General features: G+C 37.5%; 4 protein-coding genes, 2 long non-coding RNA genes and 1 pseudogene across 9 annotated transcripts; 1 reads left to right on the top strand and 6 right to left on the bottom strand.

The window, feature by feature from the left end:
* Window positions 1–5295: 5295 nt before the first annotated feature.
* LOC140016771 (uncharacterized) lies at window positions 5296–9295 on the bottom strand. Of its 4 annotated transcripts, none has more exons than XM_072070566.1 (7): window positions 9021–9295; window positions 8745–8881; window positions 8468–8520; window positions 7608–8368; window positions 7031–7111; window positions 6349–6411; window positions 5296–5604 (listed from the first exon to the last, which is right to left on the bottom strand). In XM_072070566.1, exons 1-7 carry the CDS (start codon window positions 9072–9074, stop codon window positions 5548–5550), a joined length of 1206 nt encoding a protein of 401 aa, XP_071926667.1. In that variant the 5' UTR covers window positions 9075–9295; the 3' UTR covers window positions 5296–5547. The 4 variants fall into 4 exon arrangements, with proteins under 4 accessions (XP_071926667.1, XP_071926668.1, XP_071926670.1 ...); XM_072070567.1 differs by having other exon boundaries at window positions 7608–8365; XM_072070569.1 differs by having other exon boundaries at window positions 7608–8365; window positions 8745–8931; window positions 9021–9254.
* Window positions 9296–21760: 12465 nt separating this feature from the next.
* Window positions 21761–22721, bottom strand: LOC140016662 (uncharacterized). Its single transcript, XR_011822868.1, has 2 exons — window positions 22528–22721; window positions 21761–22450 (listed from the first exon to the last, which is right to left on the bottom strand). It is a non-coding gene; the product is annotated as an uncharacterized lncRNA (long non-coding RNA).
* Window positions 22722–30413: 7692 nt separating this feature from the next.
* LOC113715512 (protein JINGUBANG-like) lies at window positions 30414–31955 on the bottom strand. Its single transcript, XM_027239731.2, has one exon. The coding sequence runs from the start codon at window positions 31886–31888 to the stop codon at window positions 30614–30616; it is 1275 nt and encodes a 424-aa protein (XP_027095532.1). The 5' UTR covers window positions 31889–31955; the 3' UTR covers window positions 30414–30613.
* Window positions 31956–36713: 4758 nt separating this feature from the next.
* Window positions 36714–38241, bottom strand: LOC113715513 (metalloendoproteinase 2-MMP). The gene has a single exon (XM_027239732.2). It carries the CDS (start codon window positions 38001–38003, stop codon window positions 36876–36878), a length of 1128 nt encoding a protein of 375 aa, XP_027095533.1. The 5' UTR covers window positions 38004–38241; the 3' UTR covers window positions 36714–36875.
* Window positions 38242–45135: 6894 nt separating this feature from the next.
* On the bottom strand, window positions 45136–46532 carry LOC140016913 (uncharacterized). Its single transcript, XR_011823195.1, has 2 exons — window positions 46424–46532; window positions 45136–46317 (listed from the first exon to the last, which is right to left on the bottom strand). It is a non-coding gene; the product is annotated as an uncharacterized lncRNA (long non-coding RNA).
* A 6862-nt stretch (window positions 46533–53394) lies between these two features.
* LOC140016767 ((1S)-1,7-diacetoxy-luvungin A aldo-keto reductase-like) lies at window positions 53395–55006 on the top strand (annotated as a pseudogene).
* On the bottom strand, window positions 54601–58938 carry LOC140016766 (uncharacterized). The gene is made up of 7 exons (XM_072070551.1): window positions 58390–58938; window positions 57323–57463; window positions 56867–57232; window positions 55920–56162; window positions 55511–55603; window positions 55128–55328; window positions 54601–55045 (listed from the first exon to the last, which is right to left on the bottom strand). Exons 1-7 carry the CDS (start codon window positions 58693–58695, stop codon window positions 54833–54835), a joined length of 1563 nt encoding a protein of 520 aa, XP_071926652.1. The 5' UTR covers window positions 58696–58938; the 3' UTR covers window positions 54601–54832.
* Between the last annotated feature and the right edge of the window lie 3260 nt (window positions 58939–62198).

The raw sequence follows: 62198 nt of genomic DNA, 5'->3' as shown, positions 1-62198 counted from the left end.
GGTACTTGGTTGTTTGATTTATCTCCTTTCATTTCATCCAACCCTCCTCCTGGCAGATAACAGGATCAAAAATTAAGGTGGCCCCTACCATCAAACTGATCATTACCTTTTCTTTTCTTTTTTTTTTTTTTGGAAATAAAAACCAAGTTAGTTCAATCTCCATTGCACTGTCATAGCTCAAAACATGCTTATTTTGGTACTTCACAATATCATATTCTGATATTCGAAGCATGAACAAAAACAAAAAACCTCAAACCATTCTCACCAAGTCACGTGATTATACTCGTAGTATAAAACTTCTCGTTTTGTTCTTCGGACAAAAATTCCACCCCAGAGAATGCCAAAATTGACTCAGGAGCAGCAAGAAGTATATAGTATTATGGTTAGTAAAATTGAGTTGGCAAAGAATCCCTCGTGAACACTAAATTAAGAAGACTACGGTGACCAACGCCGGGAAGGGAATTGAAATCCTATGGCATGCAAGGCTTGTTTAAGAGCGCAGCAGGCGCAGAATTTGTCGCTAAGAAAGGACAAAAACAGCACAAAGTATTTTAAAGCATGTTTTCATTCCTCGAGTTCGAGCTTGATAAAATTTAGTCGAGACTCAGTTCAATTAGCCCAAAACTCGATTCGACTCGGCTCATTTGCAACCCTAACTCGAGCTTGATGAGTTGGCAATTTAAAGCTCAAGTTTGACTCGAATCAATTCGAGCCGATCGAAAAAAATAAAAATAATTATTTTATTTTTTAAAAAATAAATAAAATAATATTTTTTTAATAAATAATAAAATATTAAGGATATATATGTAATTTTACTATTAAAATAAGAAAATAAAAAATATATATATACATTTAAAATAAAAAAAAATATATATATACTTAAAATAAAAAAATTTAAAATATTATATATATATATATATATATATATATATATATATATATATATATATATATATATATATATATATACTCGAACTCGCGAGTTAACGAGTTTAATATTTTGAATTCGAGTTCGAGCTCGATTTCGACTCGAACCAACTCGAGCTCAACTCGAGCCATTCGCAAACGGCTCGATTCGTTTGCAGCCCGACATTCCTTGTCTTGGGAGGTTGCTTGCTGGCGCCTGCGTTTGTCAATCTTTTTTTTTTTTTTTTTTTTTTTTAAACGATTGGAAACTGCGTTTGTCAATCACGTAGCTTCTTTCTTTATACTTCGTTCGACTTCAGGCCCATCTGTCATTAATCATTAAAAATTTTGACTAAGGTCCTGAGGGAACACACATAAATTATATTATTTTAAGTTGGCAAAGAATTCGCCTAACAATGACAAAAATAGTAACATTGAGAATAAAAGCTTTTCTACATTAACAAGTAACTAAACTGCATCAGTAGTTATGCTTTGTTTGATTTTCCTCCGGGTTCCTGACGGCTTCCTTCATTGTTGCAGTCGCACGCTAGCTATAGAGGAGAGGCTGAAAAGGCAAGCAAATGGTGGTTTGGGGAGGATTAACTTAAAAGAAGTTTTGTTTCTGCATTTATACCCTTTTTTTCACGTTAAAAATTACCGAGCTGCATGAGATCATCTTAATGAATTGGCACGACCAAGCTTAAATCAATTGAAGATCTTTCAAAATTCATAGAGCGCCTACAAAGGCCCGGTTGTTTCATACCAAGTAAAACACGCGATTTACAGTCCCGGAAGGCAACCGCGCACCACAATTACTGATAAAAATGGTGTAAACATTTAATTTGTTAATCTCATACAATTTTGTAGATATCATTTCTGAACGGAAGCTGAAATTGATCTCCTGAAGATTTTTCTTTCGGATGTATCTCAACATATGAAAACCCACTCCTAATAGCTAGCTGCCCCTCCTCCGTATTGTTTGTTAGTCCCATCGGTTTGACAGACCGCTTCGACGGAGGAGAAAGACCGAAAGAGGTGAGTTATCAGTCAATGTGATTTTTAAATATTAATTTTTCTTTCTGAAGTAAGCGATTTTAAAGTATATCTTTTCCATATCTTAATCCCACGTTTACTTAATCCAAACTCAAATCGGGCAATTAAGAAAGTGTTTTATACTGCTGCTAGCTCTCTGCATGAGAAGGCAAGTATTGGCGGTTGTAAGATTCATTGAATCTACAGTACAAAAGCTTTCCAGAATCATTAATGCAAATCTCCAATTAATCGGAAGTAGAATGCTTAATTAGTTTTTTTTTTTTTTAATTTTTTCCAGCCAGTATCAAAATTTTAGTTCATGTAAGTGGGATTCAAAGGGCCCGGACGTGTTTGAAAAGATTGAGATGCAACTCGGCTGTTTGTTTCAGATTCCAAATCAAGAAACAGCCAAACTTGTTAAATCAAGAAGTTTTCTGCGATCATGTCACATAATTTACCGTGAATGAATTGGCCTGTATATATCCGGTTTGAAAAGACAGTAGCTAGGCCTTTTTTTTAAATTTTTATTACGGGTTCGTTATTGAATGGTTGCACAACCAAGCATATGCAGATGGAACCTACGTCTATCAGAACTCACTGAGCAATGGTATTCTGGTCGATAACGTACTATTCACAGCACACGTAAAAAAAATTTTTAGATACTTACTCCATCATTTATCGACTGAAGATTTTTCTTTTCCGAGTGTCTCAACAGATTAGTTGAACCATAATAGCAGCTACTTTTTGTTAGTATCAATAATGTTTTTTATTAGCAGGCCATTTCAAACTAAGGGAAAGAGGCAAGCTACGAGTCAAAGTGATTTTGAATATTTTAAAGCAAATATCTTAATATATCCTAGTTTTACTTAAGGGATAATTTTAGAAACCTCCCCTGAGGTTTATGACAATTTTACTGGGCTCCCTGAAATTTGAAAAATTACACATATCTCTCTTGTCATTTGAAATGACAACACTACTCTTAAATATTTTAATGAAATTCCCTTATTTGGTATGTTATGCTTAGAATGACTTTAAAATTATTTTTCATTATTTTTCCTTCTTATTCCTTTTTATTTTAATTTTTTGCCAATAAAATTGTAAAATTATCACTATTATCTCTAGTTTCTATTGTAACCAAATGTCGAACTAATAATTTTTTTGATGAGTTAACTTTATACGTAATCCGATGTTTTTTCGCTAATCTTTGTTTTCTTTTTTTTTATATATATTAAAATTAACAATAAATCAAAAAGAAATGCCCAAAATCACTACTAAATTATGATAATCTCACTACTCAAAAAAAATCATAAATTCTGAATCAATTATTTCAACATTTTATTTTCTATCTTATAAATCTAAATCCATAATAAAATACCATCAAAAGTATCCTACCATAGTAATAAAATTATTATTATTATAGTTGTTTATCAAATAGTAGGTATGGACATGAAAATTTTGGTACCTTTTCATTATAATTACATTAGATAATCTTATAACTTTATAGGGAAGTAAATTAAAACTCATTACACAAGGGCATTTTTGGATATTCATTTAAAAATTTGACTAAGTCAATATTATTTTAAGGTTTTGTTACTAAAACTATCAAATCAAGGGAGGTATATGTAATTTTCAAAACCTCAGGAGAGCTCAGTAAAATTGTTAGAAATCCAAACCCAAATCAAGCAACCCCCCCAAAACAACACTCTCCTAACAACAAACGGGCGCTTTTTTCAAGTGTTAAAACTTCTCAGTGCATGTATGTCCATCAAGCATTGGTGGCTGTGAAATTCATTGAATTTTTACTGTACAAAGAACTTAAAACATCATTCAGGTCATTTTTTATTCAGCCAGACGAGTTTAGGGTGGGGTGGTACGGTACGTAATTAGTTTACCTCCCACAAATGAATTAGTTCATGTGAGTAAAGATTAAAAGGGCACGTGTTTTGGAAAGATTGAGAATTGGCTCCCAGACGTGGAACTCGGCAATTTCGGTATTCAAAATCAAGAAACAGCCTCTGCACGAAAGCCAGACGTCTAATGTAAGCCTGAACCAAACAAATCATAACGAAAGTGACTCCCCCAAAACCAAAAGTCTAAACATCGTATTGGGGTTCAGTAGAAGAATTAAGTACAGATGTATCCATCATTATATATATATATATATATATATATATATATATATATATATATATATATATATATATATTGCGACTTAAAAAAATAAGTTTAACTTAATTACGGCTTTTCTTTTAAACAACAAGAAGATTAAACAATCATCCCCAATGAGCGCAGACACGGTGCCATCAAACTAAATTGATAAAATTTTCGTGATTAGACAACATTCGAGAGAGATAGAAAAGTAAGAAATGATGGAGAATGGAGAGGGGGCATTAGTATTACATGCCTGCCTGCCAACAAGTTCACCGGTTGTCTGGTAAACCTAAAACAGAAGAAAATTTTTTTAACATGATGGGGTTAGCTTAGAATTCTTAGGTAATAATGAACAATCAACACGTCTTTATTGATTATTAGGATACGGAGTTTAGGTCGATTTGGAATCATTTCAAGCTACCATCAGCTCTCTCTCTGAATCGGTTGCACCGGTAATTCCATTGACATTTATTTACAACTCAAAACAGAGCCTTCAACTGCTTCACTATTACACCTAATTTTGTTCCCAAGTACAGACGCACATTTCTATTTTCTTCAATGGGGTCAATTAACTACTACTACTACGACTCTATCTTTCTGTCGTGTCCCGCACAAATATTAAAAAGATTCTGCTTTCGTTTTGTATCACCTAGTTTTGGACGCCTTGAGAAAACTAGGGATTTAACCCGTTTAGTTGTGTACTTGGAACAGAGACACGCACTCACTAATCACAACCTAATTACGCATCACATGGAATCGACGAAATGTCCAAAAATAATTTCTCTCATACTCTCAGGACCTCTTTTTTTTTTTCCCCCCCTATTTTGCCAGCTATTCATATGTAACCTGCATCTCCTAATCCGCCATGTCTAGTGTTTACCATTTTTTTTTTCCACTACGCTTACTTGGCTACCATTTCCAATTTGCCACAATGCCCGCAATCACATTAGCAACAAAAAGGCACCGACCTATCAAACATTAAAAGAAAAAAAAAAAGCCCATGCTAGGAGATGAGCAGAACGAAAGATGTAGACTATAGAATCTGAGAATAACCATTGGGGCTAGCACATTGGTCATTCACAAACGTCTGCCAAGCTAAAGGGAATGGGATTCAAATTCCGTTTCCCTGTATCCCTAGCCCCCTAATTCCCTCATCGCACCCGAAAGGAAAGGAAAGGAAAGAAAAATCTCGTTTAGAGGTCAAAGTAAGTAAAACCAGGACATCTTCCATATAACATTAGCCGTTAGAAACTAACACCGCCAAAAATTATACATGTTATCAGCAACTATCAACCACCACCATTACATCTCAAAGGCTATATGGGTGTGCGTAGGTCATGCATAGCCTTCCAGAACCCTTTCAGAACAAATCTCCATGTGTTGTAGGGTCCAAAATTGCCCTTAACCTTTTCTAGAAACTTCTCAACCACATTTTGTTATCTACCTCCCAAGTGTGATTCATATCTGCCTCTTAGCTCGAGCCAGCAGGGCTTGTATGATCTTTTTCCTGGGTCCCTACAATACATTAACACGAACACTCTTTATATGACAAAGGAACAAGATAGTAAAGTAGGACAGTTAAAAGGGAAAAAGGCATCCTTAAGCCCAAAGTTACAGTTAGTTTCCAGTAAATAATAGCGGCCGAATAGAGATTCCAAAAACAAAAACGTGAAGAAAACAAACATGAGGTGTCAATTTTGTATAGGTGATGGACATAACAATTGTAGGACTAATGACTGCAGTTTACTCCTGGCCATCAAGAATCACCATAATTATATCATTAACCTACTCAAGTAAAACACCATCTAGACGGAAGAAAAATCAGGAAACGCCAAAAAAGAAAAGAACGTGCTGACAAGGTGTCAATTTGATCCCTTCTAGTTAAAATCACATGAAAAAGCATACTCGAAGAAATTCCACAATCTTTTGCCTATGCCGACAAAAGCCACCATTATGGTTTAAGTCTGCACATGTAATAGCCTTATCTTCAAGATTCTTGTGTGCTTAATTAAGCTACACATCAATCGTACAAAGCTTTTTCTGTTTCACCCAAAAAGAAAAGTCTTTACAATAACCTTTAGGTAGAAAACTGTAGCTAAGGAACTAAATATACCATATTTTGATAACAACAGAGATCTCTGTGTATGGGATGGTCCAATGAAACCTTATGCAAAAGTGCCCCCGTACAAAAATGAAGGAAAAACATGACACAATGAACTACTGAGCAAACAATGAACAAAATAGCTGCTCAAAGATTACCATGGGTACTCCCAACTCTTTGAGGTCATTGTCACGCATCTGCTTCAATGCATACATATCCACCTGATAAGCAATACAATCAACATAAAAAATTTCTACAATCAGATGTCATATTTGTTCTAAAAGGGCTATCTTTTCTTTTCTTTTTTTTGGGGGGGGGGGCAGTGGGGGATGCGTGGGGAGGGGGTCAGGGGTTGCGTGGGTGTTGGTTTTAAGCTTTAAACCTTAAGAATCTACATAGGAACCTCCAATGCCCTTCATTCTCCTTATCTTGTAAATCTGGTTCTTTTTGCTTAGGTTTTATTTTGTAATACAGCAACACTTTACCATTACTAAACCTAAAGGATAGCAAGGAGAACACTAGGTGAATATAGAATATATGAAGAATTTCAAAGCTACAAGAAGCAGGATCAGAGCTATGGAATTGATATCCCATGCCACAAGCCTTTCAGGTGAATGTTAAAAAAGGCCCCATAAAGACCTGCATGAGAATCATTTGAGAAACCAAAAAACAAAGCAAAGGAGGATCCTAAGCAAGCCTGCTACTGCCATAGTTCGAATTCCTAATTATGCATTAAGATAATGGTTTTCCAGAAAAACATCATATTAGGTGAACGTTGCTTACCATCAAAATAACAAATTCCAACTGCAAGAACACTGAAAGAAAAAAAAAGACACATACCTCCTCAGCCTTAAAGTTGATGGCATATTTATCTAGCCCCAGGGAATGCAAAAAGCTATCAACTGTAGGTTGATCCTCAACCTGCAGAAAAATAAGCCGTTAAGAAGGCATGGATGTGTTGAGCACACACAACTAGTACTATTAGAGCTTAATGCTTTTGATGGTGACAACTTTTTTTTTTTTTAACCCCCCCTTCCCTTGATCAGACAGGGTTGCTGTGCACACCTTTAACTGTTTCCCATGGGGTTTTTTTTTTGGGTTGTTGTTGGGGGGGGGGGGGGGAGGGAGGGAGCGGGAAGTGCATTGACATTGACATCCAAAAACTTTGCTATAAATTCTGCTTAGTGTTTCCTACAGCTATAGAGAAAGACTCCACTAGACAGAAGGAGATTCATGGCAGCGACTGAGAATGACCCTAAGTTGAGAAAACACCCCATGGTGCCATTTAATTCAACTATAAATTCAAGTTAGCTGCCCTGGAAGGGCATTTTGAGTTAGCTATCATAGCAATAAGCAGTGTCACCACGAAAATTCCAGGACAGAAAGAGGAAAGGAAGGAGTTTAGTAGTTTTTATACTGTGTATGAACTTCTCTGTGAAAGAGTAACTGATGGAGGAAGCGAAGCAAGTGGCGGTGCCATGGACTTTGCAGGAGCAGCCGTTTGTGCTGTTTTTGCCACGTAAGGAGCAGAACTGATGGGGCATGAATGTTCCAAAGCTTCCTTGCTCATATATGAACTCCCCCTAGATTCATTGTAAGCCCTTACTAGAGGCAGTTCCTCTAGCTCTTCATTCCTCCTTGACGGAGTGAGACCTCTAGAAGAACCTGCAACCCTACCTCCTTGCCTCAAACTATCCAAAGTCCAAGGAGAATAAGAATTTCTTAACGAGTCTAAATGTGGCAAAGAATCAGTAGTTCGTGAGGATCGAATTTGACCAGGAAAGCTTGAACTATTTGATCCCAGCCTAAGGTTTCTATCATCTTTTGGCCCTGGCATGACATATCTAACATCCCTGGATTCAGAAAGGGGCTGCCTAGCATCCCTGGGTTCTGAAACATGTCGTCTACCATCACTTGGTTCAGGCATAAGATATCTAGCATTCCTCGGCTCTAGCATCTGGTGTCTACCGTCCCTCGGCTCTGGAAAATGCTTTCTTGGATCCTTCAGCTGAGGCATCCATTGCTGCGTACCTAGGCTACTTGTTGAAGACTGGGCAGGCCTTGACAGCAAGTCACGAAGGTCCATTCCATTCAGCTGGCGGGAACTTTGACCCTTGTTAAGACTAGTTTTGTGCATAATTTTGAACCGCAAGTCATCTTTATTCAGAGTAACATCTTCTTCAGCGTAAAAAGATCAGGATTTCCAAATCAGTCAAGTATTCATTATCTAAGAAACTATGAACAACTTTGTAGTACTTGTTCTAGTAAATCTATTACCGTCCACATCGTTAGAGGCACTTCGACTCAATCTACTAACATCTCCTCGCTGGCTGCAAAAACCATACATTTCAACAATAAAATTCTGATCTTAAATCCAAACTCTGCATAAGCCAGCTTCATACTACCCTTGCTCAAAAATACCAAATTTTCACGAAACGGAATAGACATTCCACCAATTCCCTCCACGGCAGATTAGCTTAAATGAATGTAATTAACTACACATGAACAAAAACGTAAAGAAATCAACATACAAAAATAAATAGATGATGCAAACCGTTTATTGTTAAAATTGGATGATGAATCCACATTGCTTCCCAGCCTATCCCTAACTGATCTTTTAGCCCCAACGGGATGTTGTGAATCAGCAAATGAACTACTATCATCAACACCAGGACCTGCCCTTTTAACCACCTGATGATAATAAACGATCAAATGTCCCATTTTCTCATTTTCCCAGGGAACTGAGTACCCAATCATGAAATGAATAAAGGTCAAGGAAAAACCAAAAAGGGATAAAACTGAAACTGAAATTTTTTATTAAGGAATTTACCTGACCAGCGCGACCTAGGGTTATGGTGACTCGAGAACGGGAAGTCTCTGCCATAGAGGAATTAGGAAAAGAACCAAATTTTAACTTGACTTTTTATCTACCAATACCAATCGAATGATAGAGAGAATTGCAGTACAACAACACTGCATCAAGTTGGATTTCATCCGAAGAAACCCTAGAGCCAACTTGGGAGGAGGAGAATCTCTACCAAGTTCTACTGTTGAGTTCTCCTCCTTTTTTTTTTTTTTTTGGCCGGTTTGAAAGAGGGCGTGCTCAGCTGTGTGATCGTGGTCTAGGCGAGCAGATGGTGCGTGAGTTGCAACCCCGGATTGCCCGGCTTCAGGTTTGTGGTTGGCAAGTTGATGTGGCTCGGTTTTTGGGCTTGGGCCGAGCTACGCTGTACATTTTTCCTCTTCAGAAAATCTATGGCCGTTGGTCTCCTTTCAGAAGTTGGATTTAGGCTTTTCTAACTGATACTATAACTGTAGAGCCTCGTAATATTATAGTTTAGGATTTTGTGCACCTTAAATTCTGCTTGCAAATTCTTGAACTTAATTAAGAACCATAAGATCATTCCATCATGAGTTGTTTTCTTCCTTTTTTTCAAAAAAAAAAAATCCCTTAGAATTAACTCAATGAGTTGACAATCACAGACATTAGTCTTTAAGTCATGGGACATTTGTTATACATACTACTTTTTTCTTTTGAACTTATAGATTTAGGTTGATTTATGATGCAGATGCAGATGATTGATCAAATTAACAAATTTCAGCTGCTGATAAAAGCGTCTGTATTTACGCTTCAGTGAACTTTAAAAAGGTGTGGCACAAAATTTCAACGGGCAGTCTGTCGAAGTGCCGTGATCTTTTTTTCATCTGGGGATATTTGGATGGTTTTTCGTCCCTATTAACCTGATTAGGTTTGTAGCTAGTATAAAAGAAAATTAACTAGCAAAGAGGAAAATCGTGATTTATTGGAGAAGAAGACATCATCTTCATTTTACAGCCCCATAAGACAGGCCGATGAAGTTTTGCACAATATTAGATATTTGTTTATCATTTTGCATCTGCATGCAATGGTTGAGGATAAAAAGAAGAGAGTAAAATATGCTCAGTGACTAGTCCAAAACCATAAGGGGGTTATATGGTAAAGTTTTAAACCAAAAGAGGGTTATATGGTAAAATATAAAATCATACGGGTTAGTGTGTCATGTATTTATAAGGGTAATTTTAACATTTTAAAAGGTTCCGTTACGAATGATCATTTCCGTCACTTTGATACTTTAATCCAAATCATGAGGGGGTTATGTTAAAAAACTAAACTATAGAGGATAAAGTGTAATTTGTCCTAAATTTAATCTCATTTAGGATCTGAAAGTACTATAAAATTTCCATGAAAACAAATATTAACCACTATATTATACCCAAAAAGAACACATGTTAGCTAATATTGAAAATATTGACTATGAATCTACTAGTCAGTACTCTGCCGTCTCCATCGTTTTACTTTGCCTCCATCATCTGTGTCGCACGTTCCTCTTATATCTCATATTTGTATTCACAGATTTCTTTAGGTTCTTGAATATATATATATATATATATATATATACATATATATATATATACTAGATTATTGTTAGAATTCCAAATCAACTTGTGTTTAAGGATAGGTTAGAATAAAATGCTAAGAAATAACTGGTGGAACTATTCTACAAATGGGATAATAAATTCGTGTTTAAGGTTAGAAAATATGTATTTATTGAATCATTTTTTCATGTTCAAAAGAAAAAAGTTGGGCCAACTGTAAAAGTTCAAAAACTATAATCCATTTCTTTTTTTTTTTGTCAAAAGGTCGGTAACTTCTATTACTATACATAAACTTTACATGTAAGATGGGCAACTGCCCTCAATATCTGCTTGCACCAGTGCAGGCAACCAATCTGGGAAGATATCCTTCCATTCAGTTAGTTTTTTTGAGCTAATTGCCAATTTGGCAAGTCTATGGCTAACAAAGTTGTTTACTCTTCGAGTGAAGGTAAAACAACATTCATAAAAATTTGTTCTAAGTTCCCTGATGTCATCCAATACTACTGAGCCTATTTCATACGACTGCTCCTTGTTAATTTCCTCCACCATCTGTAGGCAATCCGATTCAAACACCACCTTCTTCCAACCCTGCTATTTTGCCAGCAACATAGCTGCTCGTAATGCCATTGACTCTTCCAGTTTAGGATTAGAACAACTACGGTTTGGTATTGCCCAAGCTTTCAGAACTTTTCCTTGCCAGTCCCTTGCAACCACTCCCCACCCCGCCAGGCCTTCCTTCTGCTGTAATGCAGCATCTGTGTTTATCTTGACCCAACCCTCCTGAGGAGCCCTCCACCCCTTTGATCCCTCTGCTTCATGCTTACCACTTCCCTGACTCTCCAATTCCTCTGCTTGAGCATCCTGAAATTCCTTCCATTCCCCCACTGCCTTATTCACTGCTACTAACGGATTCCTTTCCTGACCATTGAACTGTTTCTCATTTCTAGATTTCCAGATTTGCCACAATAAATTGACAGTCAGTATAATTTGTTCTACTCCCCTCTCCTGACTACCAGCTCCCTCTAATTCTTCCCACCATGACCAGAATTTGCTTCTGTGATCCTCCAGTCCTTCCCAGCTCACCGGGGCTGCTTTCCATATACATGTTGCATTCCTACAGAAAAACAACATATGCTCTATGGTTTCTACACTCTCCCCACATCCTTTACACATATGATCCCCTCTCAAGCACCTATCCTTAATTACTGCATTCACAGGTAAAATGCCTTGCAGACATTTCCACACAAAATGCTTCAACTTGTACTTCATGTTCAATCCCCAGAGAAAACTCCAATTTCGTGTAGCCCCTTCTTTCCTGCAACTAGTTCCTGTCTCTTACTCCCCTTGCCTCCCCCTCCTTACCTTGCTCTTGGCCAAGCTGTATCCAGACTTGACTGTGTAGACCCCAGTAGTTGAGAATGCCCAATACAACCTGTCTTTCCTTGGCTCCAAACTGAGTGGAATTCCCACAATTTTCCTTCCTTCATCCTGATCAAAAATCTGCTTAATCAGTTCTCTGTCCCATTCCCCATCTTTGATCAGCTCACACACTCTCTGCACCTTAACCCCCTCCCCCTTCCTAGTTTTTACCTTCCCATCCTCAGAATCTGGAAGCCATCTATCCTTCCAAATGTATATAGATTTACCATCACCTACCTGCTTCCTCAGCCCCTCTTCTAGTAAATCTCTAGCTTGCATCAAGCTCTTCCAACACCATGAATCAGCACCTGCACACTTTGTCCTCCAGATGGAACGCCCTTTAAAATATCTGGCACTCATAATCTTACTCATCAGTAAGTTTGGCCGTGTCAAAATTCTCCACAGCTGCTTTGCCAACAGAGCCAAATTGAATTTATGCAACTCCCTGAAGCCCAGCCCCCCTACTGCTTTAACCTCAGTTAGCTTCTCCCAACTCAACCAGTGGATCCTATTCTCCTCCCCCTTCTGACCCCACCAAAACCTTGCCATCTCATTACATATTTCCTTACACAAAGCCTTTGGTAACAAGCAGGCAGACATCACATAGGTAGGCAGTGCCATGATCACAGCCTTCAATAGAACTTCTTTCCCAGCTGGGCTCAACAGTTTCTCCTTCCATCCCTTCAGCCTAGCTATTGTTTTCTGCCTAATAAAATCAAACACCTGTCTCTTAGATCTCCCAATTACCAACGGCAGTCCAAGGTACTTACTTTGTACCACCCTCCTTATTCCCTGCAATTCCCTTAGCACCCCTACTATCTGCCCATGGTTCACATTCCCACTGAACATCACTGATGACTTTTCCATGTTAATCAGTTGACCTGAAGCCTCCTTGTATATCTCCAAAATGCTCCTCAGCTTGCATGCCTCTTCTCCATTTGCCTTACAGAGAATGAGTGAATCATCTGCAAAAAAAAAGTGAGATAACCTGGGAGCTCCCCGAGCCACCCTCATTCCTGACAACAGTCCCTGTAGGTTAGCCTGTCTGATCAAAGAAGACAGTTCTTCAGCACAAATCAGAAACAAAAAAGGGGACAAGGGGTCACCTTGTCTCAAGCCTCTGGTAGGCTTGATAAAACCCACTTTTTCCCCATTAATGTTCACAGAATACGTAACACTAGTTACACATTCCATAATCAATTGAATCCACTTAGGACAGAAACCCATCCTCTGCATCATCTTAGCCAGAAACATCCATTCTACTCTATCATAAGCCTTGGACATGTCTAATTTGATAGCCATATAACCCTCCCTCCCTGTTCTCTTATTTTTTAAGAAATGGACACATTCATGAGCAATCAGGACATTATTTAAAATCTGTCTATCAGGAACAAAGGCAGACTGGGACTCACTAATGCAGACATTCAACACACTCTTAAACCTGCAAGTCAAAACCTTAGCAATGATCTTATAGAGGACATTACACAAACTGATAGGTCTATACTCAGTAATAGAAATGGGAGACTCAGTTTTTGGAATGAGGCTTATTAAGGTCTCATTAATGGACTTCAGGAGGTGACCAGAATGGAAAAAACTTTGCACAGCATTAACTATATCAGACTTGACAGTTTGCCAGAATTTTTGAAAGAAGTAAGGAGGCATACCATCTGGCCCTGGAGACTTGTTTGGTTGCATGGAAAAGACAGCCTGTCTGATTTCCTGCTCTGTAACAGGCCTGGTCAGCCTCCTATTCATATCCAAGGTGATTGTCTGTGGCACCCCCTGCAGAATTTCTACAAAATCTACTGGATTCCCTGTGGTAAAAATTTCCTGGAAGTAGTCTATAATCTCCTTACTCGATTCTTCCACATCTTCACACCATTCTCCTATCCTTTTCTGCAACACACTAATTCTATTCTGCTTCCTTCTACCAGCAACCACTGCATGAAAGAAGCTTGTGTTTCTGTCTCCTTCCTTTAACCATTTTACCCTTGCCTTCTGACTCCAGAATAGCTCTTCCCTTTTATAAGCCTCAGTTAGCCTCCTTTTAAGTCCAGCCAACTTGATCCTATAACCACTAGGCTTGATCTCCTTGACCTCCTTTATCTCCCTCTTAAGCTGCTCAACCAGAGTCTTAGAGTTCCTCTGACTCCCTTTACTCCAGCTTAACAGATCCAGCCTCACTCTCTTAATCTTACATTTCACCTTATACAGTCTAGATCCCTGTTGTTCCTCACCCCAAGCTTTCCCAACAACCTCTCTTATATCCTCCTGTAACAGCCATCTCTTATCAAACATAAACCTTCGCTTCCATTTGCTCCCCCCAGGCCTTGTGTCCAAGAGCAGCATACAATGGTCAGAGGCCTCAGTTTCTATATGCAAACATTTAGCCTTTCCAAATCTCTCAAACCAGCCTCTAGTACTCATAATTCTGTCTAATCTTTCTTTCACCTCTCCCCCATGTCCCCAGTTATTACTCCATGTCCAAGGAATTCCTTCAAAACCAATATCAACTAACTCATTCTTATTAATAAAAGAAGTGAAATCCTGGAAACTTTTCTCAGCCCTCAGGACACCTCCCCACTTCTCATCATTCGATATAATGTCATTGAAGTCCCCCATTACAGCCCAGTATTCACCCCATAAAGCTCTTCTTCTAGTTATAACCTCCCACTGCTCTTTCCTAATACCTACATCAGTACTAGCATAGATACAAATACACCACCAATTGACTCTAGTTTCCTCATCCTCTATTTGTAATTCTATGGTAAAACTTGAAAACAGCACCTTTTTGACCCTAAGTTCTTGTTTCCACATCACCGCCAACCCCCCTGCCTTACCCACATGATCAACAACAAAGACTTTATCAAATTTTGTCCACTGCATCACCTTATTCAAATAAGTTTTTTTCTTCTTTGTTTCAGACAAGAACACAAGAGAAGGAGAGTGGAGTCTAATGACCTCCCTTAGTTGGGGAACTGTCAAGGGGCTCTCCGCACCTCGACAGTTCCACACCACAGCCTTCATTTCCACGTTGGAGTCCCATTTAGGGAGGACTCCAATCCCTCAGAAAGGTCCATCCATTCACAGACCCCACTTTCCACTCTGATCCTCTTACCATTCTCCTTACCAGTTTGACACCACTCCTCATCTATCTCCCCCCTCCACCTTTCTCTTCCCCTTCACTCCCTTGTTGAGATCAGCCTCAATCTCCCCCAAAGGTTTCCTCCTACTGACCTCCAACACCAGCCTTCTCCAGCTCTTACTTCCCCTATACTTCCCAGAACTCTTACTCTTCTGCCTGCCCCTACTCCCCCTGTCTTCCTCTTCCTCCTGAACTGTTCCCCTCTCCCTTCCTACTTCACTCCTCCCTTTGTCTATACCATCTATCCACATCAAATCATCTGATGCCTCCCTTGCAACCCCTGACCCTATCTCCCCCTGCAGAATCACTTGACTCCCCCCTCGCCCCTTATCCTGGCCATTCCCCAGCTCCCTATTCCTCTCCTCCACCAACCCTCCCTTTCCCTGTCCCCCCTCCCCCTTCTCTTCTGCATACACTTCAACTCCCTCCTCAACCACTACCCTCTTCTCCTCCCCCCTTACCTCATTACCAACCCCCCCTCCCCCTGAGTAGACTGTTCTGGATCCACCTGCCTATGAAACTCTTCAGTATACGTTAGGAGCAATTTATGCTCCTCACTCCCACCATCCTTATGAGCTTGAGACTGGCTCCTCCAATCGTCCCTAGTCCCAAACTCCCCTGCACTTCTATTCCTTCTAGAAGGACTTCTGGGATAACTAGCTCTAAGCCAATTCCCAAACTGTGGTTCTCCACCCAGGTTTCTTCCCTTCTTATTACAATTCCTCTCACTATGACCAACCAGTCCACAGCCAAAGCAAAAATCTGGACATTTTTCGTATTTAAATTCTATCCATTTCTTTCCACCACTACTGTTAACCATTATTCCCCTGGGAATAGGACTAGACAAATCCATCTCCACCAAAATTTTCATATGCTTGCCATCCTTCCCTCCACTCTGCGGTATAATCACCTCCTCCACTCCTAAGAAAATACTCCCTATCTTCCTACCAACCTCCTTCGTTACCCAATGCAATGGTAAGTTCCAGATCTGAACCCAAATGAAGGTCCTACTTAGAGCTTTTTCATCCTCCTCTAGACCAACCTCCCATCGCAACAAAATTAAAGGCTGGCCATCATAAATCCATGGCCTCCTACTTAGCACCATCTCTATATCATTTTCACAGTAAAAAATGAACTGGAACAGATTTCGACCGATCTCAACCACCTTTGGCAGCTTCACCTGAGGCCACATATTGGTAGCAAAACTCTTAATTCCCCCAATATTGGCCAATTTCTCCCCCACACCTTACCAATCAAGCTCTGTTTACACTCCAGAGAACCTTTAGCCACCTCCTCCTCATCCAATCGAACCCCTTCCCTTTCTTCCTCTGACAATTTAAACTTCCTTAACACCTCTTCAATATTCTCCATAACTTCTCCGCAGACTCCACCCTGCCAATTCCAGGAGACTTCCCAGCCCGAACAGACCGAAATCAGACAAAAACCTTTTCCACACCCTCAACAGAATCCAAACACCAGCCGAACCTAAAAAAGACAGAGAGAGTAGAGAAGCACAAACAGAAAGGAAAACAAACAACAGAGAAGGAAAACTCAGATCGAAGGAACAAGCAAAAAGAAACACTATCCCAAAAAGCTAAGAAAAGAACAGAGCAAACAGAAAACAAAGTCGAAGAGAACTCCGAGCGCAAGAAAACCAACGCCTATGCTAGAGCCAATGGATGAATCTGGTAAGTTTCCATTCCTAGAGAATTCTGGTAAGTTTCCATTAAAGGAAGGTTGTTACTTGGCGCCAACACTAATGGATCCAGTTTTGAATTTCGTGAAGAAAGTCTGAAAAGTGTGAGCACCCACCAAGGGGGAGTTCCTCTCTCTAGACAGAGAGAAAAAAACTCTCATAAAGAGAGACCCATTATATTGCAGTATAGATTGTTAACAATTGATAACTATAATCCATTTCTTAAATTGCATTTTTTGTATGAAGAAAGTTTATCCTTTAGCCAAAAAAAAAAATATTGTGATCATGAATTTGCCCCAACAAGATTCTGACATGCTGTTGTTAGGAGACAATTCGAGCAATGGAAGTATTTCCTATCAGCCAACCGGTGGTTTTATTTTCTCATTTTTTATGTGTTACAAACGCAAGAAGGCCATTGGCTTCGTTACACGCGCGTTTAATATTAGTCTCATAATGGCTCTTCATGAAAAAAAAAAATGATAAGTCTGAAATTTTTATGCGTAAATGTTGAATCCGTGGATTGTAATGCTTGTATATAGATATATAACACAACCACTCTTAACTTGTTATGAAATTAATGAAATAATAAATGTGAGTGTTCATTCATTTCTCAAGAGATATATTGAAACATTCATCCCTACAAGGTATATTAATACGTTTATGCACCTTCTCGTCATTCATTAATTCATTACGAAACTACTAAATTCATGTATTTATATTAATATTGGTACATAAACCTTTGATCTTGTTTTATTTGTAACCTTTGGAAGAATATACCAACGAATGATGTTAATATCTTTCTCTTATTTTCTTGTCTCTATCTTTCTTTACTTCATTTATTAGTTTACTAGTGATAAACGCACACTCGAGTTGTGTACCATAAAGAAATGCATACTATTTATGGTAAATGAATTTTACATACAAATTTTTGTTATTAAAAAAAATCTTAATCTTCTAAATCATTTTGACTAAATGATTGTTATGTTGGTAGTTACTACTTTGGGTGGTTACATTGAAATGAACATGTTTACATAGTAAATTAAGAAATGCTTATAAGTAATTATCTTGACAACATGTGTTTGGATAATTAAAATTAATTTTTATAAGGGTAAAAATAAAAGTACATAAAGTAACAATAAAATGAATGTGTACATTAAACCCTTCCTCTCCCTTTATGTATAGTGTAGATACTTTATTAGTTTCACAACTAGCCATTATATTTTATAGATATATTTCTAGTATACCACTTTACCCCCTCTCCCCTTGATTTTTGGACACTTTCACAAATCTATCTTTAAAATCTTAAGTGATACAAACTAACAACTGAAAAGTTTTGTATATGTCAATAATTTCCAAAATTACACTATTAGAATCCTAGTTTACTAATATTAACTACAAACTGAATATTGGCCGTTTGCAGAGAGGATCATAGAGTTTATTGTCAAAATAACTCTTCTTTTGAAATATAAGCCCAAAGTAACCTAATTTTAAAATTTATTACCTTTATAATTCTTTTTTTTTCCACATAGGTTGCATATGTGGTAGGATAGAGATAGAGGCACATACTATCTCTCTTTCCCAACTAATATCTTCCTTGATTCTCTCTCTGAACCTTTCCACTTTTTTTTTCCTTTATTATTTTTTGTCCTTTCGTTATTTTTCCTTGTCAAATGTAATTGTTAAAAGCCAATATTTATATTAACAACATCTAAAACTTCATTATCATTCCTAATGTTGTATCTGTAGATGAAAATATTCTCTTCGAATTGATAATTTCAAGGTAAATGAAGATTATTCTCTTGTTTTTTCTGTTGTGCAATTTTTGGAACATTCTTATGGCCTTCAAAAAATTTTGAATACTAATTGCTTTAACAAATGATTTCTCACACCATGTGTTTGACAAAATGTCTAAGAGGAAAACTATGTAACAACATAAATTCATGCTCAGTATAAGCATGTTCATTTGTAGTGCCTCTCTACCACACAATCAAATAATCTCATTTACTTGAAGTATTTTTGCATATTTATTCAATATCAATTAATGGCTTGTGTTACTTTTGAGAAACTTTAGCATTATCTTAATTGCAATAGTTTGATTACTTTTTTGTAAAAGTTCTTTTCAAGGAGTAGGGAGCATAACATAAACAAATATGATAGCCTTGAAGTTTTTTTTAACTTTTTCTTGTTATTGTTTATACTGTTCATTGCAATTTTTGTATTTTGCAAATTTATTTTTGAAAAAAAATATGCAATAAGTTTGATACATTTAAAAAAATTGCAGAGAGCAATAATAGCAAGGTCAATAATGGTGAAATTTATTTTAAATAATTATAAGGAAATTATCACAAAATTATGCAATTTTCTTGTGCCTCTATAATAAAACAATTTAAATTTTTAGTTTTATTGGAAACTATAAATTAGATTAAAACTTTCCTTTCTTGTTATCTTACATGGCAATCAGGGTAATTAGGTGGCAACAATAACATCGATTTGGGAATAAAATTTGAAAGTAAATCACGTTGGGAATATTTTTTAGAAAGAGTATTATTTTGACAAAAAACTCGAGGATCATATGGGTAAATGTTCAAGCATTCCGCAGATGGGAGATCCGTGTCTGACTATGTGAGGAATTGAGTGTCGTCCAAACCTTGATACATATTACTACATATCTTAATCGTCAGTTCGTTCGAACGTTGAGTTCTGAGCTTAAGTATGAATGCGCACATTCAGCCACAGTCCATATACTATAAAAGAATTGCATACAGTAGCAATCTAGCTAGAGGGCTCTTTTATGAAACTGTGGCAGAAAGAAAACTTAGCACGTTCCTTTGGTCTTCTCATGTGTTTGCTTAACAGCTCAAGGGGTACGGTGATCATCAAGTCAAAGAAACCAAAACTATAGCAACAATGTTTACTAATGAAAGGATGAAACGGTTCAACAGTCAAGTCAGTCAAGATCTTTTGATTCTTCGGAAAGATTAGGAAAGACTTTTAACAACTCAAAACATTAAATGAATGGTAAGAAAACACGACTTATCACCATTCATGTAGCATTATTGAGTTTCGTGATGTTTCATGTATCTACAGGGTAAGGCAATCAAGCAGGCGACGCATGTGACATTAATAGCTGGTACATTGGTCATTTGCATGCGTCTTGTAATAGGTTTCAAGCCTGGCTGCAACTCGTCAGTCTGGTTCAGTGTTTGCTTCATAATTTTCTTGCTTTCTTAGTCGGTCAGTCGGTTGCGATTCTCTGGCTGTTGATGTCTCGTTTCGCTCAAGTTTTCTTGATGTTCAATCTCCTCTATATCTGTATTGTACTATTGTTGCAAGCTAGGTTAAAAAGAAAAAAAAAGCGAGATTTGGGTTGAATAAAAGATATCGTAGTTCCTTTGGATGTAGTATATTCTTTTGGAGTTGAAAAAATTTTACTATAATTATTTTAGTAAAAAAGATTAGGCGTTCGTCCAAAACACCCAATACCCCCTTCTCCCTTGCCTCATCACCCGCTCTCTACCACCGGCAACTTTCGCCATCCACCACAACTAGCTACTGCCACCCGCGTCCGCCACCAGTGCGTACTTTATTTAGTGTGTTATTGTAGACAGTATTTTACCAAATCCACTTTTCCAAAACAAACCTAAAACAGGGCTGCAAACAGACTTTGTTCGCCTATAGTGTATTTGTTCTTTTCACAGCTTTAACCTTCCCTCAAACTTTCTTGCGCGTTGACTTATTTGTATGTCCAAAATATGTAAGTTTAAAAATTCCCAACAGAAAGCAAGGAAATTTCCACCGTAAAGACAGAAATGGTAAAGAGAAAAATCAGTTTTTCACTTGTCCTAAGGGTATAATGAGTTGTTAAACAAACTAAATTATCAAAGGAGACACAATCATGTTATTCAGAAATTTAAGCTCGTGAGAGACAACCAAAGTGGCCCTTATTCTTGTGCTCATGAAAGAGACGACAGGTAACCCATCATTTCAATTATCCTGGGCAATAAGTCCAGCGACAAATCAATAGCGATACTCAGTACAAGGCCAGAAAGTAGAATTTTGCGATACCACCATGAGGGTTGATGAGCCACATTCATGCTGCTGTATATTATCTTTTTACGGCATTTCAAACAGTAGATGCTAACCAGACTGGCTGCAAATTCAAATCACTTTACCTACGTTAAAGGTAAACTTAAATACCAATAGTAAAACCTTATACGAAGAAAACAGAAGAACCATGCAACCAATTTATGCAGAAGTATACTGTCTGGCAATTTTTCTAGTTTGAGTTAACTGGGAACATGTTTTACTGTTTCAAGGGACACTTTTCAGGACAAATTCAAATACATCCTTTAATGCGATGAGACGCCAAGACAAGACGAGAAGTAACTCAAGTGCAAAATGAGGTCTGGCTAAGGTCCAAACGATGTTCGCTAGATTAATGCAAAGTTCTGAGCTAGACATTCGTCAAGATGAAGGTTCTGAGCTAGAGATTCATCAAGATGAAGTCAGTTGGTACTCAAACAAAATCAAAATTTTGGAAGAAAACATCAAGCTTGTCTGTTATATATGCTCCATCCTAGCTATTTGATCATGAGGAGGGATATACGGTGGCCAAGATGATTTATCCCTTCACTTACTTGAAGGAACCAATATAAGAGGGAGGGAACAAATTAAATTCATGTCAAAAAGAGGAATAAAGAGTCCATCTGTTTTGGTGTTTACTAGATAAGGTCTCAGTTAAAGGGACTTCAAACCCTATCAATGAAGATAACGATAGCTCCCTCATGACGGATCCCGAAAAACTATTGATCTTGCAAGATGGATCTTGCAAAATTTAATTTATACAACAGACAATCCAGGCATCATCGATGACAATAGAAATATTCCCTCAAACTGAAACTTCAAATACAAATAATTTATTTCATAAACGTATAAGCAAAACTCCAACTCTTTGATGCTTTTATTACGTTGCACCAATGATTTTTTTTTTTTAGCAAAAATCACACCAAAATAACACAAGGGAAACCATGGGCATTATCTTAAAACTAAAAGCAACAATTCACATGCTATAGCATTATTAAACCATCTGCTTCAGTCATCTCTATCCAAGCAAACCTATACCTACCTCAAACATCTTTGATCGATTCAAATTCATTAAACTTGTACACAGATCTGGCAAACAGTCGGACCGATTCGCTTCCATTCCCAATAGGTGAGAGAGAAGAGTAGACAAGAAGAAGAACAAGAAACAGAGGTATACATGTTGTTTCAGCCAAGCTTTCATTCATCGCCAAGCTGGATGTAGAAAATAGGGTTTCTTTTCTTCTTCCCTGGTGAACTCATCATCATGGATCATCTTCACCTCTGACCCGTCTCTCTTTTCTTCTTTCTCTTTTTAGTTCTGACCTTTGAAGTTTTTAAGGGTCTTTGTTGGGTTTGTGAATGGTAACAAGAGGTGGTGGTGGTGGTGGTCTGATGATGATGAAAGTGAGGGATTAATGATGAGATAAAGAGGTTATAAGAGGACACCATGATGATTGCTGGCAGGTGTTTTTCCGCGTCAAGAGTGGAGGTCCAAGGTTACCTATAATCTTCCAAGGGTATCAAAAGTGAAGCTAATTTGCAGGAAAATTTTCGTCTAAAAACCCAAGAAAACGTTACCTTTCTTACACATGCCAAGCTCTTTCTCAACCATGGAGAGAGAAAGAAGGGGAGGGAGACATCTCTCTTTTCATTCTATCTTTTCGTGGACTTACATATATTCTTTTCCTTTGCTTTAGTCCTTTACTCTCAAACCACAACCTCCTCCCTTCTCTCTCTCTCTTTCTCTCTCTCCCTCCCTCCTCCCTCCCCCGGGGGGGAGGGCCAACGTTTTCTTTCGTGTAATAAGCATTTGTAATTTGGTGATGAAGCAATCTCTCAAACGATACGCGTATAGTTCTGTTTTCTTGATGTATTCTCCTTCGAATGGGTGATAGTGGACAGTAATAGTGGACACTAATCCATCAAGAAAGCTTGTATTTCTTCCACAGGTGGATTATATTATGCATTTGCCATCGACTGAAGTGTATGCAATTTTATTTAACAGAACGGATTTAAAATATTAAAGGATGGAAAATTTTTATAATCTCTGTATCCTTTTTATAAGGTGTATAATTTTAATGCCAATGTACTCTAAAATAGTTTCTCGAACATGGAAATTTTTTTTTTCCTTATTCGCGTATTGTACAAGTTACGATATTTGAAGCAATTAAAAACTGATGAACAGTTTAGCGTACTCCAAAACAATTTGACAATACTTGGACTATAACGGAACACAGGGATGTACAAGAACAAATCATAATACTCTACCCCCACTCAAATTTGGTACAGCAATAAATAATTGGTTTGATTCAAGGTATTTGGATTAGAACATTTTGATGCGCACCTGAAAATTGTTGTTTCTAAAAGAATGGTCAGAAACAGATTGAGAGTGTAACAGTTTTACTGTTAACCCGTAGTAGATTTTCTCGAGAAACCTCGTGGCAGAGTTATCTAAGTCTAATGCGAAATTAATTACGCAACAATATTGACTAATGACTGTCATTTGGTGGCAAAGAAGTAATTAGATAAGACGACGCGGGTAATTAAGTTGACAAAAATGGCATTAGACTGGCGTCATTTCTGCGTTATGCACAAGGCGTGTGTCATGCAATACAACTAATCCGACATATTAATCTTTGCTTATCCTAGATCGAGAAAAAGTATGAAGTAGCTTGTAGCTAGGTTACTGACGGATTTATCCCATTGACTTGCGTACCACAAATAAATAACTCGAGGTCGAGGGGAGTAATGTGTTCGAACAATTAAAGATAAAAAAAAAATTACTAATCCTATTATCCATTCGAATAATTTACTATGCATATGCAATTACAACTTGCAAGCAGTACTATAAAACAAGAATGCATTTGGAAGTTAAAAAGGTGAAAGGAAAGAAAACTGAGGAACTTGTGCAGGAGCTTGGGGATGCAGAAGTTGTAGAAGGTCAAAGGCTCAAAGGATATATAACCTTTTGTTGTGGGAGCCTCTTTTAGTCCAAGTACACTACATTAAAGGATCATCAATCAATGATCCTCCAATAGATATGATAAGCTTCCAATAGAGAATCCTGTTTTTTTTTCATGCCTGTCGATTAACTTTTTCATTTTCTGGTTGACCCTTGAAAAGTTACCACTCCCGTTGTCTGCTGTTTTGTTTTGCATCTGGTTTGTCCTGCTTTGGAAGTCGCTGCTAGGGAGGTCTGATGGGTTTATAGGTCAATTTGAGAAGCGGGGAGGGGGAGTCCTCTCAATTTGTTGCAAAAAGAAGGCTACATATGCAAAGGGAAATGCCAGTTATCCAAAAACTCTGGAGGATGTTCCATAATCATAAGAAGTTTCAAGGGAGATTAACGTAATTTACTTTCAGAGCAATTAACCAATATCTCTATCTATCTATCGTGCATCTGCTATTTCGGAAAATGTTGTGGAATAGATAATTAATCTCATAATATTCAGTTAAACACCTGATGGCAGAAACCTTTTACCTTTTCTAGAGTATATCTTTTTGTAAGCATAGGTCATTAACTTTTTCGACTCATAATTATTGGAGCACGGACTGCACTAGATCTGAAGGCTAGCCAGGATCTAGCAAGTAAAACACTGGGAAAAAGGTAAGCTACATTAGGTCCCTGGCAGTGAAAAATTCAAGTCAATCCACTTCTACCCCCATGCTATCGTATCGTATATATAGTGGTGTCTATTCAATTTTTCATGCAATGATTATAGTTTCATGCAACGGGGCAAGCTAAAGTCAAAAAAATTGGAATATTTTACTCTTTTGGCTTGTTAGGGAGGCACGGGGCCAACTGCCACCGCGTTCGACCACATCAACTGCTTCCCTGCCCAAACAACAAAAAATTGTGAGTTTCGTTAATATTTATTAGTGATGAGACTGTTGGAGATTTTTTCTGTATCATCTTTTGTTTCTTGTTCTTCACAAGTATACAGTATCCTCTATCAGATTGTGCTTCTTCCTTCTCCACGGAGCACCAATATATCTTGGTCTTGAGCCCACAACCTTGAAACGCATGAGAAACTCAGTTTTTGGAAAAAAAAATAAAATAAAATTTGCTAACTCATACGGGGCCTCTGAAAATAAAGGCTGCTTTCCACCAAAAAGAAATTGCCTGCTCTCAGGGTGACAAAGAATCAGCTGTCCAGCTTGATAAAAATATGCTTGGATAAGTCAAAACCTATGCTATATTTTTGTCATTTCGGTTTCTAGAAACTCCAGTACCAGCTAGTAAGGCCTTTATCCGGGGGAAAAACTATTAAAAAGCCAGTATCGTCCCCGCAGTTATCGTCCTGGTAATTGCGGCAAATGCCACGGTCAGTTTCGTACTCTCATGACATCAAGAGTCTACTTCGGAATTGTGCAAAGGAGACAAATATCAATAGATACGACTCTTGAAAGCTCGGGATTTTGAACATTTGTAGAATAGTGTTTGATGACCACCTCCTGAATTAGCTTCAGCAACTCCAACAAATTTCAGGACATGTTGCAATTTGCCAGCCTTGATTGCTGGTGCCAAGCCTCCAGGTGAGGGATGAAATTGGAACACAGTTTATTCCAGGACTGAATCTGATTGATAGGTATGTGGACGTCAGAACAAATTTATCACCAGGGATAAGTAACAGGGGAAATGATGATTGGGATGCCATCTGAAGTATTCTTGAGCACCTTTGCATAATATATTTAGGCGTGCAACTATGTATAGTTTACTCCGCTCCTTAGCCCGAGTCTGCCACCAGTTGTGTCGTTAATTAGTGCCCTCAGCCACGATGAAGAAAAGCAACTTGGACCAAAAAAGAAGTGAGCACAACATCGTCGATCTTTGTGCTGATCATTCGGCAAGAAATTGGCTGAGAGAGTGAAGAAGGCAAGGCAAGAGACTAGGATTGTGCTCGAATTAAGTTGTCACATTGTTGGGATGTTGATATATTCTTGTATTTGTTTGTGATGAAGTATGAGAAGGGGTTGCTTTAATTTATGGGCCTCGATTGGATCTGAGAGTGGAATTTATGGTTGGAAATGGTCAGCGGAAAATTTTTTTCTGGGACTCCTCAAAGTTTCGGCTGCAGTAAGCTAATTTTCCAGATGCCTTCAAACATGGAAATATTTTAAAAATTGATAGAGGGCACTTTGCAACTCACCCCCAAAGTTCGTGGAGGTTCAATGCAATTAATCCTAAATTTTTTAATAATGTGACAAAGAAAAAGCATCATTATTATGTTTTGTGGTAATCACAACTCAAGAGCAGCAATAAAGTAATGCGTCTATTTTAATATTTAGACAAGTGCAATTTCAATAAGAGCAACCCCTCAATTGATTTATCCTTGTAATGGTTACAGATTGTACATTGCTAAAGTTGAGAAATTTTATCATGGCTCGGACCAACTGCTGGCTAGTCTCTGACCAATGAAATGCCATCAACTGGTCAAATAAATACCCCTTACAATCTTTACTTGAATTTTATGTAACGTGAAAATAATGGATTCACGAATCGCATATAAAGTATTTTTAGTGGTCAAAAGTCAAGCATTAAATTAGTGAAATAGTTGGTCTGAACCATGAGAAAATTTTTAGTTAAATTTAAGGGTGTGTGTCCACAATAAAAACTCTTAAATTGGGATCCACCTCTTTAAATAGCATATGTTTTCACTCAAAAAAAAAAATTATAGTTTTGCGTGAAAAGTAATAATGCACCCACTTTTATTAGAACCTATTACTTGTAAAGAGAGATTGTTTGTGATTTAGTAAAAGTTGAAGGAAGTATTTGTAATCAGACCAAACCTCAAGGGTGATCCGTGCAATTTATTGTTTTAACTGTTGGGTTACCCGCTTCAAAATTCAAATGTGTATTCCCACAGGAATCCAAGTCCGCAACCATTAAGCATTATTGGTTCCTAGTACCAAAAAAGTTCCCCACGCTAAACAGTTTGATGGTTTTAAGGATCATTAAGCGTCGATTGAAGTTTGGCTATTCTAGTACGTTGCTTCTGTTAATGAAGACGTCTTGAAGGTAGACCATTCCATGCTTTGGTGGTTGCCCCAAAGATTTTCCTGTTTCTTTGGCATACAATTCCCCTGCTCTTGTCCTATTGTCTTCCTTCACGTGAAAGGGTACTCTCAGCCTTGTTCGTGTACTTCAATGCTTACTGATTTTGCCCTTTTTTTTTTTTTTTTTTTGTGGGAGGCTGATAGCAAAAGAAACAGCTAATTGTGTATAGGGTGGCATTGCATTCCATGGAGAAAATTGCGAAAAATGAACCAACACAGTCGAGCGAGAAGGTGAAAGCAAGCTTCTCTCCCCTTTTCCTTTGAGATTGTTTATTTTTTGAGTCTGTCGTATTTGCCACACTGCTGCATCTTTGAGCTTATCGCTCATCTCTTTTTAGGTTTTCCATTGAAAATCAATGCATGAAAGATGAAGTGTTCGTTCTCCTTTGTTGCCATTTATCAAGTATTTCTTTGGAATGTGAAATCACGTCTTCTTTCGCTTCTTCTAGAGCTACATCGAATATTGGGCATATTACTTATCAAGTTTGCACCTGAGTGTATTTGCACATAAATATCTGATCAAACTCGTATTTCTTGCTGTTCATTGGGTCCTAGATTAAGCTTAACTTTCTTTATCTACACAACTTTTAATTGTTCAAAGTTTTGGAAATATTATTGCTTTTCAGGATTGGATTAATCAGTTGCCCGAAGAAATTCTGAGAAACACATTGTCACTCATGGTGATGAAAGAGGCAGCAAGGACATGTATCCTTTCTCGTAGGCAGAGGAACCTCTGGAAAGTTTTCAGTTGCCATTTGGATTTCGATGCATTTCAAACAATGCGGCTCATATTCGATGGTAAAGAACGGCACATCGAAGCACCAAAATATTGAGATTGGGTTAATCACATGAAGGTTCATTAGTGGAACAATTGAGAATTGCTATTGACTTGGGTGAGTCATACGCAACTGCTGTTGATAAATGGATCAACTTTGCCATCGTGAGAAGGGTCCAAAGGCTTGAAGTGGATCAAACTGCAGCTGCCGGATGTTATACGAGCTCTGATAGTGTCTATACTTTCCCGTCTTGGTTGCTGGATTTACCTTTTGATTTTCCGAGTTTTGACAGGCTAACATCCCTGTGCTTGAAGTCTCTTTCGATAAACTGAAAAACATCTTGCATACTTCTCATCAACATGTCTCTTCCTCGAGCAACTATTCGTGGAAAGTCTTCCCCTCTACAAAACTTCAGAGTTTCTGGCCAGTCGCTCAAGTTGAAGCACTTGAGAGATTGTATATTTCCAGAAGTTGCAGAATGTTGAGGTTTCAGCTGTAAAGTCTTGTACCTACCAAATAACCAGGCCACGATAAACATACGCTTTATAGAAGTTCCAGAACTCGCTTTAGTTTCCTTTGGTAATGAGTACCGTGAGAAGTTCATTACCAATTCTCCAAATACTTTGTATCTCGCTCGGCTGGAGAAACTGGAATTGGATTTGAGGCTCATGGTAAGATCGATTTAACAGCTTCTGCATTTTTTTTTATATGTTACTTCTATCTTTGTTTTTCCTAAAATGTTCAATGGTGCTGGTTTAATTTTAACCATTAACTTGTATGTTTAACACCTTGAATGCAGGATTCAGCATGATGCGTAGGTTTTCCAACTAATTTTCCGGAATTCAGCAACCTCAAGCATTTTGGAATTGCTAGAAGGAGTGGGAAGAGCAAGCTAGGAGATACAGTAACAGGTGTCTCAACGTGATGGGATTTGTTGGTTGGGCTGGGATCAAGACTGATGTTCAATTTGCCAACAATTTGCTTGAGACTGCCATCTCACTTAAGACGATCATGGTTGATCGCCGTATTCCTCGTTATACTCGAACACCATGGAGTGAAGCCCAATTCCAGGGAACAGGGAAGCTCCTTTACCAAGTGCAACGCAGCTTCAGAGCAAACTACCTCGCAGATTGTAGTTTAGTGTTTGAAAATCCAATTCAACAGAACTAATTCTATTGTTCCACCATCTATCGAGGCTGTCATACTAGGTGCGCTTGTAAGTTGTGAATAATTATGTGTCGTTGCCTTATGTAAAATCATGTTCGTCCTGTCTCACTGCTAATTAAGCACAGGTCCTTTGAAGTTTGTTACAAGTTCCAGCAAAACAGTACATGCTACCCAGATTCTAAGACGATACGTGCAGTAAGTAACTCCCATTTGGAATGTTTTGAGTCTCTCTGTTTTATGTGCGTTTACATTATCCAGGCCCTATAGACAGCAGGAGAAGCATCTTTGCTTTTTATTTCTACTTTCTAGTTCTAGTTCTATTGTGCTAGTAGCAATAGATTAGGTGTCAATTCTCTTGATTTGACACACACCCGTTTTGGTCATATTCAAATTGGTAATCATCATAACTCGGCAAAAGTAGAGAGGGGTTTCTAATTTTTAAGGAAGAATTAGCATGACGTATTTATGTTAATTTAATCAGCTCAAGTTCACCTAAAACTACTTTTTGGTGATGGCTCTCTTTAACGTGGCTACTTAATATGCATTTGCGAACCCTGTGGCAGGACAAAATAGGTTCATTAGAAAACAATAATGTGGCTAAAAAATGTACACCAGAGAGAACAATCATCGATTTACTGTTCTTCTAGACCCCCTTCACAGGTACACTGTGATTTTGTTGGGGGGCTTGTCCCTCCTAGTCCCATGACTGTAATGCTAATTTCAAAGGTCAAATAAGGCAGGAATTGGACGTAAAACGTGCAGCAGGGTAAACTAACTTTCAGCCTAACTCCCAACCAAATAATAATCAATTTTCCAAATCAGATCTTGAAAACTTTTACTAATGAACATTAGCTTAATTGAGGACATGTAAGCGTAGATTTGCTGCTGCATAAAGCTGTGGTGGAGAATTATAAGTGGTAGTAGATACGGTAAAGAATTAAAAATTGTTCTCTTGGGTTATTGTGGAGGTCAAGACCTATTGGATTGCCTGAAAGGCTGCTGAGGGTCTAGCCTGTATTCTTCCCCTAATTAAAATACTTACTATTGGCATTAGGGTATGTCATTCCGCATTAGACTCTCTTGGGCTGCTTTTTGTTTCGTACAAATGGCATCTTAATAAAATCATAGGCTCAGCAGAAACAGACCTGCCATGCATGATATCATTAGATTGGTTTAGAATAATTAATCGAAAATTAGCCTGGGATCTTCGGATTTTGAGTTGACTAATAGATAGAGAAATCTTTTGCACTTCAATTACTTTTAAAGGGTTCTTCTTATGGGCTAATGACATCCTAGTTGATTGCCATGATGGTCTTCAATCTTGGGAAAATGTAGAGCAATTTGTCTGAAAAACACAGCTGATAGCTGGTAAAAAAAAAAAACCGACTCTCAAAATTCAATCTCACATTTTCTTATAAGATTTAGAGTCTTCACTAGAAATTAAAAAAAAAAAAAACTTGATAATTTTGAACCACAGAAAAACCAATGTTTCATTACAATGCATTAATACAACTCTCAATCTAATCTATCAGCACTAGAACTCGAGGATTAACAAGATTGTAACACCATATCTCATATGTACACATCTCCTATACAGTATACACTAAGAAAGAAACAAGCCCAATAAATGAGATAAAATACACAGACCAATTTGGCATCTAAATCTAAACAGAGGGAACCGAAATTTCCCAAACTTTAATATCACAATCCAAACTGCCACTGTAAACCAAGTAAGAAACCACAGCTGAAGAAGAAGAATTATTATCGGTGCTAGCATGATTATTCTCTGCAATTGCCGTCAAACATTTGACTGGACCCCTGTGTCCTTCAAAGACAGCCAAACAAGAGTAGCTCTTTCCAAGTCCTCGCCGCCAAACTCTGACCGTTTTATCCGCTGAGCCGCTACACAGTACCAAATCCGAGACAACAGTCAAACATAAGATGGCCTTTGTATGCCCTCTCAATGCACCCGCAACCACCATATGTTCACTGCTGCCGTCTTTTTCCCACACCACTATCGACCTGTCACACGCACCAGAGTACAAAACAGCCCCATCTGAGCTAAGTGCCAATGCATTCACAGCTGACTTGTGTTTGTCTAGTGTAGCAACAAGACTGTGTTTCTTGTCTCCTTCATGTTTTTTCCAAACCTTAATCTTCTTGTCTGCTGAGCCCGTGTAAACAAATCCATCACTGGACAAAGCAACTGCATTAATGGCATCATCGTGTGCATTCCATACTGATTCCAAGCATTTGAAGTCCGAGGTTCTCCAAATCTTGAACGTCCGATCCCACGAAACGGAGTACAGCAAAGAACCATCTGTCGACAAGGCCAGGGCTGATACAGTGTCAACATGATGAACCCATGTGCACTTCTTGTGTCTCCTCACTTGTACATAATTCTTGGCCGAGAAAGCTCTCATGCAACTATCGTTCAACGTTGGCAAGGTTGCAATGCATTTGTACTTTCTCTGTGGTGTGTGATGATCGTTATCGATCTTCCACGCACGAATTTTGTGATCGTTATGGGCAGTGAAGAGCTTGTCACCTAGGATTACTATAGATTTGATAGCACTGTTGCCTTGTGCTACCAAGTTACAGTTAGTACTACCATTGATTGAGTAGTCATCGGGGGAGGGGTCACGGCTCCATGCGCAAATTTCGCTATTGGAAGAGCCGCTGTAGAGGTGTTTTCCGGCGAGAGCTAGTGAGAAAACATAGGAGGAGTGGCCTTTGAGCGTGGCTAAAAGGTGGTGGTAGGTGCTTGAGGGCTGTTCAACTTTTTGCGGAGGGGATGTTAGAGAAGGAACAGATGGTAAACTTGGTTGTGAGTATAGGGAAGAGTTGGATGATGGGTCTGAACGGTTAGAATGGGATTGATCAGATTCTGCTTCGTTAATCTTCAAATTGCCAGGTAAAGGGCCAGGGAGAACCCCCATTTTTTGTTGAAGATGGAGAGAGCCAATTCTTGACCGTGAATTTGAGATGGACTAAAAATCTGAACTGAATTTGGCTAAATATAAAAACTAGTTGGCCCCGGTTGACGCGCAAAATAGAAGAATGGTGCTTGTTAGCAAAAGGTAGGACAGCGATGTATGAAATGAAGGGTCCAGTACTACTGTTCAACATGAAAGCGCGGAATGGACTACGAGATTTGATACAAAGTTGCACTGAGCCACCTTATCTTTAATGATTTATTTAATTTTTGAGGTTTGCTAGTTTGTATCCTCTTTTAAGACCACTTGTTTAGCAAAATCCAGATTCTTCCCCCCCCCCCCCCCCAAAAAAAAAAAAGGAAAAAAGGAGCTGGAGCAATTGTGGTTGTGGAGGTAATTTTTTCAGTTTGGAATTACTAGCTGGTAGGATCAATGATGTTCAAATCAAATCAATTTCTTGCGTCTTTGTTTGTGCTTCTACACAAAGCAATCCGGACCTACCACTATTTCACCATCCACGGTCGATAGTAGGCCAAGTATACAGTGTATTAATCTCAATTCCTTTGGATGATTTGAGAATTAAGGTGAAAAATCTAGACTGAAGCTAATGTGTTATCTTAATTAAGATTATCTTGATGATAGATCCGTCACTGTGCATTCTTTCAATTGCCTTTTACTGTAGTCTGAATTTAGCATCGTAGACTTCACATCACATCCATAAGCTGTTATCTTGGGCATATATGGTTACAAGGGATAAGATATGTGATGTTCATTGTGTTTTTTTTTTTCTATCTTTTCTTTCTTTTTTAGGTCAAATTGATCAAAGTGGGCGTGGTCCCAGACTCCCAGTGTGTGTGTGTGTATATATATATATATCTCTCAGTGCATAAATTGAGAGTATGGACAAGTAGAAAATTGGAAGAGGAGAGTCATTAAGTATTGATAATCCTTCTTACGGATAAGGAAGCTTCATAAGACGACAATTAAATTTTGAAGCACATAGGAGGACTCTCTCTTTGTCATTGCATTAGATTTGCGACATTTGGAACTTTATGATGCAAGGACTCCCTGTTACTTAATTAAATTACGTAATTAGTAAATGTATATGTATGTGCATGCGCTAGCTTTGTCCGCTTTCGCATCTCCGATAATACTCCACCAATTGGAGATTATTAGTGCATGGACACCATTTTCGGTCGGGGGTCAACGTACTTCTTCAATATTTATATCCTGTGAATCTGGTCTGTATAATTTGACAATGTACGTATAATTTATGCACACATTTCTTTTGCTTTCTAAGATTACGGGTGGGCTTGACTGGCTGCTAGCTCAAGGAAACATGGTACCTATTACAGAGATATTAATCTTCCGACCCCCAATGATTTTGTCTTCTGAAAAAAGAAACATCGGCACACGGTATTAGTTAAACGAGTCCAAAGCTTCCCATTCATTTCCCGGAAACAGGAGGGTACGTACTACAACTTCTTAGGTTGTCAACATGCAACTTGCTATCCTTTCTGGATGATAAAGACGGGAGCAATTCGTGATGGATACGGGAGGGGAAAAGTTTTCGTTCCAGGAATCGACAAATCAAAGAAAAGGGGCGTAAATTGTGCAGTCGCATCAGAATTACCCATTTTTGGCCTCTATCCATTCCATTGTGTGCAACTGAACTATCTGAAGTACAAACAGATAGATGCTAAAACGTCCAGTGTTACTTTTCTTTCTCCCGATGCCCGTTTGCTTGATTTTGTTGCCATTTACCGGCCATGAAATGATGGGAGTGGATGGAAATTAATGGGATTGGTGGAAGTTTTGTTTTCGTTTCGTGCAAAACAAAGCACAGGGATGTGCAAGTTGCCAGGACCTGTTTTCTTTTTTCCTTTCGGCATTTGTAGTGGTGGGGGACCTGAATTTTGGAAATTGATCGTCTAAACGGGTAAACTTGCTTTCAAGATTCAACAATTTGACCTTGGAAGTAGTAAGAGTTGTCAAGTTTAGATATCCGCCGCATCCTTGTTTAATTATGACAGAACATGAACCATGGATACTTCAAATTTCAGTTTGGCTCGGTTAAAGTGTACGAGTTTTATTTAGGCTCAATACAAAACAACCATGGAAACTTCCAATTGGTGTCTGTTTGGCTCCATAGAGGTTTACAAGTTTCAATTAATCTCAATACTTACCCAACCGCTCTTTGAACTATTGGCCACCACCAAAGACTTTAAATCTTGGTGAGACGGGAGTTAAGAGTTCAAATATTGCCTCTCATTAATGTGCCACTATACGTGCCTTTTTCTAAATCTGTATAGGTGCGTTGTGCCTCCATCTGATCCAACGATGATTCAATTCCCGTAAGTTTCTTTAAATGCTATTGGACCTCCCCTCCCCCTCACCCCTAAAAGTGTAGGTTTAGGAGTAGGTTAGGCTTCTTTAGGCCATGTTGGATCCCCCCCCCCCTTTAGTGGGGGCTAGAGTATGTTAGATTAACTGTTGCAGTCTAATAAAAAAATTAATCTCAATACTTTGTTTTCTAGTTGAATTTTTTTTAAAGAAAAAATAAATAATGTTTGTTAAACTGCACATTTTTTAGGATTACTTAAAATGCTTAGCTGCTCAAGAGATTGGAGAAAAGCTCATTCTGGGTTAACTACAATGCAAATTAATGAGAAGGTTAAACTATAGTTATAAAAATTAAACAAAAAATAAAATAAAATACTTCTCATGGTGTTGTGCTCCACTTCCTCACCCTTGCCGTGGGCTGGATCAAGCCATTGCTAGTTGGGACTGACAATGCTACAATTCGTTGAGGATTGTTAGAGGCCCACTGTCAAACCCATTTTATTTGAGATTTGCAAAGAAAAAATTTGTAATACCAAACACACTCTTGAACGAAGGAAAGCGATGTTAGAGTCGAGTCGAGTTCAGGAGTTGAGTTCGACTACTGGAGGTCAACTTGAGTTAAAAAAATTTAGATTCGAAACTCGACATTGAACTCGTCAAATTCTTGAAAGTTGAACTCGAATTTAATTTTATTTTACCAAAGCTCGATCTCTTGCAAATCGATCCCAATAAAATTTAATTTGAGTTTAATTGAGCTTAATCGATCCTAATTGAGTTTGAAAATATAAATTTACATTTTATATAATTTTAAACAAGGGACAAAATAAACATCTCATACTAATAAATAAAAAAGTTAATATGTATGTGTGTGAAAGTGAAACTTAATTGATTGATTAAACTAGATAAACTTTTGAGTTTCACATATGATATTTGAATTCAACTTGTTAAATAGCTTGAATTGTTTGAACTCGATCAATGCATGTTGAAGTTCAGACTTTAACGAATAACTGTGCTAAATACTTGATTCAACTCGACTCATTTACAACTCTAAAGGAAGCTAATAGACTTGCATCCTATAATTTACGTTTTAGTATCAATTGTTCCCTCCTAAGATTTGCCATAATCATCAAAATCTTTACGTACATATTATCATCTTATTTTGCTGCACCAGTTAATTATTAGATACATAACGTGCAAGTCTTTAACATTGCTCGCCAATTGCGAAAAATCATTAAGCATGAGTTTAGCAAATTCAACCTCGCTTCTCATAATTGTAACTTGGAAACTTCTTTTGCTTTTGTTGGTTTTCTTCTTCGGTTGATAGGTGTCGAGCCTGTGCAATAGTAATTACCTACTCAAGAAAATTACAAATTTTGTATATAGCAATGAGTAGAGTCGAATCCACAGGGACTGGGGATAATTTGTTTCTTCCAGAGTCCGAAGTATGAGGGATTTTTGGAGAATATAAAATAACTAATTAACTAACTAATGAAACTACTAATAGAATTAATCAATAGCTAATACGACTCTAGCTAAAGGTGCAACTTTTCAGATACGGTCCATTCAACTGATCATTGATGCAAAGATAATTCAATTACTCATTACTAGATTAGTTATAGTTATCATACATGCGATAAACCAACCTTTTCTTACTTTTTCGATAGTCAAGGTACGACCGTTAACTATTGCTCTAACCAAAAAATAACCCTAAGTATAACCGTAGGATTTAATTCCTCGATTGTATTAAGAATTAGAAAAGTCCAACCGTAACGAACAAACACGCTACGAAGGTTTGTTTAAATTAGATTATACGTTTCCCTAATATGAAACCAATCACGCTAGTCGCCACTGGTATTAATCAATAGAACAATTACGGATTCAATCAATTAATATGACAGTAGATTATTAGATTAATTCGAAAATCGGGCCCTTGACATTCAAATAACAAAATAATCATAAGCAATTAAACCATAAAACGTACGAATACCAATGAATAAAAGATGGAAATCCGTTTGTATCACCCACGGAGCCTGACTTGTATTTTCTTTTGAAAACTCCGCACGCATGGAGAATTTGTCCTCCGCAGATCCCTCTTTTTAACACTTTTCAGTTTCACTTGCTGTAGATGGATCCAAATACTAAATATAAGTATATGTTAACAATTAAAATAATATTTGACAAGGACAAAGAAAAAAATTAATAATAAAATTACTAACAATTAACACCCTGTCATCGGCCTTTTTCCTCAAAAGAGCAAGGACTTGTTGGCCTTTTTCCTCAAAGGAGCAAGGACTTGTTCAAAATCAAAGGAGCAAAATGCAAGGATGTCTTGTTTTAGTTTAATCCTTGGCCCCACTAAACTAACTTTCTATAAATTACTAGGGAGCAAAACAAATAATGGAGTGGTACAATATTTACGCAACATTTGGAATTTTTTTTTAGCCAAAAGCAAAATAAATAAACATGCTAGTTTTGCACATAGAAATGTAACAACTTTTCCACGTGCCACAACAAACAAATACATATGGGCAAAGTCTCCTGTAAATACAATGAATGAACGGTAATCACAGAATTAATCCCAATCCGTGTCTATCCTTTAAAATAATCATGTAGAGAGCGTAAAAGAATACTAGTAGTATGAAATTTACTACAATAGAATAATCGGCAACAGGAATAGCCCAGCAATCAGAAGAATCCGTGATGATTTCAAGCCCCAGGACCCGTTGGAGTCCCTCTCGTTACTGGGCGTCAAAGTTGTTGACCAATTGAAATTCGGGTTAGACCCGTACAACATCTGGATCCCCTGAATGTCATCTTTGGTGAGCTCCACTTTCCTGGTGGCGGACCCAATACTCGGGTACATAATCGCCTCCTCAACCGACGAATGACCCAAACCCAACAAATGCCCGATCTCGTGAACCGCAACTGACTCCAAGTCAACGGCTGAAGCCAAAGACGGAGCACTGAAAAAATCGCCGTCGATCACCCAATTCTCGTCGCCGTCCAGATGTAGCCTCCCACTCGGCGGCGAAAACGCGTGAGCCAGAGTCCCCAGAACCCCGTCAAAGGGCTCCCCATCGCCGTGGTCCCCACTAAAAATCCCGATTTTGATGTCCGCAAGGCTAAACGACGCCGTCTCGGTAAAATTCAGCGTCGTCACCTCCGACCATCGGTCGAATGCGTTTGCAAACACCCTTCTGACAACGTCTTCCACCTGATTCTCCGGAAGAAAAGCGTAGGTTAAGTCCGTCTTCCCCGCCGGCCAACGAGGCATGCCGGGGAAAAACGAGTAATGGGCAACCGTGTGAGGGCGGAGAGAGTTAGCATTTGCTACTTTGCCGGAGTTCATGGAAGTAGTACCGTTGACGATATCGGGATTGCCGCATCTGGGGCGAGTAATGTGCTGCAAAGTGGGCGCGTCGAGCTCACCGGTCTCGTTAAGGTTGAAGTTTCGCTGGTAAGTTTTGAGAGCAGATCCCAGGTAATCATCAAAATCATCGGTGAAGTTAAGGAGAGAAGTGTCAATGTATCCGAAACGTTGGAAATATTGTTTGAGCTTTGCTAAGCCGTCCACTTTCTGACCCGTGTGGCAGCCTAGGAACTGATTAAATGCATCCCAAGAAGTTTTGTTTGGGATTAGAGATTTGGGAATGGAGGAAATGTTGGGGAAGAAATGAGCTGACGTCGTTGGAGTGAGCGGAAAAAGTAGCAGTAGAAGAAGAAAATATGATTGGATGACGATGACGATGGAAGAAGGGGGGATGATTCTTTTCATTTTTTTGATGGAGCTGCCTCAAGGCAATGGAAGCGTAGCAGTGTGGATCTGGACGGACGGTTCATATATTTAATATGTGCTTCGGAGAACGATGCACATATTTGGCGGGTAATAGCTTTTGACTCTAATGGTGTTTACAAAGTCTTTGACAATTGTCGTGCAAAGGCGTGTTTACATATTACTACTATTGTATATTAATCAGAGTTGGAATTGTTCCGCAGATTGCACTCAATTTTGTTCCTTGGAGTTGGAGGAGTGTTCATACTACTCTTACAATTAATTGGACTTAATTTTTTTTTTTTTAAATCTAATCGTATCTAAATAAGTTATTTTGTGCTTGGTTTGGAATATTATTGCATTTCAGTGTCAATAATATCCATGAATGGTACCGCAAATTGTTTAGATGGTAGTACTAATATGAAGTTTGTCAACTCATCCAAATTGTTTAGATGGTATCTTCAATCGCTGCCTTTAACTAATCTCAACAACAAATGCAACTGAGGTTTCTTTATTGATTAATAATCTAATCAAATAGTAAGAGACGGCAACAGACTGATGCCTTGTTTGAATTGCATTTTCTAATATTTTTTTAGAAAAATTAATTACCGTAGCGATTTGATGTATCTGAGAAAAAAATTAATAAAAAAATATAATCACAAAAATCGGCGTAATTTTTCGATAAAAAATAGCTATCCAAGGGGGGTGATAATTCTAATGTGTTGTGAGGAACCAAAATACTAGTCCTTATGCTTGCAATGACTTGTAATCACACGCGCCCACACACCAAGTGAAAAAACAAAGGGAAAAGGTTCCTTGGTGACTTGTTTCTACTTTCTAGGATGCCTCGTTCACTCTTGCTACGTAGCGAACTAAGCAAAATGGAAGTTCTCTTTTCTCGTTTGCAGCAGTGTCGTTTTGTCAACGCGTACATGAGAATGAGAGGCTGAGACATCAGGTGCTGAGACATCGTTTATTTTTCAAGTTACCAAAATTTTGACGTTTTCATTGCCTTGTACTGAAAATATATTTTTTTAATATTTATTATAAATGTAGGAATACGGTCAACAACACTGGAGGTTAAAACTGTTGGGACTCGTCGGATACAGGTATATGATAAGAGTTTTTAAGCCACGCAAGTGGAGAGGAGATCAGATGTCCTTAATCAGCTCTGGGTTATAGTTTAAGGAGATCAACTACTGGGATATTGCCGTTCTTGCATGTACCAGAGTGTATGCCATCCAGAACTCAAAGCCAATTCTCTTCTGTACACCACTATTTTGGCTCAAGTACGGGTACCGGCTGCGGGTCTAATTGCGAGTGACAGTCAGAACTTTTTAAAATGCGAAGATGGTCAATTTTGTATCCAATTTTTTTTTTCACTGGTGCCAATTTAGTTCTTTTTTTTATTATCTTTGCCTAATTTGCTCATAAAACTTAATTTTTGGGTCCAATTAAGTCCTTACGCGATAACGCCACCTCTTAAAATCAATCAGCCTCCTCTTTTTAATTTTTGGATTAATCTTACTTTTATTTTGCTCATAACTTTGGATATGGGTCGAAATAAAACCATATAAATCAAGAAGAAATCATATAGTATTTAGGGTACTTTAAAATTTAAAATTCTTTGAGCTATTTTTAAAATTTTTTCAATTTAATTGTTTACCCTTCCCCTGCCTCATCTTTCCATGCTCCCGCTACCAATTCTTTCCTCCGCTCCTCTCTCTGTCGACTACTCCCTTTCTTTCCGCAACAGATCTTCTATCTCACACTCTGTGCCACTCTCTGTGTCACTTTTTATTATATTGCTATTTCTCCTTTACAAACATCATGTTTTAATTCTTTTTTATTTCCTTATGATCCAATAACTATTAATTGAGTAATACACAAAATTTAACAAACTCAAAAAGTCAAAATGCATAAAAAAATGAGATTTTTATGAATTTTCTGCTGTATTTTTTAAATTTCTATTATATATTAGCTTTTTGAAACTGTTGTATTTATTTTTTATTCAATTAATAGTTATTGGATCATAATGAAATAAAAAGGAATTAAAACATGATGTTTGTGAATGAAAAATAGCAATATAATAAAAAGTGGAACAGAGAGTGGCACAGGGTGTGGGACAGAAGATCCGTTGCGCTTTCCTTCCTCTCTTAGATCTATTTACAAAGCCAGATCCAGTAGATTTGGCTAGATCTAATCTTCGCGGGAGAGAAAGAAGTGGGGAGAGGGATGTTGGTGAAAGGGAATATGGAAAGAGAAGAATAGGAGGAGAAGGGAGAGGTGAGAAAAGAAGGGTAGGAGAAGAAAGAGAAAGTAGATGGTGTGCACTAGAGTTTGGTGGTAGGAGGAATAGAGTACTAGGGATGGCAACGGGGCGGGGTTGGGGCGGGGGACCCCTCCCCCGTCCCCCGCCCCGTTGCCTATTAGTTCCCCCCGTCCCCCGCCCCGTCCCCCGCCTCCCGTTCCCCCCGCCCCCGCCCCGCCTTGCCCCGCTTCCCCCGCGGGGGTACCCGCGGGGTTAATATAATTTTATTATATAATTTTATTATAATTAAATTTTAATAAATAATCAAATACTAAAATATCAACACATCACCAAATTATTATTCATTGTAATTTTACAATTGAAACTCATAAAAACAATCAAACAGAAATTATTTAAATACAATCCAATATGATGAAATAAATATAACTAAAATAGTCAAGTTTTCACTTTTAGTACAAATGCAATCACTAATTCATTATTGTGTTTGTGCTTTTTTTTGAGAAAAAAGTGTTATTCTATTAAGTGTAATTAAAAATTTAGTATAAATGTATTAGTAAATTTAGTATAACTAATTAATAAATTCTATTAGTAGACATGTATAATTATTCATAATATTAGTAGACATGTATCAATTATATTACATAAACTAATATACATTATATAATACATCTAACTAATAATATCATTATCATAAGTTTATAACTAATTAACTTACATATTATATATAATTATATATATTTATATATATATTTTTTTTGGTTTTGCGGGTGGCGGGGCGGGGGATGGGGCGGGGGTATACTCCCCCGCCCCCCGCCCCGTTTCTAAGCGGGGGGAAAAAATTCCCCCCGCCCCCGCCCCACCCCCCGCCCCAACCCCCGCCCCGAGAGCCTCCCGCGGGGCGGGCGCCCGCCCCCATTGCCATCCCTATAGAGTACCCAAAGTTCTCAAAATACCTTTAATTAGTTATTAACTCAGAAGTTAGATTATTTTTAGATAGTGGTGCAGTTACAGAGGCCTTACTACATAAATTTTTAGACAGGAGTTAGATTATTTTTAGTAAGCTTTTACATACCAAAGGATTTTTTTTTAAGTATATATATATACTAGAATAGACACACACACACACCAAAAGAATGAATGTGAATGTTATTAATATAGTAGAACTATATAATTATCTTCTTATCAAAAAAAAAAAACTATATAATTATCTTGAGGCTAACTGATCCAAAAGTCATTTGCTTCACGAGTTGACCGGTCATCTGGTTATTACTCCGATATTGAGGCCAAAATTGTTTAGATTTGCACGGCTTGAATACATTGATTGGAAATAGAAATGATCATCCTTTGTAGAGGGGTAAATAATGAACGGAATTAGAAGGTAGAAACTAGAAAGGAAACAAAATGCTAAGCGGTCAACATTTGACATTTTTGCGAAATAGAAAAACAAATAAATACATAAATCCCAAAGGCGGAAGAAGTTTAAAGACATCGGGGCCGTCGCTATTTTATTCGCAACGGATTTTCTGTTTCAAATTCTATATCATTTTTTATTATATTGTTATTTTTTCTACATAAATATTATATTTTAATTCTTTTTTACTTTCTTAAAATCCAATAACTAGTAATTCAGTAATACACAAAATTTATCAAACTCAAAAAATCAAAATGCATAAAAAATGAGATTTTTTATAAATTTTCTGTTGCATTTTTTAATTTTCTATTACATATTATTTTTTTGAAACTGTTGTATTTATTTTTTACTAAATTTATAGTTATTAAATTTTAAAAAAATAAAAAAAATTAAAATATGATATTTATATAGAAAAAATAATAATATAATACAAAATAACACAAAAAATGACATACGGTGTTGAACAAAAGACATTGCTTGAGCCACAGGAAATGAAGTTTTGTTTCGACCACGTAAGTGGTACGTAGGTATGGAGAAACTTTTAAACAGAAGCATCTGCGTCACGACTGACATGTATTCCTGGTCACAATTCAAAATTTGCATTATATTATAGTCAAGGTAAAAGTCTTTTTTTTTTGTCAAAATGATAACAGTCAAGGTAAAAGTCGAAGGGAACAAAAGTGTTATCCTCTATCATCATGCGCCACGACAACAACTTTCTAAAACTTTTCCTTTTTTTTTTTCCATGGATCCTTATCTTCCTCCACCAGAAGCATTTTAGATGTATCGATTTTCAACTGCCCTCAAACTTCTGGAATGCATCGAAAAAACGAAAGGGACCTCCTATTTCCTATTATATTCTAGAAGTTAACTTCTTTCCATTTTTCAGGATACCAACTTTGAATTCCTCCTCCTGGCTAGTTTACACCACATAAGTCGTAAGTCTCAAATGGTGAACCCAAAAAAAAAAAAAAAAAGTCAATAAATAGCTACTTTATCTTATCCTAGTGGATCCCCCGCAGCCATCCCGCAGCTTCTTAAGAGACCGTCCAACTAATGTTACAAAAACTTGGCCTAATTCCGAACGACAAAACAAAAACAAAAACCAAGTTTGATTCGCTGCAAAATACGAGAAAGTTGGGTCTTCTAAAATTTGCTTGACACATAATCATAAGTTTTATATACGCAAAAGTTGCGATCTTTCCTCCAATGATTCTATGTATATTAGCAGCTCTAGATGCCTGTCATATGTATCCAAATTTTATACATATATTATGCATCTAAAACGCTAGTGTACATATTGTCATTGCATGAAAAATTAATCCTATTCTTAATAAATATATACATATGCAAGAAGCAACCCTGTTTGGATTGTAGTTTCTAGAAAATTTTTTTATATTTTTTATAAATATTAATTTTATACATTTCTCAATCACCATTTTACCTCGCATATATCCAATCCTAAAAAAGTGCTATAACAATTGTTACCCAAAAGTCATGAAAAATTACGGTCCAAATAAATTTCCCATTCTCGGATAGCTGCTCGTGTGCACAATGGTTCAGACGACAAAAATAATCAACCTTGCAGTCTTTTCATCTTCAAAACTCTGAATTTTCAACACCTTATCGGTATCGCGTGTGGCCGCGGGTAGAAGACTGGGGGCCATGCATCAGGCAGCCATGAAATTAATATAATTCAAAACCGTCCAACATGGCCATATAAAAGACCGGCAACCCCATGAGAACTGAACGACCATAGTCATTCAGAATCCTATTCGAATAGCTCTGCCTCTCTTTGCTCTATCGCTCTTGCTTTCTAGCGGTGCCTTGTTCTAGTTTAACAAGAGAAACAAGCGAGGTCTTTACTTCAATTCAATGGAAAAACACGCAGTTTTTAACACAAGCGAGACCTCATGGGCAGATCAGTGGGATCCCGAGCCAGCTTATAATGGAAATTACAACAGCAACAACAAAAGCAGTTCAACGTCCAAATTCTCGAGCAAGGTCGGTGACACGTTCGGTAAAACAAAGGACGTTGCTTCAACAGGTGTGAAGAAGGTCAAGGAAGGAACCCGCGCTGGCTTCCACTGGATCAAAGATAAGTACCAGAAAAGAGCCCAAAAGAATAACTAGTGGTAGTTTCTACTACCATACGTCTTATGAGACATATTGGATCTTCTTGTATTATAACACTAATAGCAAATTACATGTTTAATTTATTTTTGGTTTGGTTAAAGACAGATGACAGTCTGATCTTAGTATATAGGAGTCCTTATATTGTATATGTGGCAGGCAGATTAAATTCTTTTCTTTGTCATGTACTGAGGTGCTCATTTGATTAATTCGTGACCTTTAGCCTTTTTCTTTCCCCATATTTTCATATATATTGTTGCAAGCCTAATTTCTTCCTTGTTAGTTTTTGGTGTAGTTTATTCCAAGAAAAGTGGTCCAGTGATTTCAAATCATAGGTACCATTTTCCGGAAAACAGTAATGGAAATGGTACCAACAATGAGTGCTTCCAGGAATGCAATACCTTGCATGCAAAATTGCACATGATCCTTACCGTTGTCCAGTACCCATTTGGCTTACAGGAATATCCTAGATTGGATGCCTCCTGTGTAATTTGCTCAAAAAGAAAAAGGGAGGAAGAAGCAAGGAAACGGGATGATGAGAAAAGAACCACAGATCCCTTGTTTCTTGACAGTATTTGATTCTCAAACGCAAGAATCTTCCTAGATTAATCGACCATCCTCATCCCAAAAGAAAAAGGGGAAAAAAAAAACCGAAATATTACAAAGGACAAAGCAACAACCAATCGTTTCGTCTTGGAGATTTTTTTTTTTTCCTTTCTTTTATCAGCCAACGAGTTACCAATTTTATTTACCAAATGGTAATTTTATTTGTGTAAATCGTCAACATACTTTTCAACAATTTTTATGTATTACATACATCACATCAAAAAAAAAAAATTAACGGACCTGATATCGGTGAAATCCAACCTCCCAGTCATGAGCAATTAACGACTTAAATTAAAGCCGACTTTACCGGCAAAAGCAAAGAAACTCCAAGGTTTCTAAACAGACTTATCTATCTGGAGAGAGGATTTTGATATTAAATTCTTAATCAGAAGCTCTTTATTGCAGCAACATCTGCATCATGGCTTACATAATCTCTTAATCCCAATTGGCTAAATAATTTTGGTGCCTTCATCCCTTGGTCCAACAATGGTTGCATAACATATTTGGGGAATTGAACTGGATTTCAGTCAAAATCTGAAACGGTCATGGGTACATATTTTTAGAGGCCGCCGCAGATGTCATATGCTATGTAGTCGTAATTCAAACCTGATAAATAGCTTAGAGCAAAACTCGTTCAATTTGATATTTAGCAGTGACGTTGAACTTTGTCAGGGATACTGCAAGAAGTGTTCTAACTGTATGTATCGAAGACCTGGTCCTATATCTAAGCCAAATTAGATTATTCTGTTGAGATCAGGGCCTTTTGGATGGCAGCCAATTACAGACTATTTTATACTCTGTTGGAAAGAAGGATAACCTTTATCAATTACTACCATCTTCTATTCTAAAAAGATTAATTAGAGGACGCCTTTCGGCTGCTTCTGATGCGACCAAGGCAGGCACCGTTCTGATGTGGAATTGCAAGAGGCCTCGAGCACGCAATTTTCTCCAACAAAGTTCATTGTTAAAAACAAAGAAAAACAGCTAAATTATGCACGAGCCCAAAAAGTCGCACGCGCTTGAGTTGAAAAACCCAGCCAGGCTGAACTTTTCCTTCTTGGAAACTTCCATATCAGCATATAAAATCCCAAATCCGCCTCTCATGACCAAGAAAAATCTCTAGAACAAATCCCACGTACTTTTCTCTGTTCTTCTCTTTCTCTCAGCTCTATTCGGCGTTGTTCAGCTTTGGAAAAATCTGCGATATGGCTTCAAACAGTTCATACGAGAACTCGTGGGCTGATCAATGGGATCCAGAGCCACTTCATGATCATAACAACATCAACAAAGACTCAGGCGCCAAATCTTCTTCCAAATTTTCGAGCAAAGTTGGCCACAAATTGGATAAGACTAAAGCGGCAGCGTCCACCGGGGTGAAGAAAGTCAAAGAAGGAGCCTCCGTTGGTATTCACTGGATCAAAGACAAGTGCCAACGGAAAACCCAGAAATAAATAGTCGTGCCTCGTGAGATCTCAACGGCATGGCTGGGCTTTCTTTTATTCCGGTTCCGGTTATAATAGTTATGATTAAGAGTACTTTTTGGGTTTGGTGATCATTCATGTGTAAAACTTCCCCGCGCAGTTTGTATGATTCTTTTTGATTTGCGTTTGAGATCTTCTTATGTACACACATATAGATATACATATGCTAAACTAATAGAACCATTATACCATACCGAATGAATATAGTACCTAGTATTTGTTTCGTTGCCGCAAAGTTGCTTGCTTCTCTTCTCTGATTCTTCTTCTTCAGTTATGATGTGATTTTCCAACTGGTCGTAACTCAATGAGACAGTGGTATTATTCAATTATGGATACAAATCTCCATGCACCAAGCATTTGTAGCGTTTGGAAGAGGAGGCCATGGAATAATATCAATCACCAATCGCCCAAAACCTATATGTCCATATTTAAAATTATTAAATTATCCCAGGAAAAAACCGGAGTTGTCAAAAGTATATGCCAAACTAGGAAACCGAATCAAATAAAATATGGAAATTACCTCAAACAATAAATAAAGAATAATAAAACGTGGAAATTAACCAAACGGGAGGGAAGTTGTAAAGGCAGGCCGGAATGACGCGCAATTGGGATGCGTCCTGTTGGTCAACAGTCAAACTCGGGTTGTGTGAATCCGTAAAATTCATCAAACGACTCATCTGTCCAGTTCCTATCCAAACGCGCCCGTCACCCGTGACCTAAAGTTGCATCATTACCTCCGTCCGTTCCTTCTAGAGGGTTACAGGAGGACCAAAGCTATAATTTATTGTGCTGATGATGAGATTAAATTTACCATTAAATATAAAATAAGAATTATTAATAATTAGATAATTTTAAAATTTTAAATTATTAGATGATGGAACTAAATTTAATTAGATTAGAATTATAAGTGCAGCACTTAAAAGGACTGTATTTGTGTTCTTAATTTCTAATGGTTGGGTTGCCAACTCTTTAATTTTCGGAAAAAGAAAAAAAAGGGGTCCTCCATAGATGCGCAACATTCAAACTTGCCATTATAATTCTGTTTGAAAGAATGAATACACCTTTAGACGTCAGAATGCCATTTATTTAATGACATGTTTCCAAATAAGTATAATATTAGAAAAATGTTGAAACAACGTACAAATCTTCACCAACGGTGATGTGCTCAAGAGATTTACAACTTGACTATTGGTGCCCCCCACACGGGCCACCCCCCCCCCCCCCCCCCCCCCCAACAACCAAAAAAAAAAAAGAAAACAACAAAAGGAAAAAAAAACCAACAAAAGAAAACCACAAAAAAGTTTTAGGTAAACTACTTGCATCTTGAAAATTCTTTTTGGTCACCAAATCGAACAAATGAGAATTATTTGAAATATTCTTTGGAATAATTACTGTAGTATTTTTTATGATGTGATGTATGTGAGATAAAAAGATAGTTGGAAATATAAAAAGGTGGGTTGGAAAATGTATTTATGATACAAGCGAAATATTATTTGGGATAAATTTGCACAGACAGTAGTATTATTTATGAAATATTATTACCAGGTAAACGGTAAAACCAAGACCAAACAAAGTATATGACATTTTGGGTGGTGATATTGCATGACTGAGAATTTTCTTGCCAGAGCAATTTTTTCATAAAAGATAATATTATTCTTGTATTTATATATTTTTCCTATTTGATCTTATACACTGTTTTTTTTTTGTATTTATTTAATTTTCTTAATTAATTTTACGTTTTAAAAAAAATATATATGACATCTGAAATACAACGGGTGAACGGACCCTTTCAAATTATTGGACCAAGTTCATTAGTACAGCTAGAACAGCGAATAGAATGGGAGGAAACTAAGCACTATTTATGGCAAGTCATTGCATGCACGAAGCCACCAACATAAAAAACTTAGTATCATCTGTTTTATCGCCCTCCAGCCTCCACTCCACATATATTATATACAAGGAAAATATATAAAGCAAACAACAACCCGTTGCAATTCACTATACCGAAAGCCAAGCTAAATATTGTGAGGCCGTCCCTGTCCTTGTATCTTCTTCTCTCCTTTTCTCTGGAGAATCAAACCTTCTCTGAAACTTTTCTTGAGGTCAGAAGTTATAAAGATACGACGATGGCCACATCAATTGACTTGCCGGAGAATCCCTGGTCGGCGGCCAATCAGAATAAGGCCCCTAAGAGTCCGCGTCAGCCTAAGAGACTTGGTGGTCCGTCCCCAAAACTGTCAAGGAAAGTTAGCGAGAAATTTGAGAGAACAAAGGAGGTGGCTTCTGCAGGGATGAAGAAGGTCAAGGAAGGAGCCTCCACCAGCGTCCATTGGATCAAACTCAAATACAATCAAACCAAGCTGGCTCAGAAGAAATGACATCCTACAAAATTTTCTCAAATCGTACAAAATAGCTCGTGATTTTATGCACGCATAATTTCTCCATTTTCTTTGATTTACCAAGGGTGTTTCTTTCTTTTTTTTCTTTTTTTTTTGTCGGTGAGAATTTGATTGTGTTGATTATAGTACACATATTAATTATTTTGGTTATTCGCTGTATTAGTCGAATTCTATTTCCATATGGTAAATTAGGAGATAATCATTCGAGCTCATACGTCTCATTTTGCTTTTATTTCAGTTTGGGTAAATGTTTTAACATCGTTGCAATTCTCATTTTCATTATATATGAATGCTTATTTATCGAGCTATATTTTCTTCACACGGCATTTTGTTTTCTTGGTGAGTCGATCGAGAAGTGGACCTTTGCTGTAGATTTTTTTTTTTTTTTTTTTTAAATAGAGGAAGAAATCCTCATTGACCATTTGAATGTGGAATGGTTCAATTTTCTCTCATTTTCTTGAGAACACTCAAGAATTCGGCAAATAAACGTGGAATGGTTCAATTGCCGTTGTCAAATGATCCAGACACGAAAAAACAATAATATTTCCAACTTTCCACGTTGAGCATTCTAGAATCTAGCTAGATAGTTAATTTGTAAAGGTGACAAGAACATAGTAGTATCATTTTCTTTTTCTACACCATCACGTTTCTGTGAATTAATAAATTACAATCCTCCAAATATAAAGATTTTCTCTCTCATAATTTTCCTTCAAATTTAAAGCACACGTTCAAGTATGCAAGAAAGAAAGGAAGGAAGGAAGAAAGAAAGACTTGAGAGGTTGTGACACCAATTAAACTCCTGTCTCTTGCCGGACACACACGATTGACTATGAAAAAATATCTTAGTTTTCATTGTACTCGTAATGTATCATTTATGTCCAAATGCCCATAGAAATGGAATTAAAATTATGTCCAAATGCCCATAGAAATGGAATTAAAACGTGCTTAAGAGAAAAATCAGTTGGTCAAGCACGACACATCCAGTGGATTTGAAGCAATGATACGTCCAAACTAAGCGTTTCTCCAAATTAACAAGCAGGAAGTCAGGGCTAACATCAAAAAGTAGTTTACACCCAGCAGGACACCGAATGCTAAAATTTGAGGAAAAGGTAGAAATTCTTATAGATTCTAAATGTATGGTATGATACTCCCAATCTAAGCGTTTCTCGCGAGACGGTGTTCACGAAATTTTAACAGGTTTGATGGACGAAATAAACGTTAATGGAAATAAAAGAAACGATCCCAAGTCAACTCAAATGTCGATAATGTAGCTGGACTGTTCACCTCTATATGGTGGGAAGTTTCCCTTCAGAATCGGAAAGCCCACCAAATTGATAATCTTGATCAACAATTATGCTTCCTTCTTCCTCTTGCCCATTTTCTCTTTTTCCATCGTCATTAATGAAAATATATTAAACAAAAGAGAATGAGGGAGATCGCTTTCTCATGATAGGCTTAGCCTAGTAAGTGATTTTCCTCCCTCCCTCCCTTATTATGGGCTGGTTATAGCCACCGAGAGAACACCATGGCCTCTACATCGGATGGAATATTTGAGTGGATTCTAGGAATAACCTTGCTACTTTTGATGTTAGCCCTTTTGATTGCCCTTTTATATTTAGCGCTTAGCGTCTTCTGTAAAACCATACAATTGATCAGCCAAGAATGCTCCAATAATTCAGGTCTGCACAACAACAATGTTGCAAATGCAGCTGTGTGAAACATCGCTGCTGTCCGTCCATAAAGAGGAATTAGCAACATCTCAACTCTCAGTGAACATCTTTTCATTTCCCTTATGCCAATCACCCTGATTGTCCCAAAATTAGATGTAGTTGTCAAGACCTTTATTCTTCATCTTAAAACAAAGAAGATTCAATTATCAGGCTTTCCATTCTCTCTTCCGTATCCCACCCTTCTTCATCCCAAACAATCCCCTTCGAATATTGCCTGACTTCTTGCTCTTTTGAAGTGCATATGACTGCAATAGATGTCATTCAGAATGTAATGATGTTCTTCCAATTTTATAGAGGTCAAAAGTTTTGAGATTTAGAGCTCATGCATCCATGGCATGAGTGACCAGGTACGTGTGAATATTAGTTAAGTTGGGACGATCAATGCATGGCTGTGGGTGCATGGCAAAATTATTGTCTGCAATATCATCATCATCATTACTTTACAATTTTGTGCTTTTCCTTGAGGTAATTAATATGAATGCAATTTTCCCCCCTTCTCTTCTCTAGAAAATGTCACTTGAACTTGTCATTACCTCTAAAGACTAATTTGTAGATTTTCTGTAGTCACTCCACGAAGGTAGTTTTATATGATTCTGCAAGTAGCTGTAAATGATTTTCTTTTCTTTAATTTCTTTTTGAGTGTCATTCGTAAAGAGAAGCCTTCTGTTCTTTAGACATTTATCCAAAACCAGCTAGAAATCAGATGACAATTCCAATTGTCTAAAATGCCTAACTGGTGTTGTTCAGAAGTTGTGGCTTTGCATATGGAAGTCGTGGTCCAAACACTGGCCATCCATGCTGACCATTTTGGAGTACATGATTGAGAATTTATGCATATTCACCAGTTTTTCTACGCCTCGCCGCGCATGGTGGGTGCCCAAGGATAAAATTTTACATGGCTGCATAATGAATATAGTGAACATTGGACTTGATCCTGGATCCTGATCTGAAAATTGTCAACAAAACAAAAATCACCTTGTTGATATACTTTGATGACTGCTCCCTGTCAGTGAAAGAATGGAGGAAAATAATCATTAATCAATTAATTAGACCTACAATCAAATGGAATACTCGACTTGTCTTCCTCCCCATTAATGAATATTTCAAGCTCGACCCGAAGCAGGTTTTAAAGAATGAAGCACTAAAACACAGAATACTAAAGTTAACAAAGGAATTAGGTGCCTCAAAGAGCAGGAGACGGTAAAGGCGGGGATGTTCGTGTTTATGAATGTTTTTATGTCTCTGATTTATCACAGTATATACATCATAGTGGATCTTCTTTACTTTTTTCTGTAATTTAGGTTAGGATAATATATTGACAGAAGAGTTCTTGATTGTTGTCAACACTAGTGCTTGAATGCTTGATCATCTTTTTTGACACCAAGTTTGTATATTTACGTGTGTTTCCGGTGCGGTTGTGCCGGTGTCGCTGCTACTGCGTATGAGGTTGTCCGAAGCCAAGGGTAGAACAATAATAACTCCTTCGAGTGGCAATGAAAACTAATTCATTCAAGCCCCGACACATCAATTTAAACGGTGCAAAACGATGAAAAAAACAATGTTGCACTTGCACATACACCGGTGCAGAGAGACGCCTGAAGAAGCTTCCGGCGAAACCATTACCTACGACAACCAAAATTCCACCTATCACTGTCTTTTAGCAGTAGCGAATTCCGCAAACGTGATCAACTCCTCCATGCCCCTTCTGGGCAGCTCATTTGGTCACGACCGTCTCTTGGAAGTCGTTTTCCAGCATCCCCACCAGGTTCGAGTTCCCGCAGTTATCGTGTTCGGGGGAAGGGGCCTCTCCTCTCAGGTCAGAGCAGAGTGGGATTAGTCAGGCCCCGTAAGAATTGATCCGGACACTCACTCCGTCAGAAAAAAAAAAAAAAAATCAACTCCTCCATTTTTTTTTTTTTTTTGACCAAGCACTAGGTTATCGATCTCTAATCCTACTTGTTACAGCTTACCTTAACAAAACAGAAAACCACTAATTACATTTCATATATAACAACACACAATGATAAATTCCTCGCGAGAAAGCAAGACTTGTAATTGACTTCCCAAAGAACTGCCTTAATCAACTAAGGCGACAAGTCTTTTTGATTGGCTAATAATTGCAAAAATGCATTAGAGAAGTTTTGCCAAGAATTTAACAAGACAATTGCATAAAACCAAGTTGCAGGATGGGAGCAATCATCCTAAAGATCTTTCAAAATAGTGTCAGCATATTCTTTTGTAGTCTGATCCCTGTAGCCTCAGATTCTAGCTGCAAAGGCTGCACAATACGAGAGAGAGAGAGAGTGTGTGTGTGTGTGTGGGTGCCAAACTTTTGTAACTGTTGTAAAGTAAATGAACTGAAAAGTGAAAACGCTCATCTTATACGCTAGCTCTTTGCATGGCTTGCATTTGGATTTGGGGCAGGGACGGTCATCAGTATGACCGTCCCTGCACGGTTCATGGTCCAGATTGGACCATGAAAAAATGTGCGGTTCAGATAACAAGTGGTAACTCGATTTTCGCGTCAAGTGTGAGCCCCATCACTATGTGTTGTGAAAATACAATCTGTGGAAAAAAAGTTACACGGTGAACAAAAGAAGTTACGTGCTGTTGATGAAGAGGGAATTTGCCAGGGTGAACAAAAGAAGTTACGCGGTGAACAAAAGAAGTTACGCACCTGCAACCGTCCCTGCCCCGAGTCCCTTGCATTTCTTCTCTGTGGATCATCTGACTTTTAGCGCAAAATCAGTTTTTTGTTCGCCCTCAAATTCTGGAATTTTTTCCTTTTCTTGATTAAAACGGACCAAACTGCAAACCCCCTAAGAAATCCTCAGCAATTATCACTGGGCCGCACAACACTGTGGTTTGCCTTGCCTGCTATAATAGTAGCCTTAGTGCATTGAAACACATCTCTTTGTTTGATTAAGAAAAGCACACACGTTAGTTTGATGGTAACTTATTTTAATATATACCCACTTGCGGGTCCACGGTCTAAAATATTAAACACTTGACCGAAGAGGAACAATCCATTTCTGTGCAATCTCTTTCTCGTCAGTCAATCATCCAGATGGCTGACAAGTCTCAAATTTTGGCTATGCCTGAAATCAGCCTCGGGCCTGAGGTCAGGGGAATGCCTGTTTTGGGATTTGGAACTGCAGCTGATCCCCCGGTAGACGCCGAAACCACCAAGCAGGCAGCCCTTCAAGCCATTGAGCTGGGATACCGGCATTTTGACGCAGCTGCTCTTTACAACTCGGAACAACCTCTAGGAGAAGCCATCATCGAGGCAATCAACAGATGCCTGATTAAAAGCAGAGGAGAGCTTTTCATCACATCTAAACTATGGTGTAGTGATGAGATGTTGTTCCTGCTATTCGGAAAACTTTACAGTAAAACACATCCTTTTACTCCTAAATCGTTTTACCTATGGAAATTTTTCCATTTGGTTAAAATAAATTTCTTGAGCACAAAATTTTTCGTAGTTGGACAAATTGTGGGCTATCTAAAAGCTTTATTTGGCTTTTCGTTACCAATTGGCGCAGGAAATTGAAGATGGATTACATTGACCTCTATCTTATACACTGGCCAGTGAGTTCTAAACCAGGAATATACGAGTATCCCATAAAGAAAGAGGACTTTCGTCCTCTGGATTTTCAGGCTGTCTGGGCAGCCATGGAAGAGTGCCAGGGACTTGGCCTTACGAAAGCCATTGGAGTTAGCAAGCCGATGCCCTCTACACTGCAAACATTCCCCCTGCTGTCAACCAAGTAAGTTTCTAAGATAGACCCGCAGATAAGTTATTCAAGAGAAATGTCCTCTTTACCTAAGGTAAAAAGATGATGAAAAAGAACTGTTGAAATTCGATGTCATAGGTTGAAGTGAATCCATGTTGGCAGCAAAAGAAACTGATAAAGTTCTGTAAGGATAATGGAGTTGTTGTAGTTGCTTATGCTCCTTTAGGAGCTGTAGGAACCTTTTATGGAACTAACAGGGTTATGGAGTCTGAGGTGCTAAAAGAAATAGCTGAGGCCAGAGGAAAAACTGTTGCTCAGGTTCCCACACATTCACTCTTATCAGTTTGTTTAATCAATTCCTCAAAATTTTTGCAAGTCCATAGTTTGATTTAGAATAAAGAGCTTGCAGGTTTCTCTGCGATGGGCTTTGGAGCAAGGCATTGGGGTGGTGGTCAAAAGCTTCAACAAGGACAGGATGCAGCAGAACCTTGACATTTTTGACTGGGAACTGAACGCTGATGCATGTGAGAAGATAGCTGAGATCCCACAGGGCAGAGCTTGCCTTGGGATAGACTACACTTCACCCCATGGACCTTACAAGACAATTGACGACATCTGGGATGGAGATGCATAATCAAGTCATTTGAAGACACAACAGTGCTTTGACGTGAAGTCCTGCTTGTAGCAGATCTTTTACCATTATCATCGCTATGATATATATTCAGTTTATATGCCTTCATTACATCCTAAATTCCAGCATTCTGTTCTGGAAATAACGAAGAATTCCATTGTAAACTTCATATGGCAACCTTTAAATGGAAAATAGACTAAATGTTTAAGAAAGAGCGAGACCCTTATTCCGTCGATGATAAATACGTTCACCAATCCTAATTGTGAAGAGCGTGATCCAACTAAACTATGTACAAAGGTTGATACTTCAGCAAGTACCGAGGAAGAACAGCACATAGAGCATTCACATGAAGCAATAAAAATCATGAAAGCTTGAGCGACAGGAGAGAGCATTTTCCGCCAATAACACAGATAAATACGGGCTACAGCTGAAGTCTCAACAACGAACAGGCCTCTCATAAGTTGGAGGTAGCGAAGGACAATTCTCATTCATGTTAGCATATGGCTCTAAAGTGTTGTACTGTGGCAATTCCATCCTGTACTCCCCAAGAATCTGGCAGAACGGGAGCATGTCATCACCACTGTTGCACCACTTTGGAAGCCGTGTCTGGTTGTTCTCAAAAATCTTGAGCATGTAGGCATCTCGAATCTGTAAGGGCAAAAAGCCATCATAACAAGAGTATAATTTCGCAATGAAGACAAAATGCCAAGACTTTAGCCTAAATACTCACAGTGAACTCGGTTACTTGAATAGAGTCAGCAATAGGACCAAATACTCCAGCTTCCTTGTACATCGCCAGAATAAAAGCAACACAAGTCGTTGATTTTCCATCACTGTATACCCACTCATCTTGTTCTGGAATTGTAAGCAGCTGATCAAAGCTTAATCCACGCCTCTCAGTCTCAGCAAGAATCTCATACAAGTTTAGCTCCTGCTAAGAAAAGATCATCAGAAATAAGACATGTTATGTCCATAAGCACCGCTGCATAGCAGGTTAAGTCAAGAAGATGCACGAGGCAAAATTAAAATGCTTTCAATTAATTTCACCACTGCACAGTCAGAGCCTTACAGTTTGATCAAGAACTTATCTAAAAAAAATAAAATTTGATTCACCTCAGTCTCAAGACGCTTATTCAGAGCCTCGTTCCACATATTTGCAGCATAAGTTGGCTGCACTCTAGTCCACATAGACATGACAGACATCACCTGCATAAAGCCAGCTAATGAGGTGCAAAGTTCACCCATATATCATTGCTTCCATCATTATCTTTATTCATTTCAAAATGAGAGAAAAGACTTTTATATAGTGTTCTTATAAGACCAAATGAACTGAGCAAGAAGTTTCTGCTACCAGTCACACAATTGTTTATGCAGAACACAATTGTTTATGCAGAAACATTTACATAATGAAAACTTCAAGAATGTGCCATTCTGTTAATTAACTAGCATTGAGTATGATTATATTTAAATACAAAAATCTTAAAAACAAAAGAAAAAGAATATTGTTAATGCATGTGCATACCAAGTGAGCATCAAGAGGCGGTGGGTAGTTGTCAGCTACAGTATCAATCCAACTGAAAATCATGTTATGATAACCATATGGTTTGCCTGACATTTTCCTTGCATACTCCCAAGCAGCAGTAGAATTAAACTTGGCACGAACATCAGGATGTAAGGGTAACAAAGCTATATGAGGATTGGAATCATCCTTAAGTGCCAATTGCCACCATTCATCCCAGGGGATAACAACTATAACTTCTTCTCCCTGCAACAAAACCCAGAAATTACTTTGAGACAAACTAAATAAAAAGAATGTCACAATTCATATATAGTCAGAATGGTGAGTACAAAGACACAATCATGCCCTTTAGATACAGGGTCTGCTCCGGCATAACATAAGTACAATATACAACAAAATATTCGGACTCAAACACCTGAACCAGAGACAAAATCTTGACAAGTCAATTGGTGACATCAAGCATTTAAGGGTACTCCTTCATGTAACCGAGAACATAAATTTTGAGGTAGGATTTTAACCAAAATAGGGCTTGATATACACTTTAAAAAAAAGGAGTGTTTTTCAAGGTAATGCTTCCCTGACATGTCTAATTTCTTATTAGATTGGAACGATGCTATAAGGTTAAAATTCTGGATTCAGGGATGAAGAACTATGACCTCATTAAGTTAATCAGCTGTGCACTCTAGAGTTGCACAAACAAAACACAGTGGCTTCATTGCCAGATTTCAGATGACGACACCCATGAAAACATTTCTTAATTCTCTAAGATGAATTTAAGCGTAGAGGATTCCATTTCTCTCTCTGTCATGATGCCACTTATGTAACCACAAAAGGGTACACATTAGAATGGGCAAAAGTGTTACCAACAGACACACTGTTCTTCCATGAGTCTCCATGGCCTACTATTTCCCTTATTTCTGCCTGTTAAATAAGAATTGTCTTTTGCATACCTTTTCATTCTCATGTCCAGATTCACCCACCCAAAGATTACCCAATTCATCTTTCAAACAAACTGATGTATGACCAGCAAAGGCACCAGTGACCCACTTCTCAAGTGTTTCAAAACCACCCCAACGACCACGGATCTTTGACACAGCTAGGAAATCACCAGAATGAACATCATGTGGATTTATAGTCGCCCTCCATGGCTGAGGACGTCTTTCAAATGTTGCACCCATGTGTTTCTTTAGAAAATTTAGGTTAGCATTCTGGCCCCAAACCGTATTAGAGAACAGTGGCAATACATCAACTAATGAAAGCATCGTCCCAAGCATTCCCGAAGGCATGAGAAATACAGAAATTCCATGCTGCTTTACCTGCTCAATGTTTGATACAAGTTAACTTTACAAGGTATAAGGAGTAAAAAGCAAGTCTTTTCCAATTTAAAACATCCAGAGTGCACATACATATTCCTCTTCAGCAGGTTCCTCCCAAGATTCTATTTTCAAAGTATGGTCTCGAGCAGAAAAATAGTAATCCCATGTAATCCTATAAGGGGTTGCAAAAACATACAGATCCATACATGTCCAGCTCTGAGCTTCACCAGTCTGCAGTTACACAACGGATGTGAACAAAATGAGCTAAACGTCAAAATTAAGCACATAAATATATCTAATGAAGAATGCACGCACATAAATATATCTAATGAAGAATGCACAGCAAAACAACACAGTAGACCATACAATAAAAAATGCTAAACTAGCAAAACTTCCAAAGAAAAATACATTTCCTAAACGAGAGAAATCTGGTTAGCATCATATTATGTTGAAAATATAATATAGTGTTCCAGAAAGAAGCATGAAAATTTTCTTGTAAGAAAGGAAGAATAGACCAAAAGCTATTGGAGGCAGAAGGAAGCTATTCCATCTTTTCTTCACTTGGTCTTTACCGAGTTACATGCCATGTGATTTTCACCACAATGTTAACCAAACAATTGCACCTTTCATGTTCGGGAAACTATCATTCTTTTCCAGTTAAAGCAGCTAAGACAATTTATGGATACAACTGCAAGTCCTAACATGATCATGAGATTTTATAGTAGCATAGGACAAAAAATCATCTAAGTACAACGCCTCATTTGTTCAGCATCTTTTCACTTCTCCACTCTCTGGAACAGATTGCACTAGCTTTAGTCTTTTTGTCCCTCAGAGTAAGCCAGCAGCAAGAAAATTATACTCCAGCACCTTCCACTCTCCAAAAAAAAAAAAAAAAAGTATAAATCTTTCCCAGTAATTCCACGACTTACTGGTCTTTTTAAAAAAATGAAACTTTTCCAGTGATTCCACCAGTACTAGCTTACAAGTTACCAAACCCAATTACTCAAATACTCTCTTTATCTTGATCCTCAACCTATAGTGCTAAAACAGTTTAAAAATTACAGATTCTGCAGAAACATAAGCCACAAATGAAAAAAAAACCAGTAAATCACAAATTTAATCAGTAATTTGTAGATGCACAACATAAAAGAACAGACCGAAAGATAAATAACGGCGCCGCCGATGTTGCGATCGCCAGAGCCGGTGAATTCAACCCGAGCTTTGTTGTCCAAAAGGCAAGCACCTTTCCAGTCAATTGACCCATTATGGGGAGCCAGCGACCCAATGTAAGACGGCATCAAATCCACGGCACTGTGGATACTGTTCATCACCGGCCATGAAATCTGCCGGGGTAACACTGGAAGAACATCTTTGACCGTAAAGGGCACTTTAAAAGCATCCCCAAACCCTAACCGTAAAATCAATATAAAGCTCACTATCCACAGTTTCTGGTAGTTGATCATGGTTATTGTTGTTCAAATAGATTGAATTTTGAGTGGAATTTTGTTAAATTAATCGCGAAAATTCGGGATTTGAATCATTGGGAGTGGAATTTGGCGGATTAGGGATTTAATTGGGGATTGATTTAGTTTCAGCAAAAAGAATCTTCTTCCTAGGCGTTGTCGGAGAAGACTGATAAATACTTTGTCATTCTTTGTTAAATTAATTTTTCTTTTACTTTTCGTCCTGGGGTGTGGGGAGTTTGCTGTCCTAATCATTGGCCCTCTTTGGCATGTGATTTTTTCATGCGTTTGTATAAATTTTTACTGTAATTTATTTATTGTAGAATTTGTAAGAAAATTATTTGATGTGTAGCAAGTAGCAACTATTTGAGTTTAATGTCCTTTCTCAATTTTTGTTTGAAAAAAAAAAAGATTTTTTTTTTTTTGTGATTGATGTTACTAGTGTAAATTAGGATTCTTTAAAGTCAATTAAGAGGTTGTCAGGAAAAGGGTTAAAAAAAAAAAAGAGAGTCAATTTAGGAATTGAAAATTGAATCATCATGAACCTTTTCTTGAATATTATCACATATATCAGGCTAATTTCTTAGATTATACGTAAAAAAATAAACAATCCGTCAAATGCACGTCTGACATTGGGGTTGTCTTGTTCTATAGCGGCCGTGCAACACAGCCGCAAAATAAAAAATTCAGTTGTGCAGTGTCAGCCGTCTGCAAAGTTCAACAAATTCGGTGCGCATCTGTCAGGTGCGGACGTGCTGACTGGGCACGTCCGCATCTGAGCAAACAGACCGCTGGTCTGCGCAAATGTCAGGCGCGGACGTGCTGACTGGGCACGTCCGCACCAGAGAAACAGACTGCTGAAGGACCCACCCGTTTGCGGGCACGAGGCTGCAATAGCCTTAGGTTAGTCAATCTTGCGGCTTTGACCCCAATTCCAATGGTCCTTCGTCCCCATTTCTGCGTTCATAAAGCGAAACTGTACCACAAAGGGAGGAAACTTCACGACCATATTTAATAATTATTTCTTCCTTCTGGAATCTGGACAAGGATCATAGGGGAAGCTATAGACTCCATAGTTGATTTGGCAGAGCATTGGAAGAACAGCATTATTCACATCCAAAATTTGACTAAACTCTAACAGATGTCATTCCGGAATCCTTGAATGCTTGTGAAATAAAGAAATTGGCATCCACTGGGAACAGTGGTAGGGTCCTGGCGTGAGCCCACGAACAAAATTTAAATGGTATTCTAACTCTATTTTATTCATTTATGTATAATCTCCGCCAAAATAGTCGCTTATATAGTTTTTATAATAATTTTAGTAAACTAGAATTTCACAGCCATCCTAAATAAATTTCATTAATTTAATTTTCAAAATAATCTGATTAAACTAAATTTTAACCATAATCCTAAATATACTTCAATTTATTAATTTTTAAAATAAACACATTCACCTAGCCTCATTATTCATGTCCCTAGATGCCTTTGTATTGTAAATAGAACATGATTTTTTACTTAAATTTTGTATTATTATTAAATCATTATCAAATGCATAATAGTTGTTAATTAAAGAAAGATTCATGTATTCTAATAAGCAGGAATTAATATAATGAAATATATTTATAAGTTATAAATTATATAAATATTTATATAATGAAATATACAATAAATATTATTAATTGAAATATTATAAAAACACCATATTTATAATATTATAATATTTATAATTAATATTAATGTATATTATGTATATTAAATATTTATATATTTATTTATACATATTATAAATATTTTATTTTATTTACAAAATACTTTTATATATTTGTAATATATTTATATAAATATTATATACTATATAAATTATATTATTATATATTATATATTATATATTGTACATTTATACAAAATATATATATTAATGTATATTTATAATATACATTTATATTATGTATTATATCTAATATAATTATTTATACATATTATAAAAAAAATTTTATTTAAAATTTTTTTTTATACATTTATAATATATTTATATAAATATTATATACTATGTAAATTATATATAATATAATATAAATTATATATTTGTCAAATGTCAGGCACCTGACGCCTTTTGAGTGTCAGGTGCCTGACGCTTTTTTTTTTTCAGTAAGCTGTCAGCTGCCGTGCTGACTGGGCACGGTTACTGACAGCTTACTGAAAAAAAAAGCGTCAGGCGCCTGACAGTCAAAAGGCGTCAGGTGCCTGACATTTGACTGTCAGGCGCCTGACCAAAATCTTTTTGATCCAGCTGACTGTTTTTTTAAGAAAAAAAAACATGCGGCCGTGCTGAGTCAGCACGGCCGCTATAGTTTCAGAAAACCAACCTGTCAGAGGTACATTTGACGGATTGTTTTTTTTTTTACCTATGATCTAAGAAATTAGCCCATATATCACCGTCATCCGTCCGTAATCGTAATGGACGGATACAACTAATGCAATCCGTATTGTGGTTCATTTGTACGTGCGGAAGAGGGACCGAGTTAGGATAATTTCAGAAACTTCCTCCAAAGTTTTTGACAATTTCAGTAACCTCCCCTAAAATTCGGAAAATTATTAAAGCTAAGGCTTTTTTATAACAAAATTAGTCCAATTAGAAAAAGTACTTTAAAAAGAAAGATGAAACTTTTATTTCATAAATATCCCATATACATGTATATTAATTATATTAGTAAATGAATAAAAATAATTAATACACACATCTCACTATTCAAAAAGTTCACAATTAATAAATTAAACAGCACAAATAAGCAACAAAACTACACTAATAATCATAAGATTTAACAAAACAAACTGATCATCTCTTTTGACATGATGGGGCCAAAAAAAAAAAAAAAAAAAGTGCAGGATAAATCATGTGCTTGATTTTTTGTAAGGAACTGAATACTTCTGCGATAAACATCATAGGAAGGACTCCTCTCAAAGGAGCTTGTGGTAAAAGTTTCTGCTATGAATTAGCAGTTGTAAATTTAAATTCTCCTACCTCACCTCATTTTTGTTTCTTATAATCTCGCTCTCTTCTCCCATTACCAAAAATTAATAAAACAATAACTCTAGAATCAGCTTAAATCCAAACTAATTATCTGAGAGCATTTTCTCTATTCTTTTACAATAATGTACTGCTTATTAGTTATCATCTCATTTTTGGGTAATGACTTGATGGCAAACGTTGGCGAGAATTAAACTAAGGCATTGATTTGGTTCTTCGGGTTGATTTTAATGTTTAAAATTGCTTGCTCGAGCTTTATGATAGATTAGGATGTTGAACAAATTATACAACCCAAATCTGTATTTTGTTATTATTTCAATTGCTGCCGTCTGCCAATCATCTGTCGCTGCTGCATTCGTGGCTCTTCTCAGGCCGCCTATCCCTGAAGCTAATGGGCCTTTGTCGGATGGGCTTTTGGGGAAGGTGTCTGTCTTAGGAGAGAGTAATGAGCCATTGGTGGATGGGCCATGAGAGA

The sequence above is a fragment of the Coffea arabica genome, chromosome 11c, assembly GCF_036785885.1.
Source record: "Coffea arabica cultivar ET-39 chromosome 11c, Coffea Arabica ET-39 HiFi, whole genome shotgun sequence".
Lineage (NCBI taxonomy): Eukaryota > Viridiplantae > Streptophyta > Magnoliopsida > Gentianales > Rubiaceae > Coffea > Coffea arabica.
This window is presented reverse-complemented; position numbering and strand designations above follow the sequence as displayed.

Bases quoted from the DNA above. Each gene is read 5' to 3' on its own strand.
- LOC140016771 (XM_072070566.1), bottom strand. From the start codon at position 9,074: ATGGCAGAGACTTCCCGTTCTCGAGTCACCATAACCCTAGGTCGCGCT. The intron at 7,112-7,607 runs GTATAAAAACTA...ATTTTTCTGCAG, and splicing joins CACAGAGAAGTTCATACACA to GTTGAGGATCAACCTACAGT. The intron at 6,412-7,030 runs GTATGTGTCTTT...ATTGCTTATCAG, and splicing joins TCAACTTTAAGGCTGAGGAG to GTGGATATGTATGCATTGAA.
- LOC113715512 (XM_027239731.2), bottom strand. From the start codon at position 31,888: ATGGGGGTTCTCCCTGGCCCTTTACCTGGCAATTTGAAGATTAACGAA.
- LOC113715513 (XM_027239732.2), bottom strand. From the start codon at position 38,003: ATGAAAAGAATCATCCCCCCTTCTTCCATCGTCATCGTCATCCAATCA.
- LOC140016766 (XM_072070551.1), bottom strand. From the start codon at position 58,695: ATGATCAACTACCAGAAACTGTGGATAGTGAGCTTTATATTGATTTTA. The intron at 56,163-56,866 runs GTATGCAAAAGA...GTTTTGTTGCAG, and splicing joins CTGGACATGAGAATGAAAAG to GGAGAAGAAGTTATAGTTGT. The intron at 55,604-55,919 runs GTATGCACATGC...GGCTTTATGCAG, and splicing joins CGCCTCTTGATGCTCACTTG to GTGATGTCTGTCATGTCTAT.